The 72,089-nt window shown below is 36.0% G+C and overlaps 2 protein-coding genes across 2 annotated transcripts; both read right to left on the bottom strand.

Annotated features, from left to right (window-relative positions):
• Positions 1-17,989: 17,989 nt before the first annotated feature.
• Positions 17,990-19,333, bottom strand: LOC113326410 (transcription factor bHLH18-like). The gene is made up of 3 exons (XM_026574148.1): positions 18,821-19,333; positions 18,179-18,559; positions 17,990-18,052 (listed from the first exon to the last, which is right to left on the bottom strand). Exons 1-3 carry the CDS (start codon positions 19,331-19,333, stop codon positions 17,990-17,992), a joined length of 957 nt encoding a protein of 318 aa, XP_026429933.1.
• A 25,102-nt stretch (positions 19,334-44,435) lies between these two features.
• On the bottom strand, positions 44,436-58,522 carry LOC113326798 (myosin-15-like). Its single transcript, XM_026574458.1, is given in 37 exon segments — positions 44,436-45,084; positions 45,338-47,467; positions 47,594-47,650; positions 47,759-47,815; positions 47,916-48,015; positions 48,096-48,166; positions 48,427-48,561; positions 48,659-48,832; positions 49,075-49,215; positions 49,353-49,523; positions 49,753-49,842; positions 49,931-49,990; positions 50,186-50,297; positions 50,458-50,597; positions 50,738-50,959; positions 51,112-51,210; positions 51,409-51,528; positions 52,315-52,520; positions 52,610-52,787; positions 52,921-52,981; positions 53,292-53,401; positions 53,587-53,718; positions 54,141-54,314; positions 54,609-54,735; positions 54,825-54,862; positions 55,119-55,220; positions 55,308-55,365; positions 55,455-55,556; positions 55,651-55,797; positions 56,243-56,379; positions 56,504-56,653; positions 56,760-56,791; positions 56,794-56,915; positions 57,151-57,209; positions 57,357-57,513; positions 57,620-57,765; positions 58,401-58,522. Coding segments are annotated over 36 exon segments (4,104 nt in total). The 5' UTR covers positions 58,479-58,522; the 3' UTR covers positions 44,436-45,084; positions 45,338-47,428.
• Positions 58,523-72,089: the final 13,567 nt, after the last annotated feature.

Raw genomic sequence — 72,089 nt, 5'->3', positions numbered from 1 at the left:
GAAATACTTTTACTTAGATTGAGTCTGACTGTCTAGTTGATTATCTAGAAAATATTTCGGAGTTAGTCCATACAAATTGCTAAGCGAATTATTGGGTGGTGTTGTTAGACCCCCTCTTTTTCAGTTTTGATGCTGTCACTCCAACTAATCTAGTTCCATTTGCAGGTACGATACTCGAGTTATTTGACTGTTGATTTGCTGGTACACTCAACTTATTGACACGAATAGGATTGATGCTGGCATTGCTTATGCCACCACTCCTAGATGAAAAACTACTTCGACCACCTCAACCACCAGCCTTGCTACCTCTGTTATATCCTTTTCTACCACGAGGTCTGTCTCCCATCATTCAGGATACCCAATAAATTGATAACACCCTTCTTCGGAATGTCCCTCTCAGTTGCATGTATGCAAAATTTTACACTAGTATCATGAGTACTTATTGTGTTTCCTCTTTGATCAGGTTGTACCTTAAAGGCCATGACATTGTATTGTACATCTTTAAATAGTTAAGTTTCTCCAATTCGCAAACATTCAACATTTACTATTGTCGGGTGTGCACTATGAATGGATGGTAATAGATCTCTCTCCTATAATTGTTCAGGAATCGACCCATACATATTGTCTAAACCAATTAAAAAATAATGACGGTAATCTTCTTCTCTTAGAGTGGTGACTTTTTTTCAATATTACAAGTGCAGTGACCACACTTGCATTGTGGTATTTTCATATATGTCACCATTTAATCCCATATCTTGTTTAGTCTCCCATAATAAAAAACTATACTTTCAGATTTTTCTTGTTTGCACTCACCAAGAGAGGATTTGAGTTGAAAAATTCTGGTTCCACTAACAACACAAAATCGATTCTTCAAGTGTGCCCAGAGAAGACTGGCATCATCATATAATCTCCCAACGTTGATCGCATAGAAGAATCAATCATTTAATGGACAATAACCCATTCCTCCTACAGGGTCTTCAGGTTCCGCTACACTACCTTCAACAAAGCCAAATTTACGCTTTGCTTTCAATGATCTTCGAAAGGCTCTAGCCATTTAACATAATTAGTTCCTCTTAATAGTTCATATTTCTCTACCTACTAGAGATATGCTTTCTCATAGAAGTATGCAAATATGAAGTGCTTTGTGTGTTTTATGTGGAACAGAAGAAGAAACAACAAATCACATAATTATGCATTGCTCCTTTTCCTTCTCGGTTTGGGATTACTTCATTAAAGCTTTCAAGATTTCATGGCCAATGCCGATAACACTTTTACAATTGTTTGATGCTTGGGATATGAACGTCTGGCATGGAAAAGGTAAAGCTATTTGGAATATTATTCACTATGCAATTTGCTGGATTTTGTGGAAAGAAAGAAATGGGAGAGTCTTTGATGGTCGTAGGAAAGACGCTAATGAGATCATCAATCTAGTTAAACATTTAGTTGTTTTTTGGTCTTTTGAAACCGATACTTTTAATTTTGCTCTCCCTAGTCTCATTTGGAGCAATTGATAAGCTTCGTGTTTCTCCTTTTCTTTTTAATATAACCTTTTCTTCGGAAAAAAAATATAATCGGGGTAATAGTAATACTAGGACCATCACTAGATCCTAGATGATATATCGGATCTTTCTTCACCACATGTGATGGTTCATGCACCAAATCATTCCCTTTCTTTTCCTCCTAGGTATGATGTTTCTTCTTCTCCCATAGCCGCTTAAAGAGAATTTGAAAAATAAAATTAGGGTTTGAACCAGGCCCTTGAGTCCATAACAAATTCTCAATAAGTCTGTCTCCTTTTCTCATTAATCATTCAAGGTATTTATACAACTAGACACATGCTTCTCAAGACATTCAATTACTAATATAACTCAAATAAGCTAAAATACATATCTCCTAAATATAATTTCCTATTTTATCTCCTAATAAAAGGATATTAAACTTATTTTTTCCGATGATCTATACCTATGGAAAAAGTCTTCAAATACTAATTGATAGTTTTGTGAAAAATGAAAACATTGGATTTTGGAACTAGAATAAAAAGACCATAAACCTTCTCTTTTCAACCCCAAAACCAAGTTAATTATCGTCCACAACTCCCCGTTCAAACCCACAGACCTTTTGTTTTGTTGGAATCTACCAGATTCAAAATAACAATGGTATTACAGTAATAGTTTTGTTGGAATCTACCAGATTTAAAAATAACAATAGTATAACAACATACAATAATTGCAAATATCTACTGAAGATTAGGAAAAGATTAGGGATATATTTGGAGAAACATGGTATTAATGATTGTATTGTCACGAAGTTAGAAAATTTACCATTTTTGTTAAATAAGTTCTTAATTATCTTCTAAAATCCTGAAATTAATTGAACTAATACTGCAGACAACTGAGTGAACTTCAAGGTCGAGAATTGCGGTGTCTTATAAGGGTTAAATCTTTTAATATCACAGAAATGGAGAATGCATGCGAGTAAAATACTAGTATAGTACTACTAAGTGATTCTCGGTCAAGATGCGCGTATGATAAAAATAATATTGTAAATCGCTAGCTGGATTGTGCACCCTGCGGTCATAAACATATGTTATATAAATTTCATCTCTATAAGTACAGGCTTAGTTACAGTATTAGGCAAAATCTCACAGCTCTCGAGTTGACTAAGTGTTCCCAAAACAATATTTGGAATAATGGCGAAGAATGCTCTCATTTTCTCTCCTTTCTTCGTTGGTACACTTTTCCTATTTTGGATTGCTTTCATCTCTGAGTAAGTACTCATTCTACTACGTTTGTTGCTTTAAGATTATGAAACCGATATAAGAAACATATTTTGTTTTTTGATTATATATTAACAGTTTTTTCCTGTTGGGTTTTGTTTTGTTTTGTTTTGTTTTGTGCGACCGAAATGATATCTACAGAGGAGGAGGTGGTGTGAGAGGTCAAATATTCTCCTCCTGTAGTCCTGGGAACCCTTTCGGATACAGGGTTCAGCAGGATACTTGTTTGGGTTGTAATAGTTATTGTAGTTCACTTGAGCTTCCCGGGGGGTCGTTGAATTCAGGTGTTAAATGGGGTACGTGCTTTCAGGTTGCTGCTCTCCGGTCTGTTACACATTATATTTGTGTGTTGTATTGTTTGAAACAAATATATCCTATGAGCTAATGTCCTGTTAAATTGAGCCTACATTGAACCATCACCATCGTGTACAAATCTAATATGTAACCGCAAAGTATAAGCAATGAATGAATGGCATGGCACTATACATTGGTGCTGTTTCCTTTTTAACTTATTTGATCGAATTGGGTTTTAAGGTACTTTTTAACTTATTTTCACCACTTTAATGATGATTTTGATGATATCTTTTCTTTTCTGGAATTAAATTTTTTTACCTAGTGATCTAGCAAAGAAACAACTTAACAGTTTTTCGAAAGACATTAAGTTATAGAGTTTCAACAGTAACATACAAATAGTGATCTTCGCCATGATTAATCAGTGGATGATCTAATTAACTGTTTTTTCTTTCTAATTATAAACTTAATAACACAAATAAATATAAGTGCATGAGCTTTTGATTAATTATGTCGTGGGGAACCAGGTTTTGCCGTTTTAATATTGGGGGCCTAAAACTTTTTTTTTTTATGATACATCCGGTGGCCTAAGCTCCAAAAGTTCAAGATATAGGGGGACTAAATTCAAAATTTTGAATGATTAGGCATGAAATATACAAATATACCTGGAGGCTGCTAATTTGATGGTGAATGATGTTTACCCTATTAGCATTCTTGTAAAATATGGCATTCATTTGTGATTTGATTGTCCCTCCTGAGTCCAATCAGCAATAGACATTTAGTTATCACATGGTAAGGGGTCTGCGTTCTTTTTCCTTCCTAGAAGAAATGAGCCCCAAGGTTTAATGGAGAGAATCAAGGTCAGTTTCATAGAAGAAACACCATGTGCTACGTACTTACAAACCAAATCGACCCAAACAACTCATCGAAGGAATTCACCGTCCGCCTGTTGAACGTCAAATCGATATCCAAATGTGACTACCAAAAGCTGCAAAAACAGATTATGATTATGAAAACAACTTACCTGATGTGCTGGACAACAAAAACATGAATGCAAAGAGTAGACCAGTCAACAAAACTATGATGAACCATAGATGCACCGTAGTGCTTGCTGCAGTGTATGCAAGTCGAAATCGCTTTTATTTTTTTACCTATCTAATCGTGTAATTTGTGGTTTAAGTTTAACTCGAATTATTTTTATAATTACATACTTTCTTAATCCATTAGAAGATAGAGCTAGGTGGAAACAAGGTGCAAATTCTTTATACTTCCTCCGTTTTTAAAAAATAGGCACGTTTTTTTTTTTTTGGGTATGTCAAAAAAATAGGCTTGTTTTCATACGTGGAAAGTCAAATGTTATGATTTTACTACTATATCCATAGAGGGACCACTTCCCTCTCTCCATTTTCTCTCCTAATACAAAAAGTGGACCACTTCTCTCTCCTCTTTCTCTAATAATAAATGAGTGGAGACCAAAAGGTAGATTAGGAAAAAAATATGGAAAAGTGGCTCCAATGATTAGTTTTCTTAATTTTTATGAAAACCAAACAAGCCTATTTTTTAGAAATAGAGGGAGTAATACTTTATTTCTTTCTTCTTCTTCTTTTTTTCCGGTAAAAAGTTTAGTTTATATCATTCTTATGTGATAATATTAGTTTGTTGGTTTTAATATTCAAAAAAAAAAATCCAAGAAATTTCATTTAATCAAGGCTTTTAAAGAGTTGACTCAGTTTCTATTTTTTTTTTTGAGTAAAAAAAGTTATGTTAAAGGAAAAAAGATCGTATAAGAATACATCCTTACAAATCTTAACATACATCACATGTTTAAGATTGTGTCCCAATTGAATAAAATGGAATTTACAGAAATATTTTCAAAAACTTTAGTTTCTGAAAGCCACGGAATGAGTGTTTGTCTAATAAGAAAACAAAGTTCCTCCACCTCCTTGACTCTGCCACCAAATACTCTAGCATTCCTCTCCTTCCACACATGCCATATGATTGCCTATATTAAAATCTCCCAAATTTTCATACTCCTGCCTTCCAAATTGTTAAACTTCCAGGCTTCAAATTGATTCAACACTGAATCTGGAACTACCCAAGCAACATTAAAACCCTTCATAAACCTTGACCAAACCTGAAAACATACTCACAATATAACAACATATGATCTGCAGTTTCTAAAGCTGCATTACAGAAAACACAATTCTCACTCTGCACCTCCATCCCCCTGTGAGTAAGCATAGTACGAGTTGGCAAAGATTGATGAAAATATGCCCAAACCATAAAACTAACTTTTGGTGGGATATTTTTCTTCCATAAAAATTTGCTGAAATCTCCAACTGGCTCTTCCTTCACCTGTAATTCATAACATTCTTTGACAGTAAAGCCTCCAAAAAACTCCATTGTATCCTCATCTTCATTCAACCCATGAAATGGACTCAGTTCATTACATAGCATATCCCATTCCTACCGCTCCATTGCAGACAACCTCCTTCTTGAACTACAATACAAGATGTCATTCTGAATCATCTCTTCAACTGTAGCCATTTTAGTATTACAAGCCTTATATACTTCAGGGTACCTATCCTTTCAATAAACCTCCAGCAGTCCAGTTATCTAACCAAAATCTCAATGATTTTCCATTATTCAACCACTACACCGTATCCTGGATTTTGCAACACTTCAGTTTCGGGAGTGTGCAACAGATATTGTCGTTGCACCATTGCAACGCCGTTGTCCGTTGCACACCCGGAAAAATGTTGCACAAAATAAATACCATTGATTTAGAAAAATAAAATTATTTGAGCAACGTATTGGAAATTATGAAAACGCTGCCCAACGTTGCGCAACATTGCTTTTAATAATCTTTTTTTTTTAATCTGCAGAATTTTTTATTTATTTTTTCTTTTAATTTATAAAAGGGATGATTTTCTTGAGCGTTGGATGGCGCTGAGATCCGTATGACTCGTTTATTTCTATTATAACAGTTGGATTAGAAAAGTTTGGTTTTTATTGGCTGGGTAAGATATATGCAGATCAATATCTCTACCACTTCAGACTCGTTTTTCGCTCTTATCTCTCTTATTTTCATTTTCACTCATTTATTTTCAGACTCTTTTTTCGCTCTATCTTTCCTTCTGAGAAATCTCAAACCCATAGATCTATTTTATTTCCGAGAAATCACAGGAATCAAAACCTTCACTTGTAACCAAATTAAAACATATATACTCAAAGTTGAAAATCTAGAAAACCAAATCAAAACCCAAAAATATCGATCTAAAACCTAGAAAATCAATTTGTTCGTGAAATCGAAAATCAATTCATCCATAGTTGATTTCTTTGTTGATTTTAAAGAGGTATAAGATCTACTACTACTGTTGTTTTTTGATTTTGGTTTTGCTGGTTATACTATAATCTATTGTTGGACCTAACTCTTTGATATTGGAGTCTGCATGTTTATGTTTTGATGATTTTCGTTTGTTTTATGTAATTTTAATACAAGGGGTGTGTTTTAATTTTAATATAATGTATTTATTGAAGTCGTTTTGGTTTTTGGTGTTAGGGTTTTATTTTGGGGTATGTATTGATTTCAGTTTGGTTATTTTTAATCATAGGTTTTGATTTCATTTTGGATTTTGAAGTTGTTAGGTTACTTTTGATAGGTTTTTTCATCTGGGTTTCCTTAGAATCGAAAAAAAAAAGGGATTAAGATTTTAGCTCTGAAATTGAAGTGAGAAGATGATGATTTTTTTTCACTCATGGATTCTTTGTCTATTTAAGAACTTTAATCTGGGTTTTTTCTTTGTTTTGCTATATTTTTTTATATATTTTTTTTTGAAGATTTTTGTTCAGTACAATTCAAGTGTTCTAGTATTTTGGTATTAGTTCGTTTTATTGGTTAGGTAAGCAATTGTGTCATAAGTCATGCAAGTTTGTAACCATTTTGAGATGTCAGGAAGCTGATCTTGTGAGTTTATTCATCTTTTGTTGTTGTAATGGATTACTAGTATGGTTTGTGTTTTGGTGCAGGTTTTGTAGAGTAAAATTGCGGCTCTAAGGACTTGAAAGGTTGGTTTTGCAGAGTACACCATTTGTTCAGATTGTATGCTTTTTGTTTCTCTTGTATCTAAATGTTAAGATTCTTACTTTCTTTTTTTTTTTGGTTTGCTTACTTAGGTATTGACATATTGTGCACTAAACTTGTTCATCGCAGAGAAAGGTTTGTACTTCTATTATTCCGTAATTTATGTGTCTCTCATATTGTGTTTAGTCTAATTTGTTTTCAGTTTGCTTAGCATTCAGTTAGCTGATCATTTCATAAGATTGATTTTTTGGTTTTGTTGTGAAATATAGGCTAGAAAATTAGAACATGAGTAGATACTTTTATGGTAAGTTAAAATCTTGTCTGTGTATTATTGTAGAATGTCCCAACAGACTGAGAAAGGTTGGATGATTGAAGATAGATTTAGTCATTTGTATAGAACAGGAGTAGATACTTTTATTGCGTTCGCATATAAGAACAGAACTAGAGACTCACAATTATGTCCTTGTCCTTGTGATTTTCGGTTACAATGATTCAGAATAATTGTTTTATGCTCTTACTGTGATATTTCAGTCTCTTATGTTATTATTTATTGACCATATATATGTGTGGATTACTAATACTTCTATTTTGTAGGTCAATGAAACAAATGCAAAGCACATCTAAAGATACGACATCACAGCAAAATATTGGAGTGTCCATCAATTATGGTGGTAACAAGCAGGTCAAAGTTACAGAACGAAGGTTATTCTTTCCTTTTTTTATTTTTTGTTTCTCTTGTGCTCTGCTCCAGTAGTGGTAACTATATGACATAAATTCTAATTATATGTTGTAGGTCATGTTGTTTCTTCCCCTTCATGAAAACTACCTTTCCATTTTTTGTCATATTTTGAATGCATAACTTAAGTTTGAAACTAGCAGTCTGGCATAAGGACATAATTGTTTATAATCTGTCTACATGCATGGTTTTCCTCATATTTCTTAGGCAGATGATATTCCACTTTAATCTCATATTTCTAGTTACAATGTTTCTTGATAACAAATTAATGTTTTCCTCCCACCTACATTTTATTGTGTTTATCAATGACGCTGGCTGCTGACAGGGATCCAACATCTGTCAGTTCTATTCTTAGATAGCTTATTCTGTTTGCAGTTCACTCATATCTCCCCTCCTTTTGTCCAGAGAACCAAGACTAGTAGAACTAGCTAATGCATTGGATTAATATTTTGGTGTGTCTGAGATATCAGTGCATCCGAGGCACATGAAGCCTCACAAATTCAAGGTTTCAACTTCTTGCTTAGAAACGCAGTCGATGAAGGTGATGCCCAGTCATTATATGAGGCAATTGCAGGTCATGTTTCTGTCTTATCGACCATTTTGTATTTTCAAATTCAGAAACTTGGGTTCTTAGCAAAAGTAGTACAATCTTTGAATCAACCAAATAATGGTATGGGTTTATGATAGTCATCTGTTAAATTCTTATGATGAATTCATAAATTGCAAGTTGACACGAATATATATGTATAGTTCTACATTGTGATAATCAACCATATGTTTGTGATGATGATAATGTGTTTATGAGATTCATTCTGTATGAAAAATTGGGTCTTGTAATTGATCTAGAATGGTTTATGCAGGTGCAGAAATCTGGAATGGTATATATATCCAGGTGCAGAAATCTGCCGGAACAATCGCCAGATATTTTTCACTTGTAAATATTGTGCAACGGATATAAATGTTGGAAATCAATACGTTTCTTTGACTTGCTTCCATGAGAAACGGTACTGAAACACCAGATAACGTTGCAGAAATTTTAGTGGAACTATTTAACCGTTTGCCTAATAAAAAAGAAAACGTTGCTTAAATTATCCAATACGTTGCTTAAATTATAAATTAAAATGTTGGTAAACAAGGTGCGCAACGTTAGCAAACGTTGCTCTATTTTATTTAAGCAACGTACTCTGACGTTGCATAATAATTTGTTACACCGTATTAGCAACGTCCTACGGCGTTGCTTAAATTCATAGCAATGCGTTTATCCGTTCCAAAATAGATGTTTTGGTGTAGTGAACTTGAACTCTATGTGTTCCTGCAAAAAAAACAGAAGAATTCAGAATGTTCTTCCACACACTTCTCCCCATTGGCTTCACATCATCACTTGGCATTAAAATGTTTCCATTATTGTTAAACTTCTGCTGCACAATTCTTCTCCATAAAGCACTCTTCTCCCTAGTATATCTCCAAATCAACTTAGCTTTTAATGCTTTACTAGTACTCCTCAAATTCTTGATTCCCATCCCACCTAAAGCTTTAGGTTTACAAATCTTCAACCAAGATACCCAGCACATCTTCCTCTTCTCATTGCTTGAATCCCACAAAAAATTTCTCATCAATATGGTTAGCTTAACTTCCACCCCGACTGGCATATGAATAAGAGAGAGGAAATATAATGGAAAACTTGCCAAACAACTATTAATCAACACTAAACTCCCTGCCTTAGATAAATACCTCTTCTTCCATCCCATACTGAAGCACATCTAGAAGTTGCACCAAGTGGCAATCCCAAGTACGGAAGCTGCTCCACTTTACAGCCTAACTCCTTTGCAGTTTCTACTTTTCATTAATTAATTCTTATTATCATCAGTTCTTCCTTTCTTCAATGGCAGAAGGTAATATTATATACTGCTATTACTGATCTGGCTTCAACATTTATGTAAGCTGCTTTAGTTTTGAGTGATGTTGAAGAAGTTATTTATTATCAAACTGAGGAGAAAGATTCTATTGAAGGAAAAATGCGTTTGAACAATGTTGAAAAGTTTCTGGGTTTTACTTGGGATTTTATACCTGTTGGAGATGTCAAAGTTTTTGAAATAGATGATAATATCATGGAGTTTAAGTTCAAAAATCATGACACTCGGAATAAAGTGTTTGATTCTAGTCCATGGAGTATTAACAGATATATGGTTAATCTACGTTATTATAATTAATATATAATATATCAAAAATTGGACTGGAGTAAGCAATGTTTTTGGATCCAGGTCAAAAAGATCCTCCCAAAATATATGAATGTGAAGGATATTATTAAATAGGAAATATTATGGGGGAAGTTTTGGCTATTGAACCTGAATATGGAGTATCATTTGATGGTGTTCCTGTGAAGGTGTGAGTTCAAGTTGCTTTAACTTATATATATCCATTGAGAATGGGTGTTATGGTCATCATAAATGCTAGGTCTACTAGATGGATTAAGTTTTTTTTTATGAAAAACAACCTCATAATATTTTTCCAAGTTGGTTCATTACAAATCATACTAATGGTGCCTGCAAAGATGTAACAGAGTATTTGGCAAAGGCCCATGCTAAACCTCATTACTTTTGGGAGCTCAAAAGGGGTGAAAGGAAGCAGATTATGATTTCTAGAGGAGGTGATCTAGTTCCTAATTTTTCTCATAAGAATGACAAGAAGGGTACTGCATTTGTTCCACCAAAATAAGATGAATATATTGTATGTCCTAAGTTTGCTGGAGGGGAAGTACAAGACAGTTTAGCTGAGGGTGAAAGGCTTGACAAGAGGCAAAGAAATGACTTTTCATAAACCAATGCTTTGGAACTTGCTAATGATATCAATGGAAAACTGGGGAGCACATAGACTTTTCACATGGTCACAGCAAGGGATATCCAAAGTTGGAACACTAAGGGGAATAAGGTATTTTTTTAATAAATTCTCATGTTATTTATTTTGTTAAATTTACTTTTAAAATGAAGATACTATCATGGAATGTGCAGGATATCGCTAACAAGTTTACAAAAGACCAATTTCAAAATTTGATTAAAACTCAAAGTCCTGACTTTATTTTTCTCTATGAAACAAAAATATATGAAGATAGAATGATTTCAATAGCCCAATCTGTTCACTATCCAAATTATGCTTGCATTGATAGATTCAGGTATGCTGATGATCTTATTCGTATGTGGAAATATGGGATTGATACTGAAGTTATTGGGTATGAGAATACTATTAATATTTTGGTACAACCGTGTCCTAGTAATTCTAAGGCTCCAATTTCCTTTATGTATGGTTCTACTTACTCTAAACCTATAAAGTAAAAATGTCCAACAACCTTGGATAGTTATAGGAGATTTATATTTCCATTTAGTCAGGAATAATAATAGCTCTGATAATTGGGTTCAAAATGCTGTGAATGAGGATGGCTTAATGGATATTGGTTATGATGGTAGGAGTTACACTCGGACTAGTAATTCTTATGGCACAAGAACTAGGAAAGCAAGATTAGATATGGCTCTTAGTAATAATGACGTGTCTTTGAAATTTCATTCTGCTAAACCCTTGCACTTGAATTTTATTGCTTCTGATCATTGCCATGTGTTACTTATCACTGATCATATTCCTAAAAACTTATGAAGACCTTTTCTATGTTTTTTAGAACTTCGATTGGTCATAGTAATTTTAAGCATAGCCTTGAATCTTCTTGGAATATTGATATACATGGTAGTCTTTCTTATATATTGAATAAAAAATATCATAGTACAATAATAGATTTATCTCAGTGGAATGGAATGAAATTTGGAGATGTTCAGAAAAATATCAATAACTTTCAAAGAGACAACTCAAAATGAACCTAGCTCTAGTGAACAACATGCAGAAATGAAGGCTATCACTAGTGATTTGAAAAAATGGTACAAAATTCAGTCTGAGTTCTATAAGAGAAAAGTCTAGAGATAAATTTGTTTTTGAAACGGATAACAAGACTAGATATTTTCACACTATAGTAAATAAAAGGTTACATGCTAATTCTATCAATTCTCTTTGTGATGTTAATGGTAACTGGCATATGGAAAGAAATGAGATTGGTAATCTCCTAACTAATAACTTCAGTGTTGTTTCTTGTACTTCTAATCCTATTTTGAATGATCAGGATTTTTTCATTATTCCTAAGATTATATCTGTTTCTGATAATGATAAACTCTATGTTAAATGAACATGAAATTGAACTCGTGGTAAAAAAATATGCCTTCTTGGAGTGCTCCTGGTCCTGATGGCTTCCAAGCAGTATTTTATCAAACTCAGTGGCAGTTGGTTGGTAAAGATATTCTTGATGTGGTTTAAAGATTTTTTCAGAGTGGTCACCTGCCTAGAAGTCTAAATAGAACTTACATATCTCTCATTCCTAAGTATAAAGTTCCTAAGGTACCTTCTGAATTTAAATCAATTGGTCTCTGTAATGCCTCTTAAAAAATTATTTCAAAAATATTGGCAAATAGGATTAAACCACTTCTAAAGAAGTTGATTTCACTCTATCAAGCTTCTTTTGTTCCAGGAAGAGCCATTGATGACAATATAATTGTTGTTGATGACGATTCATTCTATGAAACATAAGGAAGGTGCTAGTGGAACTATGGCCATCAAACTTGACTTGTCAAAAGAATTTGACAGGTTAGAATGGAATTTTCTTACGAAAGTCCTTGAGAGTTTTGGATTTTGTTTTGAATTTGACAATCTTATTATGCAATGTGTTTCTACAACAAATATTAATGTTCTTCTTAATGGTTCTCCTTGTGATCAGTATGTACCAACTATAGGAATTAGACAAGGGGATCCTCTATCCCCTTATATTTTTATTTTAGAAATGGAATATCTTCCTAGGTCTTTGTTATCTGCTGAAATGAATAAATCTATTATTAGTATTAAAGTTTCTAGGAAAGCTCCTCCTATATCCCATTTTATTTTTGCTGATGATATACTAATATTAGGTCAAGCTGACATGAAGCATGTTGATAATATTTTACAGATCATTCAGAATTTTGGTAGTATCTCTGGTCAAATGCTCAATTTTAATAAATCACGTGTTTATTATAGTAAGAATCTGAAAAATATCTTGGTGCCCCATTGTTACTTGGACATTTTAAGGTAAAATCTTGTGATCCTATAGTCTAATCCTTTGATGCTAGACTAAATAATTATGTAGGTGCTACTCCTAATCAGGATGGTAGGTCTACTTTGATAAAATCTGTCTTGAACTATTTACCCACTTATAAAATGGGTTGTTTTAAAATTCCAACTACTCTGATCAGTAAACATGATTCTTTGCAAGGGAACTTTTGGTGGGGGCATAAAACTGGTAAAGAAATTAAATTCATAGCTTGGGACAATATTAGTAAGTCAAAGGATATGGATGGTCTGGGTTTCAGGGACTTACAAACTTTCAATGTTGCTCTCATCTGTAAGTTGGTTTGGAAAATCATAACTGAACATAATGAGTTGTGGGTTCAGATTTTGAATGCAAGATACTTTAGTAACTGTAGTATCCTTCATCTGGGAAAATTCAATGATAAATGCTCTTGGATATGGAGAGGAATCTATAGATTTATTGAGATCATTAAAGACAATAGTTTCTGGTCTATTTGTTAGAGCACTGCTTGGTCGAACTCGCAAGCGTTGCTACCTCAAGCTTGTTTGTCAAGTTTAGTTTCCAAAACTATAAGTCTTGATTTCTAATCTACTTATAGCTAAGTCTCGGATTAAGATAGTAACTGCAGTTGAGCATTACACTTCACGGCGTTCATCGATTGAAGACGAAGAACTACTAAGGGGATCTTGTTGAAATTCATCAACAAAAGGTATATATGTGGAGACTTGAACTCATCTATCACTCAAAAGTCTATCTACTCTATCTCCTATTTAACACAAAAGTCGTATAGCTATATAGACTTCGATTATACACATTTGATATTTCGAGCTGAGTTTAACATGCTTACATATTTCTCGAAATATGTGTTGGTAAGCTTTCGCTTTAACCAAATTCATCTTATATTCTTGACGAAAGTCAAAAGATGATCATGTGAAAATCTCCTGGTAACATCTTACATGATTTGTGTGAGACAGTCATTTGATGTAGACTCGGAATGTTTCGTATTGATCATTTGATCACGTGAAAATTGCTTTGAAGCTAATAATTTGTGTGAGACATCTATTGTCATCTTCTAAGAATGTTTCAATTATTGAATGGGATTTTAGAAAAATTAACCATGACTGGATATAACACATTATGCGTACTTGTATGCTAAACTTTTGCATGTTATTCCAAGTTCGGGAACCATAGTATGCATACCCGTATGCGTACTGGTTGGTTAATGAAAGTCCGGGAACTTAGTATGCATACCCGTATGCGTACATGCGTAAAGTTCATGTCCGTAAATTCAACTGATTTTGGAGGTATGCGTACCCGTTCGCATACTGGCGAACCCAAACTTAGTCCGACCACTTAAGTATGCGTAGCCGTTTGCATACTTGAGTAGGTTATGTTCTAAAATCGGTTTGTTCACGAACTAATACATTTATATATTAAAGAATGCAATCTTTTGAAAATCGTGGCTATAATGTTTATGAATTGATTCGAGTGAATCAAAATCGATTTTGCTTCAATTGTGTTTTGTATACTTCTATGAGAATATAAATAATTGAACAACTCTAGAACTAGTTTCATTTGAACTAGTTATGGTTAATATGCATAAGGTTGATATGAAAGTGTTCATATCGCAAACTTCGGTTAACTATTGTTGAGACAAAAAGGTTCACGCATTTAGGTACGGTTACTCATATCTAAATGAAGTCACTTTTCATTTGTGTGTAACAAGATAAGTTCGATCTAATGGTTGAAAGATATTAGCTTAAGTCTAATCAGGTTTTCATCTAAAGGTGAATATTGAATGCTTTGTTACAAAAGTAGCATTGATGGCAAACCCTTATTTGAAGACTATATAAGGGAGAACTCTAGCAACTGGGAAACCTAATACCCACACCTCCTGTGTGATACTAGTTGAGACTAGAGTCGATTCTCCTTTAACCTTAGGTTTTTCGAAAATCGTGTAGGTTAACAACTTGAAGACTTCATTGGGATTGTGAAGCCAGACCCAACTATTTTCTCTGTAGTTGCGTGTTCTGATCTTGCTGTTTTCTATCGTATTGATTACTATCTTCTCTAAGATTTGCTCGAGATTTAATCTCCGAGAGGCAAGATAAAAAGTAGTCACAAACATCTTCGTCTCATCGTTTGTGATTCCAGAATATCTTGTTTCGTTACCATACGATTAAGCTTATTGTGAGGTGATTGATATTACTAGGTTGTTCTTCGGGAATATAAAACCGGTGTATCAATTGGTTCATGTTCACCTTGATTTATCAAAAGACGGAATAAAACTTATAGGTATTTCTGTGGGAGACAGATTTATCTATTCAATAGACTTTTCTGTGTGAGACATATTGTTTTATCAAGTCTTCGACTTTGGGTCATAGAAACTATTAATTGTGGGTGAGATCATCTAAGGGAATCAAGTGCGCAGAGTCTTGCTGGGATTCAGAGGAGTAACGAACGCAATTGTACCTTGATCAATGTGAAATTGGTTAGGGATCAACTACATTCCATTTCGAAATTAACTTGGAGTAGGCTAGTTTCTGTAGCGGCTTAATAAAGTGTGGTGTTCAAATATGGACTATGTCCTGGGATTTTTATGCATTTGCGGTTTCCTCGTTAACAAAACTTCTGGTGTTTGTGTTATTTCTTTTCTGCATTATATTTGTTTATATAATTGAAATATCACAGGTTGTGCGTAGTTCAATTAATTAGATAATCCAACCTTTGGTTGTTGATATAAATTGATTGACACTTGAACATTGGTCTTTGGTATTGTTCAAGTTGTTTCACATAATAATCAGGCTCGCGAATTTCTATCTGTTTGATTTGCTGATTACATTGTGAAATAAAGATACAACTCTTGGATATATTTCCATTGATTGAGTCTGACTGTCTAGTTGATTCTATTGGAATTATATTGGAATTTGTCCATACAGATTGCCTAAATGAAATATTGGGTGAGGTTGTTATACCCCTCTTTTTCACTATTAGATGTGGAACTAAAATATTTGGCTTGATTGTTGAGTCATAGGATTAGATCATCCTCCTACTTCTGCTGAAGTTCTAGTTAATATTGTGTCCTATACATATGTTTCTAAATTATTTTATAATTATGCTAGAAACTGGAATGTTCATCTTATACACTATTTATTTTGATTCTGAATCTGCAAAAAGAATTCTAGATATGGATATGTCTGCTATTGGAAAGCATACTCTGATTTGGTTACCTGATAGGAGAGGTCTTTTCTCTGTTAAAAGTGTTTATAATGATTTAACTAGAAAGCCTAACAATATTGCAGGTAGTTGCTCGGTTCCTCAACAGGTTTGGAAACTTATGGAAAGTTCATTTACCACATAAAGTTAAATTTTTAGTCTGGAAATGCATTAAGGATATAGTTCCTACTAGAGATAAGATCTCTCGATATAAGAATGGGATTGAAGTGCACTGTAGTTTATATAATCATCTTATTGAAACTATTGATCACCTGTTCATTAACTATCCCTATGCTAAATCCATTTGGTTGGCTTTAAACATTAATGTAGGAAACATTATAGCTCAGCATGGTTCTTTTAAGAACTTGGTGATTTCTTGGTTTTCAACTGGTAACATTTTAACTTTTGGATCAGGTATCTCTAGAAATGATCTGAATAAGCTTCTGATGGGTGCAACTTAGTTCATCTGGATGGACATATGCTCTAAAGTGTTTCAAAATCTTAATCCCAATAGAATTTTTTCTCTGGATGGCATTATTGGTTATGATCATTTTTTTAATAGTTCTGGATCTTTGCAGGAACTGAGATGGAAATCCCCTGATAATGGTTTTCTAAAAATTAATTTTGATGTTTCTTTTGTGAAAGAAACACTTCAAAGTGGCATAGGACTGATTGTTTGAGATTTTCGGGCACCTGCATTGGAGTCCAAGAAAACTATTTCAATGGAGGAATGAAGGAGGGGATTGAAGTTGAGGAACTAGAGTGCAGAGCCATGAAAGGAGCTGCAATCTGGGCAACAACAAAAAGTCTCAATAATATCATATTTGAATCTGATGATGAAGCTTTGGTTAAGTCAATTAATGATTCAAACTTTTATGTTAACTGGATAACCAATCCTTGGTTTTAGATATTAGGTTTCTTCATAATAAGCTTGGAAACTGGAAATGTGTTTCGGTAAGAAGGGCCTCGGGCCTCTAATGGAGTAGCTGACAAAATAACCAAAAAAAGCTAGAAAATTGAAAGTTGATTTTCATCTCTCAAGTTTTCCCTCCAGAATGGGTAACTAGAGATACATTTGTAACTCTCCATTGATATAATAAAATTATGATTTTGAACCAAAAAAAATAAATATATATATATATGCGAACACCCGCAAGAATATACTTTATTCTTGAAAATTGCATTAATCTTATTTTGCAGGAAGTTTATATTGTGATAGTACCAAATCAACATCCAAGAACGAAATATATGCAGCCCGTTCTTTGATTATAAAACCAAGAAAACAAATTAACATCAACAACAGATAAGCTAGCTAGAAAGAATCTAAAACTAATTAAGAAGTTACAAGAAGCCATTAAATATTGTTTTAAGAACAGGAGGCATTAATGAAACATGGTTGACTGTTCGTCAATCGTATACAACTAAACAAAAAGAGATCGTAATTAAAAGAACCCTCATGAAAAAATTAAGTCCTGATAGGCAATATTTTTAGAAGCACCACTTACATATGAAGGTAGATATATGGTGGTTCCACTACTACATTTATGAGCTGAGAACAAGGAAGAGGAGCAGGAAGGCTAACCCTCTAGAAGATAATGTGATACCAATCGAGAGAGAGCCAAATAAGTAGTGATGGTGGGATTCTTCTATATAAATGTCGACATGAACTAAACTGAAGTTCAATCCAATCTTTCATTAGTTCTCCATTGTTTCTTCACATTATTAATTGATCCCTTAAACAGCTGATCGTAGATTCTTAACAAGATCCTTTACTGTCATACTATATTCAGCATTCATCTGCAAGAAATAAGACTGGGTTTTAATATGGGTATAGTCATGAACCATATGAAGGAAACATACATTTAAGCTATCTTAAAAAAAAAAAATTGTCGATCAAAAAAAGAAGATTAAGCAGCTAGTGACCTGTGCTGTTACGGTTATAGCAAGAAATGAATCATCAAAAGGGATGACATTTGAATTCATAATAGAAAGATGAAGTTTCTCAATCTGTGAAAGTATTTTAACAAACACTCCTTTACGTTTTTCGCAGTGAATTCTTATTAAAACATTCTTGTGGCAAACTCTTGCTTCGATTTCAGTTAGTGGCTCATCATGGGTGGATCCATCAATAGAGTTTCCGTTGGAGGAAGACAACTCGCTATCATCAGCATAAATTTGAGTTTTCTTCAGAAAGATTACTGATTCTACTGTTTTCTTTATTGTTTGTTCCTCAAATGTTTTCACTTTCTCTTGAAGCTGTTTCAAGTAATTTACAGCATCTCCAAGAACCGAAGATTTGTCCATCTGTGAGATTAGACACATAGATTATCAAAAAATTCACATCATGGTCTCATGATTGTTGTTCTTATTATCGTTCAATAACACCTATGATCAATTCGTATATGCACCCGGCCTAATGCTCGGATTCTGACTCAAAATAATGAGTGTGCTGAAGGACTAATGAGTAAAACTTCCATTCAAATTGTATGCATGGTTCAAAATTAAATCATAAAAAGAAGTAAAATTTGAAAGGAAATTCATGAGTGTGCTGCAAAGCTAAAGTACCTTTGTCAGGCTTGGAAGTACGGCTGATAAAGCTATAAACCGCTGGTTAAGCTTTTCTCTTCTATTCCTCTCCGCCATGACATGATCCTGAGTACAAGTCTTTTGGTTATTTTCCATAGCAGCAGCAGTCCTCTTTCTTCCTTGCTGGTTTCCTTTCAATAAAGCATTCGAGTTCTTTCCAGGAGAAACCACCTCTTGATCTTTAGGATTCACATGCTCAACTACGTTTCCATAGACCTGTGATGCTTGGAGAGGATCCGTAGGCGAGTTATGACCATTTTTACTCAAAGAAGAAATGTTGGATGGAGAAGAAGATTCGGGAGGAGATGATATATGCTGATTATTCCAACTATCAGTAGGTTTGAGGTTCTTTCCAGACCCCCGGTCAGCAGCAGTAGTAGTACTACTAGTTTCCATGTACATCGGGTAGGACAAAAAGCTTTGATTAGATGAAAAAGATTGTGTAGTGAAATCTTCTCCTCCAAGTCCAGCTAGTTCATCAATGGTGTACATGCATGTATGTACTTTTTTTTGATCGAAAGAGAAATTTTATTTAGAGAAGAAGAATGTACATGTAAATCTACCAGAGGTAGAATAGAAAAGGACAAATAAGCAAATTACAAAAAGATAGAGTTCCAATTTTGAATCTATGAAGACACAAAATCTTGTGTACCTGTTGTTGCTGCCCAAACTAAAATAGAGGATTTGACAGACAAAACCAGATCATCATCTGTTTTGTAAATATATTGTTCCTCAAAACGTCTGCAATTCCTTTCAATCCAAATTGTATTAACAACCGCTGATGGTATTAGATCCAAAATATAATTCCCTGTGGGGAAAAATGATTATGGTGCCAACTTTCTGCCAAAATTCTCATGGAACCCGGTAAAACCCAACTCCAACCTGTATTAGGCAGAATGCTCGACCAAATCTTATAAGCAATCTTACAATGTAAGAATAAATGATCCTGAGATTCTACACCAATTCCACACAGAACACAAGAATTATGGAGATCCATACCTTTGTGTTGCAAGATATCAATTGTATTCAGTTTACCGTGAATCAAACACCACATTAAGATATTAATCTTTGGTGGTATTACCGTCTTCCAAATGAACGAATAAGGAAAGTGATTAACTCCATCTTCTGCCACTAATTTAGCATATAATGATTTCACAGTAAAAACTCCCGTGTGGTTAAGTGTCCATCTGCGAGTATCCGTCAGATCATCTTGAGTAGGTGGATTGTCCCCTATAATGGTAAGTAGTGTAGCAAATTCCACCACCTCTGTATTTGAAAGAACGCGCCTAAAATCAAACTTCCAACCACCTTCTAAGGATATCATTGCAGCAACTGTTATATGTTTATCCCGGGAAAGCTTATAAAGATTAGGATGTGCTTTTGCTAATGACAAATCTCCACACCAAATGTCATTCCAAAAAGAAATTAAACTACCTGAATGTAAGTATAAGGTACAATTGGCACTCACAAGATTAGTAGTTTCCGCAATGGCTCGCCAACAAGAGATACCATATGTTGTAGCAATTTTACCGGGATTCCAATAAGAAAACTCTGATCCATATTTCTCCTCTATTATCTTGTACCATAGCTTTCTCTTTTCGACACCAAACCTCCAACAACATTTTGCAAGCAAAGATAAATTCATTAATCTCATGTTACACACACCTAGGCCGCCTTTTTCTTTAGTAGCGCAGACTAAATTCCAGTTAACCAAATGAGAAGTCTTTACTCCATCTTTATATTCCCATAAGAAATTGCGCATCTTCTTTTCGAGGATTTTAATAACATAAATTGGTGCTTTGAACAACGAAAAATAATATGTTGGAAGAGATGACAAGATGCATTTGATAAGAACGAGCTTACCTCCCTTTGATAAAGAAATACGTCTCCAGACGGATAATCTGGCGTCGAATTTCTCTATAATTGGGTCCCAAATTCTCTTCGAACTTGACCTAACGGCATTCCCAAATACTGGAAAGGTAAACAGTCTATTGCACAACCGAATTCCTCATCCCACAAGGCTAAGTTTGAGACTTCTCCAACAGAAATAATCCTTGTCTTGGCAGTGTTTACCTTTAAAACTGCAATGTACTCAAAACACTGTAAAGCTGAAAACAGATTATGTAATTGCTCCTTGTTATTTTCAACAAAGAAAATCGTATCATCTGCATAAAGAAGGTGATTCACTATGGTACTTGTAGGTGTGACTGAGAAACCGCTGAAAAGACCCTGATTCGCAACTCTATCTATATATCTGGAAAAACCCTCCATCGCAATGTTGAACAAAAGAGGAGAAACAGGGCATCCCTGTCGAACTCCCCTTGTACTTGTGAAGTAACCAAAAGAAGATCCATTAATTAAAACTGAAAATGATGAAGTAGCATAACAGAACCTCAACCAGTTGCGCCATTTTGAGGTAAACCCCATTTGAATAAGCACAGATTCAAGATAATTCCAATTTATTCTATCAAACGCCTTCTCCAGATCAATTTTGCATAAAATTCCAGCATTTCCAGACCTTAGTCTAGAATCTACCAACTCATTGGCTATTAGGGTACCATCGATAATTTGTCTGCCTTCGATATACGCGCATTGCACCGGGGATATGAGTTTATCCATGACAAGTTTGAGTCTCGTGTATAACACCTTGGCGATAATCTTGTAAACACTAGTAAGGAGACATATAGGTCTACAATCCTTGATTGTTTCGATGTGATCCTTTTTCGGTATAAGAGTAATAAAAGTAGAATTATGCTTAGAATTAATATTACCTGTGGTACAAAATTCATTCACCGTAGCCATAAAATCTCCTTTGATGAAATGCCAACACTTCTGAAAGAAAATAATTGGAAATCCGTCTGGACCCGGAGCTTTGTCATTTCCTAAGTCCCTGATGGCACGTACGACCTCATCTTCATTAAAATCATAATCTAAGATAATAGCTTCTGTAGCAGTGATGGAATCAAAATCAATCCCTTCTAAATCAGGCCTAATAATTTTTTCTTCAGTGAAAAGTGTCTTGTAAAAACCCACAGTATGTTCTTGTAACCTCTTCCTATCAGACACAAGTTCATTGCCGACATATAATTGCCTTATTTTATTGTATCTACGTCTCGCAGAGGCATTGCTGATGAAGAATGAAGTGTTTTGATCTCCCTCTTGTAGTCATTTGGTTTTTGATTTAATTTTCCATGACGTCTCCTCCATTTTAGAAATCCTTTCGAATTCCGCTTTATTTTGTAGATGCACATTCCGCTCTTCTTCTGTGAGAACATTATCTTCTCCTAGCAAATCTAGAGTTTGAATATCCGAGAGAATGATATTGAGATTTGTGGTTGTGTGTCCAAAAACTTCTTTGTTCCAGACTTTTAGCTTTTCTTTAAGTGCCTTTAACTTCAACCAAAGCACTGTACTAGGTGTACCTGCAAAACAAAAAGAAAGCCACCAATCTTCCAATAATTGTAAGAAACCATTCTCCATGAACCACATAGCTTCAAACCTAAAAGGACTAGGTCCCCAGGAAGGGTCAGAAATGTCTAGAAGGAGTGGAATGTGATCGGATGTAGGTTTGGCTTTAGCTAACTGGGTAACGAAAGGGTAATGTTGTTCAAAAGATGGGGAAATGAGAAACCTGTATGACCTGCACATAACCGAATTTGATTGTCCATTCGACCAAGTGTATCTTGCACCCTTCAGAGGCAAGTCAATGAGATCGTGCTCGACTATAAATTTGTTGAACTTTCTCATACTTCTTGTAATCCTCTTACAATTCTTTTTTCACCACACTTCACAATTGTGTTGAAGTCACCCTCAATACACCATGGAATATTAATCCAATATCTACAAACGTTATCGAGTTCTAGCAAAAATTCAGTCCTCTCCACTGAATTGTTTGGTCCATAAATGTTTGTAAGCACCCACTGGAAGTTATCATTCTTATTTTTACATAAAATTGATAGCGTGTAGTCACCGACAAGTGAATCACTTACTTCCAAAAAATCTCTATCCCAGAGAATTAACATGCCACCGGAATTTCCTACCGATTGTTGTAGAGTCCAACCTACATTCTTATACCCACATATTTGCTTAATATCCCAAGAGGAATACTGCATCATCTTTGTCTCTTGAAGAATAATGATAGGAGCTCTAATCATCTGCATGAATTTATGAACCACCGTTCTTCTTCTATTGGAGTTCAATCCCCTTACATTCCAAATAAGAATTTTAAGATTCATTTAAAACAAACTTGAATTTACCGACCTCTTTGTTCTGGATGTTGGTGAAGAAATCACCTCAATGGACATCCCCAGTCTTCTTAGCTCATTCCTCAACTTCCTTGGTATAACCGGAACTAAGTGATCATTGGAACTCGTATCATCCGAGAGGTTTGCTGCTAAAGAATTACCATATGAAACATTATCATCTACCAAGTTTGCTGCTACTGGATCATAGCCCGGTGGGTATTCCAGTGAAGTACTATCAGTGTCATATGCGAATTCTTTTGATGCATGCTCAAAGCCCGGTGGAATTTCTTCTACTGTTTGTTTGTTGTCGTCTTCCAAAGATAGAAAAGAATTTTCCAAACCCAATAAGGGTAAAGAGAATTGTCGTTCTTCATGAACAGGTACAATATCAACATCCTCTATACTGATAAAGTTTTGAACAACATAATCCTTATGTATTTGTTTCTTTATTGGTAAAGTTGGAATTGGTTTGAGGAAGGACCTGAATTTGATACCTTAGAGATGAGGTATTTCTTTGTGTGATTTTCCATTGCTGGAAATCCAATACCCAGTGTAACACCCAGTGCAAAGAGACGTTTAACTTCTTTCATTATCCAAATTGGAATCGAAATCTGAGTCCTTGTATGCTGTGGTGATGCAATCTGTGGCTGCAGTAAGTTGTTGATGTTTCTGTAAACTTTCGTAACTTCTTTTAGGTGTTTGAATGAAGTTGGTAGATGAAGATATGTTTGTTTAGTTGATAGGTGAAAGCTATAGGTTTAGGGTTTTGAAAGTTGACAGATGTTGGTTTAGGGTATTGTAGGTGAATGGATGTGGGTTTGGGGTATTGAAGAAGGTCATGGATGATTGTTTTGAGGTTGAAGGCTACAGGTTCAACAGATTCTACTACTTCAGGTATCATATTATCTATTTGATATGCATGGATCGAATTATCTGTTGCATGAATTGCATGGATTTTGAAATCAGTCGGACAATCTTCTACTACAATTATTTCTGGGACTGTGAGTTTGAAGGATTCCGTATGACTCACCACATCAATGTCCATATCATCATCCACATCAGTCGCCACTGCAGATACATTGGATGACAGCTCCGCATATTGGAATTTTTGCCAGACCTGGACTACAGACTTTCGTGTGGCTTTTCTCGATCTTTTTTTCCTTTTTTTCCTGAGTTTTTTAACCACCGTAGAATTACTAACATCTTTAACTTCCGCGATATTAGCACCAGAATCCCTTGATTGAGAATATTCCCTGCATGCATCCGCTATTATATTGGCATTCTGGTGAGTCTTCCTTTTTTTGGTATTAATGATATCCCGCAAATCATGTGTAACTGATATGCAGGGATCTTGACCTCTCAACGGTGTAATCATGAAACTACAGTCAGCGTGAGAAGACTTTCCAGTTATTGCAATATGTGCAGTAAACATTTGATTACCACAAAAGATCTTCATTACTCGTGGGATTGCATTAATACCATTCATATTTCTGATCTTCATTCGCATGGCTTGAAGGTTGGAAAGCTTAAGGGTATGTTTGTCGATCAAAAGTAACTCACCATAGATTTCACCAATAGCATGAATGAGTTTCAGAGACAGTAATGAAACGGAATTCCCACAATTTCAATGTTAAAAACATAATGATGTTCTGCCACACTACCCCAAATCTTGTGATGCCATCGGAACACAAAATAGCTAATGTTGTTTACAATGAACTGGAACTCAAGATTTTCCTTGGAGAAGTTTTCATCAACATAGAAGATAGCCTGTGTTAAATTGATCGGGAATAGCTCATATGGTTTCGGAATATTGAGTTCAAAACAAAGCAGTTTACCAATTTTCGACCATGAGTTAACCTTGTCAGAAGAAGAGATCACAAAAGCCTTATCCCATTCTCCTAAGTTTGCTGAGTTATGGTCCATGTGTATGAATTTTCCATATTTGGAATTTTTTGTTTTGACAGATGATGGTTCTGCATACCGGTCACAGGTAAATGGTGAAAGTTTTTGCTTGGGATGATGCTTTGGTTTGTTAGGTTTTGAATTCTGGTGGAACAGGGATTGTGCATATGTGATGTTAGGTCTTGTGAAATTCTCAAATGAGGTGGAATGGTTTTGTGGATAAAGTAACTGAGATTTAGGTTTTGACAAAGATGAAGAAAAATTGATGATGGATTCCATTACATCATCCATGTTAAACCAGCCTTCGAAACGTTCTCCAGATGGAATATAAAAAGAAACGGGGTATGCTTTTGGGTTTGGCCTAGATAAAAAAATCTGAAGATAATATCCCTTATCATTGGCTAGTTTCGTTGCATTGAACCATTGCTGATTATCTTCATATTTCCAGACTTTTCTTCCAAGATCTCCATTCTTTGCTGCTTCAAAGAGTAGCTTCTGTAAATCAATGACAAGGCTATGGGTGAAAGAACCACTAAGTTTTCCATGTGAATGAAACTCAGTTAAGGTAATGGTCGAGGATGGAGTGGACTTACTACAGGTTATTCTAAAAAACTTCCTATCAATTGTGATGAAACGTTGTTCTGAGGACATGATTCCTATGGGTTTTAATGGATCTAAGGCTAGGAAGCTAAGGGATCTAAGGGATCTAATCACTAACAGGGATGAAGAATGCTACGGTTGGAGAATGGTTAGAGAATGGATGTGAGAGAAACATGGTTGAGAAACTAAGACACTGTTGTGTTTACCTGCAAAAGAAAAAGACTTGTACGTCGATACAAGTTTGATCCTCCATTGATCAGATCGAAAGAGTTTAATGATGATTTTATGAGATGAGATGCTAATCAGTTGACGAGCTCTTTATTATGGTCGAAAAAGATTTATAATAAGATCCTTGAATAGCTAGCTAAATTATTTGTGAGTTGTAAATTGTTTTACTGTAGCCGGGGATGCATAGAAGATATAACTCTTGTTTTATACCTCAAACCCAGCTGCTTAACCACTTTAATTCCGTCACATACTGTACATCTTCTTGTCTTTCTTCCCAATATCCTACTAGCTCGCGCGAATCAGTAGTTCTCTTCTACAAAAGATACGTTAGACATGCGAATAATCCATACTCAGATATCCAGATGGGAATTGCCCGAATTGGGGAGGTAGTCCACACGATTGTTTGATTATAGTTTATTTTAGTTTGAAACTATATATTCAACTAATATAATACTAATTTGATTCTGTAGAGAACAGCTCGAGCAAATCATTTTCAAGTCTTATTTTATTTAATTTTTTGGAAACAAATAATATAAGTTTCTATCTTTTACAAACATAAACAAATTATTATGTGGTCCATGTGCGCTATAAATGAGGGCTAACCAAGTCCTACTATTGGACTAGCTAGCCCGTTTAGCAATATAGCCAACTAAACCGGTTGTTCACATCAACAAAGTAATCAAACAATTGATCAATTCATGGCAGAAGATGTAAACCGTTTTGTTGTTATTTTTATTTTTATTTTTATTTTTTTATATGAAATTGGTATCTATAAGATATTTCGGATATTAGATATGTATTTTTTTTTGCTATCATTTGAAGTTGCTACAGAGTGCTTAAGTACTTGCTAATAATCATAAAGTAATCAATTTATTTAGTGTATTCTTGCAAATATAACGGAAATGCTAGTTGCCTTCATATTCTCCATTTCCCTATAATCTAAGTCTCACATTCATATCGAGATTCGCATTCAGGTTTAGGTGGAGTTCACCATTCCCCTAACGTGGGGTTTAGATTGTAGGGAAGAAAATAGGGAGGTGGAGATTAGGGAGTCAAATAGCATTGCCGCAAATATAACACATAGTTTGTCTCATGGTGTGCACACCGAATGTGATGTTGTCAGATGGAGCGAAAAAATGAACCGTGAAAAAACTAAAGGAAAACGGTCTCTCTCACATGTTTGTTGGGACCCACCCCTTGGGGATTAACAAAGAAAATAAAAAGGCGTTGGTGATGTTAAATTGTTAATCACTTGTTTGTTGGAACCCATGACCACTAGCTTGCTAACTAAGGCTTCAACTATTGATTTTTCCTTACGCCCTATTATAATTGTAAATTCTCGGTATCTTTATAAAAGTAAAATTAAATATACATATTTGCGCAAAATCATTCAACACGATTTCTTTCAATCCTTAGGCATTGTTGTATATTTTTACTATATTAAGAATATGACCATAATATATTACGAATATAACCATAAAATATGGATTAAATCATAATACAATGCAATATAACTTTTAAAAATATACTTTCTATTAATTTGATGTATCCCGAATTTTTATTACCGAACTCATATCTCAAAAACGAATTATACACGTACGTATGCCGTTCCGAACTACTTCCGAACAATGAACCATTGACCGTATTTTTGATTGAATTCGATTTACACAAATCCGTATAATTCCTGTACGTATGTCGTTCCGAACTCTACTCCGTACCTCGAATTACTAACTAGGCGTGAGAGAGGTAGTAACAGAGAAAATAAAAAGGCGTTGATGATGTTAATCACTTGCATACTTGACCACTAGCTTGGTAACTAAGGCTTCAACTATTGAGCTAATCACTTGTTGTTGTATATTTTTACTATATTATTAATATAACCATAAAATATGGATTAAATCATAACGCAATACAATATAACTTTAAAAATATACTTTTTATTAATATGATGTATCCCGAATTTTCATTACCGAACTAATATCTCAAAAACAAATCATACATGTACGTATGTCGTTCTGAACTACTGCCAAACAACGAACCGTTGATCGGATTTTTGACCGAATTCGATTTACCCGAATCCGTATAATTCCCGTACGTATGTCGTCCCGAACTCCACTCCGTACCCCGAATTACTAACTAGGCGTGAGAGAGGTAGATTTGGCGTGGTTTTTTCCATGGTATGTTAACAATTTTTGTTCTTAAATTTGGAAAGGTTCACACCAGGCAGTTTCTACTTTTTACCTTGTACACACGCATTATTATTACAAGCTTTTGTCCATACATCATGTCATCATCCCTATTCCCTACCTAGTGAAAAAGCCAGCACTTCCCATTGTAATATAATTAAAAAGGGGGTATTTTACATAATGCTCACATTCTCTTAATTGGTTTCACAAAATGATCACAGCTTTAGTTAGTGTTTACAAAGTGATATATTTCCATCCGACTTAATTGTTTTGAGAAAAATAGTTTGAATTTTGTCTTAAATACCCCTCTAGAGTTCTTGAGGTGATGATGGTGGTGGCGGCGGTGGTGGCGGCTATGCCCAAGAAAGGAAGTGGTGAACCCTTTTAGGGAAGGTGTTGAAACCATCCTGAATGCGGGCTGAAGTTCCGGTGCAATGTAAGGATCCTGATCTATTTCACCATCAGCAGCAGCAACAAGCAGTAGCACCACCGCCACCTGCAAGCAGCAACACCACCACCAGCAAGAAGCACCGCTGAAAGGTTAAGCTCCATCAAAACCATCAAAGCCATTCTTAAACATACATGCAACACCCTGTAATTATCCAAAAAACTTTATCATTACCAATCTAATCTAGGGTTTCAGAAGAAAAAAATCCCCAATTTCAGAAATTTAGGGTTTTTAAGAAAAAAATCCCAAAACTAAAGTTTCTGAATCGAAATTGGGATTACATGTAATCTTATGAAAAATCAAAAAGTTATAGAAAAAGAAAAAATCCCCAAGATTTTCTTTCACAAATTTAGGGTTTATGACGGAAGAAACAAAATCTAAAAATTAAGGGTTTCTGAATCAGACTTATAAAAGAGTAGAGGAGAAGAATTATTACCTCGTAATGGCTATGAACATCTTGAATATAGAAACTAACAGTGATCATCAACTTGAAACTGATGAAACCAATATTTCTTTTAACTCGTGATGAAGAAGAGAACCCTAAACCAGCGATGAAGAAGAAGTCTCGGTTCGACTATATAACTACATACGCTCAAGTTCACCTCACCATTCTCTCCATTGTTGCAGAGAAGAAGTTGCAGAGAAGAAAATGTAGAACAAAAGCGGCGGGTGAATGAGGAAGGAAATAGAAATGGAGAGTTATATTTTAGGTTTTCACCCAGTTTGATCAAACGGCGTAAACTTCTTAGAGATTTGCAAAATCGATGGCACAATCGTAATTGACTTTGTCCAGGGACAACTAGGTAATTCAAGCACCTGATATAACTCTGACGAGCCACATAACTCTCCAGTTAGTTGTATAGTGACTAGTATGTAAATACTCTGTAACACTATAACTCATTTGTGAACCGGAATTACAAAGTGGGACTGTTTTTGTAAATACCCATTAAAAAATGACGACACGTGATTTGAATTTGGAACTCTTCAAAATTAATTTTTTCTCTTGTAAATGAGGGTTGTTAAAAATATTTGGAGACCGCTAGACAATACGAAATAGGACGGTTATAAAATAAATTCAACAACTCCTTGTAGGCTTTATCCATATATTTATATAGTGGCTAATCTATCATAGATTAATTACAATGACTTTAGTTTAGTAACTTTTAAGTTATGAATTAAAGTTAGTTGGAGAATTAGATCAATTCTTATGGAACAAATCAAGGACTCGATTATTGTGACTCAACAAACGCTCTAAATGGATGGGTAAACCTGTAAATTTGAGGTGACGTGTGACAGATTTTGCGCCGCGAGGCTAGTGTTATGTTGCACGACACAATTTCTATCGCAGCTCGGTACGTTATGACGCGCGGCACAACTTCTATCATAGTGCGGTGAACGTATAGTTGCACGACACATGTTGCATCGTCCAACGACTCTCTTTAAATTCTCTATAAATACTTACCATTTCCCACAATTTAGATTACACCTTCTCCACACCTTTTCTAATCATTTCTAAATTTTTGTCAATTTCAAATATCTTGCCAAAATAATTTGCAGCAAAGATCATCTAGATCATCTCGAGTTTCCGGTAGAGTTCGTTGTTGGAAATATTTAATAAGAGAAGATGAATCTATTTGTAGAAAATCTGTGTTCTTTTTGATTGATGTTATCAATGGCACGCACAACATCAGGGTGCAACCTGTTTGCAAAAAAAAAATTAAGAACTTATACCAAGAAACTGGAACTTCGACCACCGTGATAGATATGGACTGCCTCGTCATTTTTTATTCTATCAATGAAGAAGTTGTTGGATATGTATCTACGATCATGAAAGTGAATGGATGCAAAAGAAGTAGTAAAACTGAAGCTGGTGTAGTAAGAACAATTTAAGAAAATTAAATTTAAAAATTAATTTGCTAAACTGTTATGATTTTCCAATTTAATTGTTTTCCTAAATTACAGGAACAAACATGTAAAGAACAATGGTAAAGATCCACAAAAATAGTTTTCAATACGAAAGTTGTTATTGGCAACTTAATCCATATTTGTTGGAGGGTAATTGACCATCAACTAGATCTTCATTAACCTTTATTTCAAAAACATTTCAAAACAGCATACATGTTCTTCTCCTAAAACCACTTCACCCGAAGAGAATGAAAATCAAAATCAACATATCATTTAAATTCCAATTCTCGAATTCATAACACTACCAAACAACGAAGAGGTGGGGGTCAGAGAACCGCAAAATTAATGTGAAAAGAAGCCCAATAAGATTAATCTTTATCAACATGAGTTTAACATGGTCAAGTACATGGAGGATGAGTGTAAGGCAGAACAAGCATGATTAGCACAGTTTGGTTTCGTGGTAAAATATCCAGGAGCAAAATAAACATGCATCAGCTTCTCAAGGTAAAAATTCCTCTCTCACCACGCCTGTCTTCTTCGAAAAACTACTTTTATCTCTAAAGGCCTAGGTAGTATCCCGCAATATAATTGCAAAAAGAAAATGCTGGGCTTCTTTTAGCCTCAACTGAGTCTTTATTTAATTATGGCAGAATCTCCTTATAATTTTCTTCCTTTTTCTCGTATAAAGTCATACCAATTTTCACTTCCTCTTCTGAAAAATCGAAATCAAATTTCATGGTGGAAAAAAATAGATTGAGCAGCTTGAGAGAAAATTGATTTCTGTCAAATAGATTGAGTGAAATTGAGACGGTGTGATTTGAGAGAATGAATGGTGGAAAATTTCTATAGAAGTGAAAATAATCGCGGGGAACTAGCGGTTGGCAAAATAAAACTAGTCGCGTGACCAAACTTCAGTCGTTCAGTTGATTTTACCATAGTGGAGAACTGCATTTATTCATCTATCTGGTTTGACAAATTTTTATTTTTAAATATTGGTATAGAAATTGCCCTCGGAATTGTAGACTTTTAAAGAGAGGGAATGTGTTAGGTTAGAAGAAGAAGAAAATTTGGGGAAACAAAAAAGGAACACTAGATTTTAGAGATTGTAGAACAGTTACAATCGAAACGGGGAATTAGCTTATGATTGTTCGTCAAAACATAGCAAAACATAAAAACATTCACGTTTTTGAGAAATTTTTATAGCTTAAAATCTGCAGAGTCAAAACATTTTATCCTGACAATTATTCTTAATCGGTCATCAAATGAAGAACACCTGCCCATTGTTCGTGGTGTTCTTTATTCATGAAATTGGTCAGAATTAAACCACTACAATCGGCAATAAAATGACAAATACTTGTCGATTAAGGTACTTAAGCAGTTCAATAAAAATGGGCTACAATATAATCGGCAACCAATAATATAATTATCTTCCCGATTTTCGTAATTTTTTGAGATAGAACATTTGTCTAGTGTTGAGTTATGATCGGCGAGCTAGTGTTCTTTCTTTTTGTTGCCTATTGAGGTATTTGAGAAGTTCAAAAGAGAAAAAAAACTATACTATAATCGCAAATGATTAGTCCCTAGATTTGAGAAAGATAGGCTTGTTTGGTTTTGCACGATAATTAAGACTTTAATTGTTCGAGCGATTTTTTCACGTTTGTTCCTAATTTATCCTTGTAAAATAATTATCCATTTCATATTTTAATCAGAAAAACAAGAGAGAGAAATGGTCCCAAATTTATTAAAAGATAGAGATATGGTCCCCTAATATGGGCAAGCTTGTCTTTTGCCTATCATTTTTAGGGGGCATCCCGAAGGAATTAGGGACGACTTTTTTATTCCCATCTCATAGGTGTGGTTATGGGATGCCCTAATGGTTAGAAAATACTTATAATCGGTTGTCTAGTTTTGATTTTATCTACTGATTATGACTTTTTTTCTCTTCTTTGATTTGTTTAGAAAAAAAATTAAGTTTGGGGCTACTATCACAATCAGTAAATAATAAACATCACAAAACTACCGATTGTGAAAATAGAGAAATTCAAAATTCCATCGGTTTTTGAAAATTTTGAATATGAGGCGACTACCATAATCTTTAGATAATTAACATCAAGAAACTACCGATTGTACAATCGGTAGGCAATTAACATCAAGAACCTACAGATTGTGAAAATAGAGAAATACAAAATTCCACTAGTTTTTGAAAATTTTGAATTTGGGCTACTACCACAATCGGTAGATAATGAACATTACGAAACTACCGATTGTGAATATAGAGAAATGCAAAATTCCACTAGTTTTTGGAAATTTTGAATTTGGGGCTACTACCACAATCAGTATAGATAATGAACATCACGAAACTACCGACTGCATAATCGGTAGATAATAAATATTACCAACCTACCGATTGTGAAAATAGCGAAATGAAAAATTCCACTAGTTTTTGAAAATTTTAAATTTGGGGCTACTACCACAATCGGTAGATAATGACCATCACGAGACAACCGATTGTACAATCGGTAGATAATGAACATCACGAGACTACCGATTGTGCTTATCTATTTGAACAGAAAGGTATAATAGGTAGATAAAGTACTATAATATTATCTACCTATTCTGAGACGTTAATGGCGCTGAATGAATTCAATCGTCTCTCTAATTAGTATTGAACCTTCAACATGATATTTCTAAACTTCTTCTTCATACATATCCATGTTCGTTGTTGATTTAAGAAAAAATGGTTTTCTCCATGTTTTCTTGTTTTTTGCTTCTTCTTCTACAAACCTGAAAAAACGGGGTCTAACAACCGTACACAATATTTCGCTTACCAATCTGTATGGAATAACTCCAATATAATTCTGAGAGCACCAACTAATAAAGCGATCTCAATCAAGAAATATATCAAAGAGTTACATATATGTTTCTTAATGTAATCAGCAAATCAAACAGATAAAAATCTATGAGTCTGATTATATGAGAAACAACTTGGACGGTATCAAAAAGCAATATCCAAGTGTCAATCAATTTAATCAACTACCAAAGGTTGGATTCACAATTTATTGAACTTACGCACAACCTGTGATATTTCAATTATATAAACAAATATAATGCGGAAAAGAAATAACACAGACACCAAAAATTTTGATAAGAGGAAACCGCAAATGCAGAAAAACCCCGGGACCTGGTCTAAATTTGAACACCACACTGTATTAAGCCGCTACATACACTAGCCTACTCCAAGTTAATTTCGGACTGGAATGTATTTGAGCCCTAACCAATCTCACAGTGATCAAGGTACAGTTGCGTTCCTTACGCCTCTTGAACCACGCCGGATTCTGCGCACTTGATTCCCTTAATTGATCTCACCCACAACTAAGAGTTTCCACGACCCAAAGTCGAAGACTTGATAAACAAATCTGTATCACATAGAAAAGTATATTGAATAGATAAATTTGTCTCCCGCGGATATACCTATGAATTTTTTTCCGTCTTTTGATAAATCAATGTGAACAGGAACCAATTGATAAACCGGACTTATATTTCCAAAGAACAGCCTAGTATTATCAATCACCTCATAATAATCTTAATCGATTAACAAAACCATATATTGTGGAATCACAAATGATGAGACGAAGATGTTTGTGACTACTTTTCAATCTTGCCTATCGGAGATAAATATCGAGCAAATCTTAAAGAAAATAGTACTCAATCACAATTGAAAACAACAAGATCAGAACACGCAACTACATAGAAATAATTAGGTCACAATCTCAATGAAGTCTTTAATTCGTTAACCTACTGGGTTTTAGAAAAACCTAAGGTTAAAGGAGAATCGACTCTAGTCGCAACTAGTATCACATAGGAGGTGTGGGGATTAGGTTTCCCAATTGCTAGAGTTCTCCTTTATATATATTTCAAATAAGGGTTTGCAATTAATGTTACCTTGGTAACAAAGCATTCAATATTCATCGTTCGATGAAAACCTGATTAGATTCAAAATAATATCTTTCAACCGTTATATCGAACTTAGATTGTTATACAAATATGAAATGTACCAATATTTAGACAAAGGTAACTATACCTAAATGTGTACACTTAGCTGGTTCAACAATAGTTAACCGATGTTAGCCATATGAGCACTTTCATATCAACCTAATTCATCTTTATCACAACTAGTTCAAATGACTCAAATGAAACTAGTTAGAGAGTTGTTCAATTGTCGATTTTGATTCACTCAAATCGTTTCATAACCTACTCAAGTACGCAAACAGGTACGCATACTTAAGTAAACGGACTGAGTTTGATATCGCCAGTACGCGAACGGGTACGCATACTAGTACACTTCCAAGCTCCAGCAGAAATTCACGAAACTTGAACTTCCGCAAGTATGCTTACGGGTACGCATACTTAGTTCCCGGACTCCCATCAACCAACCAATACGCGTACGGGTACGCATACCATGGTTCCCGGACTTGGACTTTATACAAATGTGAATGCACACACTATGTTTATATCCAATCATGGTCACATGTTCTAAATCCTCATTTCAATCATTGAAATATTCTTAGAAGACGAGAATATCTATCTCACACAAACTATTAGCTTCGAATAAATTTTCAAGTGATAGAATGATCAATACGAAATATTCCGAGTCTACACCAAATGATTGTCTCACACAAATCATGTAACATGTTACAAGGAGATTTTCACATGTTCATCTTTTGACTTGCGTCAAGAACAAAAGATGAACATGGTTAACGTGAAAGCTTACCAACACATATTTCGAGAAATAGATAAGCGAGATAAACTCGACTCCAAATATCAAATGTGTATATTTTAAGTCTATATAGCAATACGACTTTTGTCTCAAATAGGAGATAGAATAGATAGACTTTTGAGTGATAGATGAGTTCAAGTCTCCATATACCTTTTGTTGATGAAGTTCCACAAGTTCCCTTGAGTAGTTCTTCGTCTTCATTCGATGAACGTCGTGGAGTCTAAAGCTCAACTGCACTTACTATCCTAATCCGATATTTAGCTATAAGTATACTAGAAATCAAGACTTATAGTTTTGGAAACTAAACTTGACAAACAAGATTGAGATAGCAACGCTTGAGAGTTTGACCGAGCAGTGCTCTAAAAAAAATTAAAATAAATTTCCTTTATATAAAAAATTTCTCCCTATTGTAAACTAAACTACCATTTGTCAAGGGTAAAATTGATATTATGAAAAATAAGAGAGAAGGGGTGACTTCGTTTTAGGTTTGGGTGACCCTATTTTGCTTTATTAGTCGTCCTAATTCTTTAAGATGGTGGAAAACATTTAACTTTGCTTTGATGGAAACAAGCCTATCTTTTTTGACATACATATAATAAAAGGATGGTTAAAAGGGAATATTGATGGTGCCTTTAATCATGTCTCTATGGTTAATAGTGTAGGATATATAATTCGTGATGCTGTGGGAAAATTAAATTTTCTTTTTGTTTCTGCTATAAATTCTGAATCTTACGGTTAGAGAGAGAGAGTTAGTGATGACGTGGCGGGCGAAATCAAATTCAGATCTTGAACATTTCTTCCACGACGGCCTCCTCTTTCTCTCGATAATCAAAGTTTATTGATTCGAAGTTCTGTGATTGTTATTCAATCAAAACCAGATTCAAGTGAGTTTCCATCATTGGAGGAATCATATGTTAAGAATGCAAATTTGATTTCAAACCCTAGAATGGAAAACATTTCATAGCGGGTTTGGGGGGTGATGGAAAAGGTTTAAATCATACCCAGATGGTTATTCTTCCAGTTCAAGTAGGTGTTGTTAAGGATTTGAAGAACCCTAATTCGAATCAACAATGGAGAACTCTGTCTCTCATCCCCAAAGATGCATTTCCGGTTACTCCATAAAGTTTACACCTGCAGTAGAAATTAATGGGAAAGTTCTTGTTGTTGCTCAAACAGATGTATCCTCAACCAGAATGAAGATTTGTGAAAACTTGGTGGTTGGATTTTTTGTAGGGAAAAGACTCTCTTTTGCAGCAGTCCAATTAGCAGTTGGCAAGCGCTGGATATTCAAACAAGATGTAAGTATAAAGATTTATGAGGATTGTGCTTTTATTTTTGAGTTCAGGAATGAAGAGGATCGCATGTTAGTACTAGATACTGGATCCTTGCACATCTCAGGTAAACTGTTTACCTTAAGACCATGGTCTCATCTACTGGAAAAGAGTACTGCTGAGGTAAAATCAGTCCCTATATGGGCAAAGATATATGGTGTTCCACTTCATATGTGGGACTCAGATGGATTAGGTATGATTTTTAGTTATGTAGGGAAACCCTTCCTTGCTGATGAATGTACCATCAACCATACTAGGCTGGCATATAAAAGAGTGTGCATCGAAATAGATTTGGATTTTTTCTTATCCTGAAAGCATACCTCTGTTGATAGATGGCAAGATTGTCACGGATCTTCATGTTGAGTATCAATGGAAGCCGCAGAAGTGTGATGTTTCTAGGCTATTTGGTCATTCTACCAAGGATTGTGGGAAAAAAAAAATAACAAAGGGGGATCAAAGAAGGTTTGCGAACCTGCTGAGCATGAGTATGGTGGCAATAAGGGTGATAACAGAGGGTCAGTTGAAACTACTCTCACTGGTAGAAGTGAAGCATGTGTGGTGGTAGTGCAAAAGTGGTTGACGTTGTTTCCTTGGGTGTGGAAGCTCCGGCCACAGATCCAGTTGCAGCAATTGTACCAGCTCCATAGGAAAGAACAATATCTTCAATGCCAACAACAAAGTCTGCACCAGCGAAGAAGACTGTGATAAGTCCCTCCCGTATAGTTTTAGATAAAACTATCACCGGTAACTCAGAGAAAACAAATAAAGAGGAAGGGTGGACAGTTGTAAAAGAGAAGAAGTTCTCACCTTCTAAAGGTGAACAACATAGAGAGGCAAGTAGTGTCAAGGTGACACCAACAAAGAAAGGTGCATCTTCCCTAGATTCTGGAAGTAGATAGAAGGAGGTACACTGTAGCCCCTCTACTTTTACTAGCAAGAAAGTTGATAATGTGACTGGAAAGAAACTAAAGGAATTTGTTACAGTTGAACATAGTTCCAAAGATGAATACATTTCAGAGGCGGCATTTGATAGGTTCAATAGCCACTTATCCATGGAGGAGAAAATTGAGAAGTTAGATCGAAGGTCTCAACGTGAACTAGGAAGGTTGAAATGAAATGGTGAAACTTTAGGAAGAGCCATAGAACCCATAAAAAGAAAATTTAGGTTGTTAATCTCCTCTTCCCCTCTTTCTTGGTGTCGTGTTTGTTTGATGGTTTTGGGGATGGATGTTTTCATCCCTTCTTGGCCATCTTAGTATTGTTATAGCCTTTTGGATTTTTTCTTTTGCTTTTGGTGCGGTCAGCCAGCAGGTCTCAGTGCAGTCCTTCTAGACTCACATTTCGTATCGCCTAGGCGTCTTTCTCTGTTTCTTTTTACCTTTTTAATAAGATTTTAACCTTTTTCGCAAAAAAAAAATAAATCTGAAGCTTACTCTCCAGAAGAAGCAGAAATTATAGCAATTTGGGCAGTTTTGAAGAAAGCAGTGGAGCAGCAGTTTACTCACTTCATTGTAGAAAGTGATGCCAAATCTCTAATTGACCAATTTACATAAGGAAATTGCGAAGGCAATCAAAGGACGTATGCTTTGTTTAAGGATATTTCTTTTTTCAGTTATAGTATTGTTTCTTGTATCTTTGATTTTTGGTCTAGATCCTGTAACAATATAACACATTCCTTAGAACAGTTCATATGGACTCAACAAACTTGGAGTTTGTTGATTTTGCTCCCACTATGGACTCAACAAACATGAAAAATGGATGTACAAACCAACAAATTTGTTGGTTTATAGAGTGAGACGGAACATGTAGCGCGCGCTTGATGGAAGGTCGGGCGAGCTTGGCACCAACGCTGGCGCTTGATTTACCAATGCTGGAGCTTGAGCCAACAACGCCGACGCTTGTCATTCCATCGCCCGTTGTTAGTTCACACGCCAGCATCCTTCGTATATGTGCCGAGTTTTACATAAAAGCGCCAACGGCTGAATTTGGACGGATGAAAACTCTTGTGATCTAATGACTATAATTTTTGAGTTCTATAAATACTCCTCATTTTAACTCTAAATTCACACATTCTTCACTCTCAAATCATCTACAAAGATGCCTCCCAGAGTTCGTTGTGTTAGATTCACTCAACAAGAGGATTTAGCTATCTGTAGAGCCTTTGTTTTTCACAAACAAGATGTTGTCTTAAGTAATGTAGCCGAATCGACGTTGACTTTCTGGGAGAAATTTTACCGAATGTTCACCGTTGAAATGGGGAACATCAATGGACGTGATTCTCACGGATTGTCGCATCGTTTTAGTTCAATTAGTAGGAATGTATAGGAGTTCGTCGCTTTACTAATTGAGAATCACAAAAATAAGCTCAACGGTGAAACCGAACATGAAGTGAAACCCAGAACTCTAGCGACGTGGGCAGCATCTTAGGGTGGTCGTCCTTTAGACATCCATGCTTGTTTCAACATTCTTAGGGTGCTCAAAAAATACGATCCCTACATCGCCCTAAGAATTCTACCACCCGCCGAGAATTGACGCCTATGTAGTAGTTGTTTTAATCTAATGTATTTCTTTTATTCTCATGTATGATGTGGTTGTTCAATGCAGTATGTTTTTATTTATGAGATTGATGGTGCAATGTTTAATCCAGGAAAAAATTTAAATTACTTATGATATCGATAGTGCAAATGTGAAGACATTCACATGTTTCTTCTTCATAAGAAGATCGCAAATGCATAAAAGTCTTGTAATCGGGCTTTGAGCATCCACTGATTATCTGTGGACAATGTTTGTATTCGTGATCTCCATATCCACAATGCTTCCAGTGTATTAACTCCTTCTTCAATTTGTCTTTAAGTTTGAAATTTTGCAGAGTGTTGCAATTTTTTTTTTTTTTTTTTTTTTTTTTTTTTTTTTTTTTTTTTTTTTTTTTTTAATGTTCATAGCATCATCTAGCATATGTGGTTCTTCTGGACAGTTGGTATATTGACATGGCAAATACCTGAGCTTTTCCGGTTGTGATTCAATCACCATTCTGATGCGTGAACAACCTTTCCGCGGACACTTTGAATACATCCAAGGGCATTGCATAAGACTTTGGTTATCCATGAAACATAATGGACAAACCTCTTTTGCTTCGACACATAATATTTGCTTCGCTTTACCTTTAGAAAACACGGTGGATGTTGAGAAATAAATTTGTTGGTTTGGTTGAGAATAAAACCTAGTGTTGTATTTATATAAAAAAAATAGGCGTTGGTAATTCAAGCGGGTGGTTTTAGTAAAGCCGCGCGGTTTTACTACAAACACAAACTCCTATGGTAATTCAAACGGGCCCTTAAAGGAAAGCCGCGCGGTTTTCCTACAAACGCCAACGAATAAATTTCCAACGGCTCGCTTTTCTTTCTCGGCCTATGAATTTAATTTCTCCCATCTTCAAAATCACATCTTCTTCTTTTCTAAAACTCTTAATTTCTCTCACTCTGCAGAAATGTCTGTTAGAAATCGTGGTCCCATGTTACTGAAGAAGAGGATATAACTATATGCAAAGCATATTCTTTTCATAGGGTAATCATTGGTATAAGCTTTCAAGACGGTTCTTTTTGGGAGAACGTTTTTTCAATGTTCGTCTCACTGACGGGAAACCAAGGAAACCGAGATGCTCCTCGATTGCGTGCACGTTTTCAATCTATTAGGCTCGCAGTCCAGCCATTTCTTGCTCTGTAATGGAAATTGATCGAGAAAAGTTCATTGGTGTAATTGAAGATGAAGTGATCCAAACAGCTCTTGATGATTGGGAGGAAGATAACGGTAAATCTTTTCATTAGGAAGCGTGTTTTACAATTCTAAAAGATGGCCCATATCAAGCACATTTGTACTGCACTCGAATGTCGTTCCCGGTCTTTAAAATGAAAGAAGATGTTACTCTTGTTCGATGTTGGTTACATTGTATGATGAGACCAATGAACAATGACTATTTTCTGGGAAAGAGTATTGGGACATTTTGTAGCATCGCAGAACGAAACCATAAGAAACAGTAAGAGCCTAGAAATAAGAATTGCATTCATCACTAAGGAAGTCAAACATTATACGAAAGTTTTGTGGATGGTTCAGCGTAGCTACTCTGGATTATGCAACAAATAACTGGTGAGTATCTTACCTTTCTCCTCAATGATCAACTGTATCATAAATATATGAACTTTGTTGTTTATCTGTTTTACAGAAAACCATCGCTCGGACCAAGTTTACTGAAAAAAAGTAAAAGAGAGTTTAGGCATTTTGAATGTTATGAACTTTACAAAGAGAATGTCGCTGGATTTGATGTAGTTTGATGTTTTGGCTGTGGTTTATTAAAATGTAGTTTGATGTTATTTGCAAGTTTAAATTGTAATAAATTTCGCTTAATCTAAAGTGGAAATCTATTTTAAAATCTAAATATTTTCATTCATTGATATTACTACCAATTCTTTTACAAGATATAAACTTACACAATAATAAAAAGTACTAAACAACTTCAATAAAAATCAAGTACAAGTTTTGGCCTCCTATTTATGTTCATTTGACGTATCTTTCATTCAACGCGCTCTTTGACAGTTTCTCCTTTGTTTTTGAATTTTTTTGTTGTTAACTTTCAAAACTGGAGCTCTTCTTTGCCTTTTAGCGGAACATTTTCTTGGAGCAACTTCAAAAACTTGCACTTCCCTCTTACAATTTTCAATCTTTTTAAAACTCCCACATATCATAGAAACAACAGCTTCAAGTTTTGCATTGCAAAAAAGTGTGATCGCCTTTTCAGCCATTTTACCAACAATAAACTAAAAAATTGAAATAAATTTTAGAATCAAGAGAAGTGAATTTTGGTGTGAGTGAATTGTTTGAAAATGATGGTAATTTATAGAGATAAAAAGTGAATTTTGAGTTTTCAAAAAACGACTCGTTGGCGTTTTTTCTACAAACTCCAGCGGTCTACGTTCGAGCGCCGCGTTTATGCTTTGAGCGCCAGCGCTTGTTTTTCCAACGCAGGCGATTTTTCTGCGAATGCCAGCGTGTGTCTTAAGTTCTGGCGCTTGATGATCAACCTCCCAATGGTTTACCATAGTGGAAAAACCTGTTTGGTCATCCACCTGCTCAACAAAAGTTTTCATTTGACCATTCCCATAGGAATTGCCCTTAGGTGTTTGGGCAAAAGACAATTCTGAAACTTGTTTTTGGTGTAGACGTCCAATTTGGGCCTTGGAGTTTTAGCATCTCATTTTCGTGGATCCTCTCTGGTAGAGTTTTAGCATCTCATTCTCTTTATTATTTTCTTAATTCCTGTATATCGATTAGAAATATAAGCAGAACTGTGAAAATAAAAACCCCTAAATATTTTCTTCCAAACCCTTAAGTTTCAATTTGATTGATGAACAATATGAACGAGATTCATTTGAGGCTGATGGACCTGCTATTTTTTGTAACCCGCTGACTAAAGAATACATTGTTCTTCCCCATTTTGATTCAAAAATGGATCAATATGAGCATTGGACATGTGGATTTGGTTACCTTTCTGAGACGAATGAGTACAAAGTTGTCAGGATTTACAAGGTTAAGGAAGAAGAAGCTAATGTCGTCGAGGTCGAGGTGTACACTGTTGGGAGTGGTAATGGATGGAGGTATGTTGGGAAGTTTGATTTTGGTTTTATATTTTTCCCAGATTACTCACATACACATGGTGTATTTCTGAATGGATGTCTTCATTGGGGGAATACTGAAGGAGGACGAATGGTTTTGGTATTTGATTTGGCTGATGAAAAGTTTCGTGAGCATATTGCACCACCTCCATTGCAAACGCACACTGATGATGATGGTGATAATGATTTTGATGGTATTATTGTGATAGGGGTTTCTGGTGGTGGGATTTTGTATTATGCTCTTTGTCAATGTGTCGAAGGACATGAGTTCGATGATGTATGGTTGTTAATGGATAAGAATGATAATCATGTTATGAAAGGAAAGGAGGAACACCAGTCATGGGGTTGGAGGAAAGTTAATAGTCTTCACCAGAGAGCACCTTTCGCATTTATGGGGGGGTACTATTTCTCTACGGCACGACGAGGGCCATATCAAAAGATTTGTCTCATCAACTTCAACCTGGGAAAACCCTGTGGAATTTTATGAAATATCTCGGCATGTATTTCCACACCAGCACACCTTAGTTTCATTGAAAGGATTAGGAGAAAAAGATGCGAAAATATTAGCGAACAAAGCAAGTACTGGAACCTGGTAATCTTCATTTACCTTTTGAAAGTAATATTCATATACCTAAATCAAACTGTTTCATTTATACTGCTTCCTATAAGTTGATAGATATATATCAGGCTCCAATTTGAGGTTTTTCTGATTCTTTTCTCTTTCAATATTGGAAGTTGCGTTGCTGTTTAGTTAACTGGAACTAATTTTGGATTGCTGGTTCTCTTTCTTCTTGTGAACTAAAGTAGGGTTGTTTAGTGTTTAGTTTCCAAACAAGCGAAGTCTGTATGTCTCTGAATACTCTCGATTGTTGAAAAAGTTTTTCATTAGAAAGGTTGAGAAACTCAGGCAGAAAGGTTGAGAAACCAATGCAAGTGCCAATTTGCTATATGAAACCCTATAGCATCCTATACTCAGAAGCTGAAAATTCCAATGCAGAGATTAGTGAAGAATTACCAAAGATTAGGGAAGGAGCAATTAGAGTAATAGAGTAATGGTCCGCTTCTAAGCTTCTTTCAATGTTGCATGAAATCTGTCATGTTGCCTATACCATTTCCCGGCGGATGAGCTTAACATAAACAGTCTATTAAGTTACTGGTTCACTTCGTATATCGACTTTTAAAGGTTTTACTAGGCTTGTCCCTGAATTTTGAAGGTGTGGCCGCAGAATTTTTGCGCATCAGCTATAAACCATCACTGTTAATTTGTTTGTGTCTAAAATCTCACACCTTAATTCAAGTAAGATCACAAGTCAGTGTATGATGTTGATGGTAAAAATATATAATCTGCTATGATCATTCCTCTATTTGGCTCTGCGGAGATACTTTTTCTACATCTGACGATGTATTTTGATTTTCCTGCAGTCGTTTCCTGGAAAGAATGTTAGAATTGGGTTAGGGATGTTCCTTTGTTTTCTTACATCCTGTTCTGGAGGGTTTAATATTACTCTTCGATGTTGACAATATGAAATCCAAATTAAGAAAATAAAGTTACAAGCAACATATTGTGTTCAACAGGTGCTCGATCACACACGGTAAAAAAGAGAAAGGACTGAAATGTTTTTGACATTGATAGAATAAATGAAACAAGCTTGTTTTTGTTTAACAGAACCGAGGCGAGCTTAACAGAGGAGACACCATGTAACCGGAAATCTTTCATAATAATTCAGTTAGCGGGTTCATCTCGAGTAACATTGACGGTATAAGAATCGGTGAAAACAAAGGTGTCCATAGATAGATCATCAGCCTTAGTACCTGCAGTAACATAAATGATGAGCGGTAGTGTTATACTAGATGAACCTACCTCAATCTGAGCAAACACATACTATATTGCAATTGAAAATGATGAAGAGAACAACTTACTTGGTGCACTGGACAACGCCATGATCATCAAAACAAAGAGGACAGCAGTCAACAGAACTTTCGTGAAACTTTTGCTCATAATGATTTGATTTCTTCGCTCAAAGGAAATATTCTGATAGCTTTGTTTATAATGATAGCTTTGGTTAAGGAAGACAACCCACGTCTCGCACGATGAATCAGATACACCAACACTTAAAAAGCAGTATAACATTTTGCAGAGTCACCCTTGAAAGAATTAAAAACTGAACAAGTGGAATTCTTGTAGCAGAAAAAATCCCACGAATTTAAGCAGACAGGTAAAAGGAGGCAAAAAACATCGCACATCTGTCGCAGGAAACAGGAAACAAAACTTTCAGCGGATTGGAAGTGGGAAACAAAAGAAAGCCATTCCCAAAATGACAACTTAGATTTATAGACGACTACAATTTCTTTACATTAATAAAATGTTCTTCAAGTACAACATAAATGTTAATTTAATATAAATAGGCTAAGGTATCGATCTTCACATGAAAGCCAGCAACAAAATAAGGGCGATCAACATGGAAGATCACGATGAAATAACCTGCTTAAATTTACTACTTTTCTGATTTACTACACTGCCTATAATCTACACCTACAACTAGATAATAAGAGAAAGAGAAAGAGAAAGGGCATGCTACACAGGACCCAATTGGCTTAACCCTAAACCACAAATCCTACTGCTCCTTTTCTTACTTTATACAAGCGTTTGATCACAAAGTTATGACTCTCAGTGGTTTCGCCATCCATCAGACCATTGCTCACAACTCATCTTTCCCTCTCTCAGGGTTTGAGAGAAATTTATCATTTTTTTCCAATGTCTCGAACTTGTTCTGCCCAGAGGTGGATTGGAAACCCAAGTAGCTCTTCTAAGTCAGAAGAGCAGCTTGCTTAATTTACTCCAGGTGTGAGGAGTAACCGAGCACAAGTATATTCCTGGTAGAATTGAGGGGGTTCAACATCTGCCGGATCTATCACAGGTATTGCTTTTGATATATCATCCGTTAGGAATGGAATGCTGCATTAAAATAGGAACAAAAGGACTTGAGTTTTCTAAAAATTCAAAGGGAGAGAACTACAAATTCTATATCTAGTTGTAGGTGTAGATTATAGGCAGTGTAGTAAAATAACTAGAAAGCAGGATCACTTTGCTAACTTGACAGATTGTTTTGCAGACATTCTGATTTCTCATTTTTGAGTTTATGTTTTCGGATGGAATCTTTATAATTTGCTGAATATTAGGGAATCAGTTTAGGTGGAAATATAATTACCTCAAATCATCATCCAACAAGAATGAATTTGAACTCATATTCTCCGACTCCTTGTTTACAATATCTCTCATCTGTGTAACGACCTGGCAAAACATTTAACCATTATCAGAAAGACTGAAAAACGGTACTCCATGACGTCTCATCCATTTTAGAAATCCTTTCGAATTCCGCTTTATTTTGTAGATGCACATTCCGCTCTTCTTCTGTGAGAACATTATCTTCTCCTAGCAAATCTAGAGTTTGAATATCCGAGAGAATGATATTGAGATTTGTGGTTGTGTGTCCAGAAACTTCTTTGTTCCAGACTTTTAGCTTTTCTTTAAGTGCCTTTAACTTCAACCAAAGCACTGTACTAGGTGTACCTGCAAAACAAAAAGAAAGCCACCAATCTTCCAATAATTGTAAGAAACCATTCTCCATGAACCACATAGCTTCAAACCTAAAAGGACTAGGTCCCCAGGAAGGGTCAGAAATGTCTAGAAGGAGTGGAATGTGATCGGATGTAGGTTTGGCTTTAGCTAACTGGGTAACGAAAGGGTAATGTTGTTCAAAAGATGGGGAAATGAGAAACATGTATGACCTGCACATAACCGAATTTGATTGTCCATTCGACCAAGTGTATCTTGCACCCTTCAGAGGCAAGTCAATGAGATCGTGCTCGACTATAAATTTGTTGAACTTTCTCATACTTTTTGTAATCCTCTTACAATTCTTTTTTTCACCACACTTCACAATTGTGTTGAAGTCACCCTCAATACACCATGGAATATTAATCCAATATCTACAAACGTTATCGAGTTCTAGCAAAAATTCAGTCCTCTCCACTGAATTGTTTGGTCCATAAATGTTTGTAAGCACCCACTGGAAGTTATCATTCTTATTTTTACATAAAATTGATAGCGTGTAGTCACCGACAAGTGAATCACTTACTTCCAAAAAATCTCTATCCCAGAGAATTAACATGCCACAGGAATTTCCTACCGATTGTTGTAGAGTCCAACCTACATTCTTATACCCACATATTTGCTTAATATCCCAAGAGGAATACTGCATCATCTTTGTCTCTTGAAGAATAATGATAGGAGCTCTAATCATCTGCATGAATTTATGAACCACCGTTCTTCTTCTATTGGAGTTCAATCCCCTTACATTCCAAATAAGAATTTTAAGATTCATTTAAAACAAACTTGAATTTACCGACCTCTTTGTTCTGGATGTTGGTGAAGAAATCACCTCAATGGACATCCCCAGTCTTCTTAGCTCATTCCTCAACTTCCTTGGTATAACCGGAACTAAGTGATCATTGGAACTCGTATCATCCGAGAGGTTTGCTGCTAAAGAATTACCAGATGAAACATTATCATCTACCAAGTTTGCTGCTACTGGATCATAGCCCGGTGGGTATTCCAGTGAAGTACTATCAGTGTCATATGCGAATTCTTTTGATGCATGCTCAAAGCCCGGTGGAATTTCTTCTACTGTTTGTTTGCTGTCGTCTTCCAAAGATAGAAAAGAATTTTCCAAACCCAATAAGGGTAAAGAGATTTGTCGTTCTTCATGAACAGGTACAATATCAACATCCTCTATACTGATAAAGTTTTGAACAACATAATCCTTATGTATTTGTTTCTTTATTGGTAAAGTTGGAATTGGTTTGAGGAAGGACCTGAATTTGATACCTTAGAGATGAGGTATTTCTTTGTGTGATTTTCCATTGCTGGAAATCCAATACCCAGTGTAACACCCAGTGCAAAGAGACGTTTAACTTCTTTCATTATCCAAATTGGAATCGAAATCTGAGTCCTTGTATGCTGTGGTGATGCAATCTGTGGCTGCAGTAAGTTGTTGATGTTTCTGTAAACTTTCGTAACTTCTTTTAGGTGTTTGAATGAAGTTGGTAGATGAAGATATGTTTGTTTAGTTGATAGGTGAAAGCTATAGGTTTAGGGTTTTGAAAGTTGACAGATGTTGGTTTAGGGTATTGTAGGTGAATGGATGTAGGTTTGGGGTATTGAAGAAGGTCATGGATGATTGTTTTGAGGTTGAAGGCTACAGGTTCAACAGATTCTACTACTTCAGGTATCATATTATCTATTTGATATGCATGGATCGAATTATCTGTTGCATGAACTGCATGGATTTTGAAATCAGTCGGACAATCTTCTACTACAATTATTTCTGGGACTGTGAGTTTGAAGGATTCCGTATGACTCACCACATACCGGACAAAGATATATAGAGAGAGGCAGATCATACCGGACAAAGATCTTGCTTAATGTCCTCGAGAGACTTTTTACCCTTTTGATGTATAACCTGAGAGTGTCATATAAGGACCAAAATACGTCAGGATAAAAGAGAGTGGACAGAGCATATATATAGATCATCATGCAAAGGGGAAAACAAAACGGATTAGTTCTCTACCAGAAACCCAACAGCTTGTCTGATAATGTTCAGCTCATGCCAAGAATTTCCTGCAAACTGCGATAAACAAATATGTTCAGATACCACCATACCAAGAGATTTAAAACAGTAGCAGACATACTGCTCAAACTGAAAAGAAGGCAGATAATCACAATACCTCGTCTGTAACATTCATTATCCATCTTTCCAGTTCAGCTAAACCAGATTTCACGTATTCCCCGTTGGAAAACGTACAACACTCACGACGCAACAAAAGACTGAAGAAAATAAAATCAGTTAAATATAAAAATTCATGAAAACAATTTAAGCAAGCTTCACACGGTAGAACTGGACTCACCCATTGAACAGTTGTATATTGACGAACGAAAATACTTGAGTAATGAGCTTGCGAATAAAAAATGAAGGAACCTAAATAGAGGGAAACAAAAAGAAACATCAATACTAATAATGTTCTGAAGTGAAATAAAAAAGGAAAAGCTTCGACCGAAGAAGATCTAGAGTTGTTTATCGCCCCAAAAGGTTAAGAAACATATCTCCTCTCTCCTTCAAAACAAAACTGCTCTTTTAAAGCATGCCCATAGCAAAGAGAGACAGAAAGAATAACACAAAATCTGCTAAAAAAATATGTATAACAGTATCATGTTGAGATCAAAAATATCAGAACTCACATGATTTTCACGTAACCGGATCATCAATGAATCCAAGAATTTTATAATACTTTCCCAGTAGTTAGGTGACTGCTTAGAACCACTCCCAGGCGACTTAGATGATTTCACAGCATTTCCTCGCACAGCTTTTGGTGCCTGCCAGACAATTGGTCAATATGAAATTGACAAACTCAATGTGTTTCATTCTCTAAGATGGATACAAACTAAAAAGAGAGATGAGAATCAAAGTAACCTGGATGCAAAGACTAAGAAGTGGCCCTATCTCTTTCTTTGAAAGATCTCGGATCATGCCAAAAATCTTCTCTACAGAAGCAGCTAATTGCTGCTTGAAAAGTACAGCTGGATACCTGGCTTCAATTGATGTGTTCTCGTCTGACCCAGCATATCTAAAAGAAGATTTTATCCCCTGAAGAAAACAAATCTTATTGTGTCGGTAAATAAATCAAATGACATGGATGCAAAATTGAATACCTGACAAGAATAGAAAACTAATAATACGATTCCTTAAATCGAACAAATACAGCATTTTGAATGTACTCGATTTGCTCAACGATGTTGTGACCATGTGGGATTGGCGCTATTCCACACTAGAGTTACAAGATCAAGCAAATCTTTCGGTAAAAATGGAATAGTATCATAATTACTTACTTGTGCTATCCTCCCAGTTAATCCACGCTGAGAAGGAGTTGACAGGAAACCACCAGTACGCAGGTTCCTTTGCAGTAGGCACAGGAGGGTTGAGGCATTGGACAACCAATATGGTAAGACCGAGTTCTTGTCATCTCCAACCTGATACATTTAATAGGAACCTGATAAGAAAACTATCGAAGAGCAACACTGACCAATCAACAAGAACAGTCCAATAACGGAAGAGGGGCAGGGATATGATACAACAGAAATAAAATGTAAAATGAGAGAGAGACCACCTTAACAGCAGTATTTATTCCATCTATTATATGGTCAAAAATCGCCGTTCTTTCTGACTCGAAGGCACGCCAGTTAAGAAGAGACTTGTATATGATGCAAGCAGCCAAGGGTTTACTGTCATGAAATCCCAAATCTTCTTTGATGCATCTTGTGAGAAATTCATGGTTCTCCTGCACACATATAACCATCTCAAGTTCACACACCAAAACAAATAAGAGGAAAGCTAAAAAGGGAGTGGTTGGGGAGTGTGCAAGAATAAATGTAGTAGGTAGCAATTTGCTTCTAATTTTTCATGATTTACACATCTATAGATAGATACTAAAATCTACAGACAACGGCACTAATGGCAATAAGCTGAAGCTATCAGGAAAAAATAGGTAAAGTATTATGTGAACTAACCTGCTGCTTCTCCACAGTCCTCCTTGACCTACGTGAATCTGTCAAGCTGTTGGGAAATGGAACAATCATTTTTGTCGGCGTTGGTGTCTCCTGTTTAAACAGAGAATAAGAAGGTGAGCAATTATTGCAGTGGAGCAGGTTCTCAATAAAAAGTTTATCAGGTTAACTTTAATCTTACAGAAACAGACTTCTGGTCGTTGTTGGAAAGATATGGCACAGTGGAGTACTTCTGATTCATCTAAATATAGATTTCAAATCACTCGTTAGATAAAATGCTTAAAAGTGATAAAGGAAATGAATAAAAACAGAATAACATGTATTAGATATTTATGATGAAATTTTTTATCAGATGTTAGCTATATGACAAACCTGCCCACACATAAAAATGGAGATATAGTTAATTTTTAAAAATCGAACTGAATTTCAGTCATACCTCAGTCAGTGGCTTTGCATATCCAGGATGATTGCTCTTAGGTGGGGTGGTTATTGCTTTTTGTCTAAGAACAAGATTGTCATCTTCTAAGGTCAAGAGCTTTGCCTCCAAACTGCATTCAAAAGAAAATACACAAAAATTTAACCATCAGTGAAAATCGCCAACTGATATTTAAAAGTTAAAACGCAAACATACTTATGACTTTTCTTCCCGAGAGTAAAGTTTCCTAATATTCTTAATTCTAAGATAACATGCAGCTGTTGAAATAATACCTTTGCAATGTCTGATGTAGTTGTACATGTGCTTCTTCCACGCCGCACAACTTCTCCATGGTATCCTTCAATTCTTTTTGAGACTTAACAAGCTCAACTTCCATTGCTGAATTTTCCTTTTCCAAAGACACCAATGAATCCTACAGAGATAGCAACCAAGGACACAAGTCACATGAGTTTTCAAGGACGCAAATATATCATTAAAGATTTAATCAGTAATTCAAAAAGGGCTGATAAAGGAGAACGTTATATTAGAGTTCATATCCACAAAACAGCATACCTTCAGAACCACATTCTCCTTGTTTAGTTCTACCATTCCATTAAGTCTACTTTCCAATTCAGATTTCTCTTTAATTGTTGATTCCAACTGACTTTTGAGCAACATATTGTTGTTGCACTTGCTCATTATTGTTGACTTGGCTGCGTCTAACTCCGAGTTCAACGACTCTACAGTTTTCTGAAGCTTTGATATTTCCACTTGCTTCGTCTCATCATTAGACACCTGCAGTATGATAAATACAACAACGACACGGGTATTGTCTTACTTTCTAATCAGAAAATAACAAAGACCGAGGTCTTAACTCTAAACAGATGATGTTCATTAGGGTTTATCTTAAATTCAACCAAGAGAAAAATATTTTAAGAAAAGCGCACCCGTAATCTTTTCTCTAGCTGCAACCGCCATGTAAGATCCTCCAACTGTACTTCAAATTTATTCTTTGCCAAGCGTAAAGCACCAGCTTCATTTTCTTCCTGTTAAACTCAATAGAATTAGCACGGGAAACTATTTAAGCATGAGGATGTGGATGAAAAGAGATCAGTAGAAGGAACTCGTATTTTTGCAACAAATCCCAATACACTGAACTAACCATTGAAAGTAGACTTCAGCCCTTGTCAAGAAAGAAAATATTGCAAAAAATATATAACATGAGCTATGGTGTCAATTAGTACCTTCTTGAGCCTTCGAAGCTCTCTTTTGGCCAGTTTCTGCCTCCAAAGACATTGAATGGCTACTATTGACCGCTGCTTATTCCGGAAAGCTAACCGCACCTTATACATCCTCCAGCAGGTCTGTGTAATTGAGAAATAAATATAAGACCCATCAAGGTTTTAAAAAGCGAAAGCGTGGGGCGAAGCGTTTTCATGTCAAAGCGTAAAGGGTTGCAAAAGCGTAAAGTGAAAGCGAGCTTTTTAAAATATATAATTATAATATGTATAAATAAGAAGTCTCCAACCTAAGAAAAGAAAAATACGAACTTCAGAGATAATAAAAGAAACAATTAAACTAACTGAGCATACTGATACGCCTATTCTACTCAAGAGCTATAAAAACATACTAGCCACGAATGTTTGCATCATTCATATCATCATGTAGGCAGTCATCGTCATCATGATCATCATTCCCCATAGGGAAATCTTCATCACTGGACCATTAATTTTCTCTTCCTCGGATCTGACTAGCAGTCCTTATTGGGCCTCAAAGCCCAACTTTTTATATTCTAATATATACCAAATCACAGAGCGGCGCTCTAGAAGCGCCTATGACCTAAAGCGCAAAAAAGCGCCCAAAAGTGCACCCCAGAAGCGCCTTTTTAAACCATGAGACCCATACTAATAGAGGGAAACAATTTCACAGCATCCACATAAAATACCAATACATTAAGTTAAAAAAGAAAAATGAAATCCAGCGATATGTTCATATACCCTGCTGAATCAATAGAAAGAGAGTAAGATGGAGGGACTGAAGCGAGAAAGAGATAAGAGACGAGATTGGTGGATATAGTAGATAGTTCAGCAAAATATGTGCAACTATAAAGTTCGACCAAAAAATATATTAAGATCACAACACATGATTACCTGTATCTGCGTAGCAGCTTTATGTTCCTTCTGGTGCAAGTACTTTTGACGAGTAGAGAAACCTCTAATGCTGGACTGTATACAAAGAACAGATGAGTATAGTTGCACATATGCACGCCGAAGTAGCCATCTGCGGGTATATTTTTGAATCAACACAGATGCTGCAGCTTCTCTTCTAACTGCAAACATTTCTCGAGCAAGACACCCTGAAAAATACAAAGAATGCTATGGGCAATCTGATCAACTAACAGTTTCACTAAATTGAGAAGTTTCAACAAGAAGAAAGAATGAAGACCTCTGCAATATGATTGCAGCATAACTGCAGTTGCCCGGGTAGCGATAAATTTTCTGCATGCAATAAATGTTCGAAATCGACTTTGAATGATCTTTGCGGCCCTGTCCAAAACTTCAGCTCGTCTGGAATCCAGAACAGCGATTTGCCCCGCCCTAAGAAAAGCTTTTTTCTTGCCCAACTGTGACAAAGAGAAATTGTAGATCAATGCAACCAGAAGTTTATGTTGATGAAAAGAGGCCCTTACTAAAATTCCTACTTGTAGAAATATGACTGCCATTAGAAAATATACTCATTAAGGTAAGCTAGCACACCTGAAAATTTTCAAGTTTTAACTTGTGCAAAATCTTCTCCGTCAAAGCTTTTTCATCATAACTGCGAGGTAAGAGAAACAAAAAGGAAATCAGCACTTATAAAGGCAATGTCTGAGTATATACCTGTAACAAAAAGAATTTCACTGCAGAACAGTTTAACTACAAGCAATAAGCATAAAAGGTGAAATAAGAATTCTGAGACATGTAAGACATTACTAAAGTATAAGATATATGACAAGGACAGACAGGGGTACCTGCTGACATTACTGATAACTAAACCTCACCACAAAAAATATAAAACAAACTAAAGCAAATCAACCAAAGCGAGTTAATGCTCAAAAATGGAACAGTTGATTGAAGTAATTAACTACCTTCCATCCATAAGTTCAAGAGCTGAGAGACCAAAGCGATCAACAAACTCAGAGTAAGTCCTACGTGTAGGATAACCTGCAAGACTGATACGAACAGCCTCTAGAACACCCTGAAAATAAAACCAAATAAAAGAGATCTACTGTCAATAGTTTGGGGTTTAATTTGGAAGCCAATAAATTTGTTCACAAGAATATAGAAAATCAAATTAGCAGGTCCAGGTAACATTGAACCATGAGAAATTTAAACTGCATTAAGGCCCATTAACACATAAAGATAAGAAGGAACTAAACTCACCCCACATCGTAGCTGATGCAAGACACTCAGATTCTCAAACCTTTGAGGTCGATTCAAAGAGTTGGGTTTCACACAGCGAATGTAATGAGGTTCTGTTGTGTTGAGGGTTTCCATTAGTGCTTGAAGTTGTTGCTGGGAAAAAAAAAAAAAGAAAAAAAGATTGCACATGATTAGCAAGTCTTGAAGTTCTGTGTTTTTTTTTTTTCCAAAACAAAAAACCATCATGTTTATATATGCACTGAAACTTCCCGCAAACAGAAATACAAGGAAACCCTAACTATTTCTAAGTCTAATTTTCATCCCAGAAAGATGAAAGAAATCTGTTTACCCATGCTGTACTAAACAAAACTATAAAGTTCTACACTATCGCATTAATCTCCAAAGCTACCAACATCATGATCAACTTTCCATTTCTTCCGAAGATTAGCCCACAACTCCGAATAAGTTTTTTTTCCTTCGTATGACTAGCTTCTTCCTCCTATGCTCAATAAAGGAACTGATAGAGATATTGTAAAACACTTGAAATAAAAGAGTCAAACAAAGAAAATGTATACCTTAAACCTGGAGGACACGGAAGAGAACTTGTATGATGACCTTGAAGGTTCCTCTGGCGACGAAGCAAAAAGGCCAGCAACAAAAATGCACTTAGAAGATGACAAGAGATTGCAGTGCTCCATCACCACATAATCTCTGTTTTTATCTAAGAAAGAATCCGTTTGATATGTAACCTACAAAGCAAAAACAAAATGAACCACTTAGAATTTAGAAACTTCACTAAAAAGAAAAACTATGTGCATACCAAATGTTAATTGGTGTAACAAGTAATAGTCTACACAATAATAATAACAGCATCATTCCTCACAACTTGAACTAAGTTTAAGATTAAGATCCAACTCCATTCGAATTCTTAGGAGGTATTAAAGTACAAATACGTCAGAACAGGTATAAGGTCCCTATTAGGAGAAAGACACACAAGTGACGGCAAAAAATAAATTTTGTTAGCACTAAGATACATCACTTACCTTCCCAGCATAATGAGAGAGTGCAAATCCTGTTTCAGAGAATTTGGTTCTTTCCAACCTAGGATGGGCGCGGAAATTCTGGAATAGCTTTGTTGCAAATGTTGCATTTGTTGATTTTGGAAACACGCTGCATAAATAAGAAAAGCAGGTTGATAATAAACATCGCAAGAAGGACCTGATGTAAATTTTCATCAAATTGATAAACTTCTCTTTTACCAAGCTTCATCCAAGAGAGCAATGATTCCGATCGGTTTCTGCAATTGTAAGTACACTAGCATAAGTTAAAGAGTTTGACTGGCACAGACTCATTGAAATCCAGCAAATAGAAGAACATTATAATAAAGCTTAAAGTGGTGCAGGTGGTATTCTGTGAACGCGGTGAATAACACCAAGGAGAATTCACAAATAAAGTTAGGGAAAAATGAAGCTTGGTCATGGAGGTTAAGATGGATATTGATATCTCAGACATCCACCTAGGAAATGTTAACATATACGAGAAGTAAATGACACCTTTTCAATCAAATCCAAGACATCTTGGTTGTCAATGAACTCAGTGTAGCTCCAATTAATTTTTTCCTTGCTGTACTCTTCCTGCTCCATCTTAAACACATGCTGAAATGAATGTAGGAAAGAGAATGAGAAATAATTATGTAAAAAAGTCACACATAGGGGTATATCCAACTAAACCTTTTCACCTACCTCATTGAAATGTTGCTGAAGCTTTTCATTGGCAAAATTAATGCAGAACTGCTCAAAGCTGAGGCAAAATAGAATAACTTTAGTTCACAGACATATCTCTTAACCGAACGAAAAGAAAACAAAGTGGAAATCATATTAGAATATAACCTGTTATTCTTGAAACACTCAAAGCCATAAATGTCCAAGACTCCAATTTGTATCTTTGAATCTGGGTCCTGGCCAACAGACCTGTTGATCTTTTCAACCAGCCTGGAATAGACATTTGAAACAATGTTACTTTTTTCCATAAGAGAAGCTACCCTTAAAGATCACGGATCTTGAATATATGAGCAATTTTACATACCAGTCGAACAAGCGAGAATACACAGTCTTCGCTAATGTATCCCGGCTGGCTACAGCAGCATTACAGTCGAGAGCTTTCACAATACTTCCTTCTCGAGTCTGAATAGAACGTGTGCAGAGTGTTGAAAGCAAAAGTTTTGTATCGCACCTAAGAAGAGCTCAGATATTATTCCAGTCCTTAAAAGCATCGACAACTTTCAAATTCCATGCTTCGTATATGACCAAAAATACTTGTATAATGTAATCCTTATAGATCTTATTGTGGATCATATATGTATTCTCCATCATAATTAAATCTACACCTATTATGCAGTTCCAAAACAGGTAAATCATAGAACAATAAATCTCTAAAAACTATAGGCAAAAAAAAAAAAAAAAAAAAAAAAAAAAAAAGAGTCAAGGAGACTAATTTCTCTTGTTTGGTTGGTCTGGGGCAGACATATTTTGTAGCAGCATCCAAAATTTAAAATAACATAGCACCAACATATCCAAAAATCGCAAGAGAATGATATTTATAATTTTTCACTGCTAAGCGATTTCAAAGGTGTAAATCACCTACAAGGTACATGGTGTTTTCTGTGCAACTCACTTACATGAATAAACTAGCAGCCATTTGAAGATGAAAGCTAGATGTCTGATCCTTAATAACTGAAGAATCGTGCTCTTTACCAGGAGAAAATTCAACATTGCCAAGATGCAGAATAGCTGTCAGGGTGCGAAATATAGCTTCCTGGAAGAGAAAATACTCATAAATGTAAAGACAATACTTAAAAAACAGTGTCATCCCGACAAAGAGACTATTCATCCTGTAAAAATAAAATCAAAATCCAACACCATACAGAAGTTAGACAAACCTGCTCATCAACACTAATACCAACTATATCCATTGCTCTCTTTGTCCTCACGTATTCCTCTGCACTACTTACTCCATCTAATTCATAGGTTTTACTTTGATTTAAGTAGTGAAAGTAACTTGGATCGCTTAACTTGAACTTCTCTGCATCCTAGAAATATGAACCAATCATCTCATATTAGAAATTAAGAAAAACCCAATAAAAGCTTAAGTAAAAACGAAAAGAAAAGAACAATATTGCAAGTGTGCCTGCTCACCTTCCCAGAGGCACATAACTGATAAAGACATGATAATTTCGTTCTGGATCAGTTATCTGCACCACACGTGACCGCTCCAAAAGGTAGGTTCTGATTGCAGCCCCAGATATCCTACCATTTGCATCGAACTGAATCTCAACAAATTTTCCGAAACGACTGCACACAAAAATCAAAAAACAATTAAACAAATAAGATACCAAGTCATAACTTTGCATGAGCCTATCATTTTCACTGTCCTTTTTACAGCTCCAAGATTCAAAGATACTAAACATTAATGTCAACAGAAGTAACTCAATCTAATGGAGTAAGATGAAATAGGCCGCCTCTAAAATTACAAGACCTTTATACCAAAAGTGAACGAAGAAATGTTTTCAGCAACTACAAAACAGACCTTGAGTTGTCATTTCTGACAGTCCTTGCATTGCCAAATGCCTCCAAAAGCGGATTCGACTAGCATCCACCTGTAAGGAAGACAAAGATTAGTATAAGATGAACTAGAAATGAACCTAGAACAAATACTGCAACAGAAAAGCTTATGCTTAATAAGTTCATGTGGAAGTAGAAGCAAACAACACATGAACTTAGTGAAAACCCTACTTCAAGAACTTGCTGCTCGACAGTTCGATCATCACCAGCTGCCCTTCCACCAACAAAAGTAAGGTACTGCATAATCAGTTTTGTTGTTTCTGTCTTGCCCGCCCCACTTTCACCACTGACTAAAATGGACTGACTGCGAGCCTCATTCATCATTGCTCTGATTTGTGAATTTAAACATACCTAAGTTAGTACATGAAAAACGCCTAAGACACTATTTACTTGCTTACTTAATAAATTTATAAGAGCATCAAAATACAACACACCTGTATGATGCATCAGCTACTGCAAACACATGAGGACTTAGCTCGCCAAAAGGAGCTCCTTTATACTGCTCCATCATGTGTGCATTATACAGATGAGGAAGCTTTGTAAATGGGTTAACAGCAACCAAGATGCTTCCTGTATACGTCTACAAATCCATACGAAGAAACAGGAATAAGACAGGGTAACGCAAGCTAGGAAATTACTACAAATGCATTTACTTCGAACAACCCAGAAACTGAACCTTCAAACATAACATTTAATGGCACTATTTTCCAGTACCAAATATGCTAACTAGTTCCTAGAAGGGATTATTGCATGTTAAATGGAAACCTATGCCGTAATGAGCGGAGACTCAAAATGTTAATAGCCCCATCAATCACACTGGGGCAACCATATTACCGGTTTCGGTAACCGAAATTACCAAACATCACTGATGTCTCCGTCGTAAACAATGATTAAGTATCTGTAAAAGTCAATATCCAGATGCTGACTGTATGGCTATGTATCCTTAAATGACACTGAACTCTTCGTCCTGCATTTATTTCTGACAACATTGATGTTCGATACTCACTAGTATAACACTAAACCCAAACCCCTAACTAAGAAACGTCATGCAAGGACACCCAAACCAGGTAAATTTCGTAATAAGCCTCAATTTTCCTCTCCACAAACACATACACAACTATGTCTCACATTCAATTTTCCAATTTCAGCATAAATTATCACTAACACAACCCCAAATTTAAGGAAAAAAAATCAACAAAATTTCAAGTCACTTACATAAATATCATTCAGTGCATATCTCCTGGCAAGATTATACAACACTCCAGGTTCATTTAAATAAGTTAATTTCGTCATATCATCAACTCCTCCATGATCAGCATCTGGATCCCTCGGATACAATTATCCGAAGATACCAATACCTAGAAAACAAGCAACAAAATCACAATCAATTCCCAAAAAAAAAAAAATCACAAAAAAATTCCACAAAAAAAAAAATCACAAACCTTCTTTCCATTTGAAGTCTTAACATGAATTTGTTTCCCATTCACATCAACAACTTGTGCAGTAACCCATGCTGATTCTTTATCTTCAATCCAAACATTATACCCCTTTTTATAACAATTCATCTTAATAATTTCTTCCTACACACAACTAAAACCTCAAATCAAACCCAAAAAAATCCCAAAAAAAAACACACAGAAAAACCCTAGAGAGAAATCTAAGAACACTTACAGTCATAACTTTGTTGCAGTAGTAGTCATTCAAATTACTTCAATTAACTAACAAAATCCAGAAAAATCATAGAAAAATGAGAGAAAATCGATCGATTTGCAGAAAGAAATTTTGATTTTTCCGTTCGAATTTTTGGTTTTGAGAGAGAGAGTTTTTGTTTTGTTTTGTCGACCTCCTCCCTTCCGCGGCAACTTACTACACAGCACCCGTTCGAACTTACGACAACTGATATGGAAATGCCACTAGGGTTTACGATAATAACGAAAGTGCTATTCATTTTGAATTTTTGAGTATAGGGGTAATTTGGGGATTATTGGGAAGTCGATGGGATCTATTTCTAGGTACTAGTCCCGAGGCGGTACGGATTCTCTGCTTCCTTGGTGTGAGGGGACTTTATTGAGTCTGTATTTCGGATCTTTTGACATTTGAAATCAATGGTTGAGATGATTTGCATTTATAATCTGATCTATGATTTCATTTGATTTGCTTGTGATAATTTTTAAAAAGGAAATCAATAAAGTATTTGATGCTGACAAGTCGTTTGCGCACAATTGCTAAAGGCTGTTACCATAAGTGGGTTGGTATCATTTCATAAGATAAATAAATTCGAAACAATCCCTACCATTAGATCAATGAAATGGTACCAGTCCTGCTAATGCTGGTACCAGCATGTTATATCCGATTTAGGATGTTCATTGGTATTTGTTATTTTATAAATTTATTTACTATTATGCTACAGTGATATCGCTTTTTTATCGAAAATGTTAAAATTTTGGCTTGGATGTAATTCGATGTCATATAAATTTGGAACAAGATCTACATTTTAATCAGAAGAAGAGCGAATGATGATAATGAATTTGAATTTTATGCAAAATTGGATTGGAAATTACTATTAACTAATTTGGGGGATTCTTGGACATTAGATATGAATGAGAATATTATATCATTAACAGTGTGTGTTGTTTTACGTCAGTTATCCACTTGGTTTAAATTAGATATCCTTGATTCGTTTTCAGACGTAAAATTCTATTAGTACAATTATTATAGTTAAGACAAAATTTTAAATATATTATATTATATAATCGGAAAAAAAAATTATCACTTTGAAGAAAAAATCGCAGTATGTTAATTTCATTCTTTATATGCTGATTAGCAAGTAACAACCAATAGAACACGCCACAAAATAGGAATTTGATTCAATGCTAGCTAATTTTCCCTCACATCATCCTAATTCTCTCAAAGTTCCAAAATGCATCTTCATCACCTAGTCTAGATTAGGGGTGCACATATCCTATCCTTACCCGCCAATCCTATTCTACCCGCCAGTTTTTTATCCGTATCCTGTCCTATCCACTATTTGGCGGGTAGGGTGACAGGTAAACATTATTTCATCCGCCAGTTAGCGGGTAGGGTGACGGATATAATCCGAAATTATCCTGCCCTACCCGCTTACCCACCTCATATATGTAAAAGACCAAATAATCTCTGTCCTTTTTTAATAGTAGTGGGAAAAGGTCGATTTCCATCGACGATGGTAGCAAGTTTAGCAGAACATACCGCTGAACATGCAGAATTGGGACCAATCGGAGATATTTTAGCTTCATCAGGAGCTGTGAACTCATCAGTTTTAGTAATACAGCAACATGACGTCGTTCATACTAATGAAGCTCCTGTCTCGAAGGTTTTTGTTTGTGATCAGCAAGAAGGCTCGACTAGCACTAGTTATACTGCATCTCCTTTGAAAGAAAACCATGTCCCTTCTAATTTGGTGTGATTATGGTAGCAAATTAAATAAAATGTGTAAATGTAAATAATGGGGTTAACCAAAGAACCGTGCTATAATATTAATTCAAACACCTTACCAGCAATAATCTTCTCCATAGTTTCAAATCTTTAGCATTAAATTCAGGCACCTTAATCTCTACATCATCTGGCTCTTTATCGTTTCCAGGTTCAATAACCTTCGAAATTCACAAAAGAAAAGAAAAAAAAAACGATTATACCCGCCATCTACCCTACCCGACCCGTCAGAGAATGGGTTGGGTAGGATCTTACCTGTTTAATGGCAGGTAGGGTGGCGGGTAAAAATTTTCTTAACCGCCAGTAAACGGGTAGGGTGGCGGGTGTAGGCCATATCCTACCCACCCCGTTGTGCAGCCCTAGTCTAGATGCACCTAATTAGCCTTAATTATGCATAATACCAACCATTAAACCATATTAATACCCCTAAAGAAAATTTTCTACCCAAAAAAGTTTGAACTTTTTGGCAAGCAAGAAGGCAGCCATTTTACTTCCAAGCTTGGTGGTGTCGCCATGTAGGAACATCCACTTATTGCTTCCCGAGAAAACCACATGATCACACCTTACAGCAGCAGGTAATGTGTAGCATTTCAATGCACTAAGATTGGGTCTTTTAAAAACATTTGTTTGAATCAACCCGCCATGAATCTCTGAGATTTTAAAATTAAAAAAAAAAAAAAAAACTGTCAATTAGAAGAAGCATACACGGTCAACGTTCATGAAACGTGTGTTTATGGATTACACAACATTACTTTACCTAGTCTCGTGTGTATCTTGTCGGCATAATGACCCTTTTACCCTTAGTTTGGGAATGAAATCTGGCAGAAAGTCAAAGACGGCAATCGATGAAACCTATGAATCGAACCAATGCAACGAGTAAGAGCCGAGGCCACAAATGCATTGTGTAAGGTTGCAATAGTTGTCGGAATCTACATTTATCTTTATCTGGCTCGGGTTATTATACATGGTTGGTATTCAGTATATTGGCCAAATATACATTGCAACCACCAATCTGATCAAGAAGAAAATGGGGTCAAATTAGTAAATTAACATTAACGATCCGCTACTTGAGAGAAGAAGGCTTTGGCAATCAATTAAGAGCCGTGAGGATAAAGTATTTGAGAGGAGGAGGAATGAATACAAGTTCTTTTGTTCTCTTTCACGCCATGTATAACAACATAAAACTGAAAGACTACTTTGCTACGTTTTCTTTTGATTAATGTATTACTTTGAACGTTGAGTTTGTAGTCATTTACTAAACTTTATTTATATATACAACTAATGCTTTAGGCTTAAGTAATGATGATTAGTCAAAAAGGCATATGTATGTTGAATAAACTAAAAGTTTGTCTTGATTACTTATTCTTAATCCTCTGTATCACTATCAAGGAATGAGTAGTTAACCCATGTTTTTCATCCATGGCTTGAAGGCAAAATGAAAACCTTAACAGGAAAGTACTGTATGTAGGAAAATTAGTTTCGAGCACAGTACTTTCTTTGGTGACAAGTTTACTTGTGGGTTGGAGACAAGAAATGGACCAACGTGATCCTCATGGTGAGGGCTACGATGTAGACTTTTAGTTTACTCAAATTTGTTTCCGATTGAGTGCAATATTGTTGCTTCAAGTATGACACTCGCTCAGCAAGCGAAAATGCGATGGAACATGCATCTTAAGGGTAAAGACTTGGCCTCCAAATAAAACAAAATTCAAACGAATGGACCTGGGCTAAATAGTCGACTAAGTTTTCCGTTCAAAACTATCTTCGGGGCTTCTCGAAGATGGCTGTTCAGAGGCATACTCAAAATTTTAGAGGCATACAAGACTAGGATCACCTCGTGTTGCTGCCATGCATTCCTATCCGGTATGAGCTTGATGTGCTTGTTGAGAACTGTTGATCATTGCCTCCCAGCTTCAAATTCTGCGAGCTCCTGGAAGGTAGGTTCTATTCAAAGTCGGGACTCGGGAATTCCTTAGACCGAAAGCCTTGTCGGAGCAGGTAATGTCCCTGCATTTTCAACTTGTAATCATTGAATTAGCTTCTTTTAGGCTTTGTGGTAGGTTTGTATCTGATTTGCTAACATCCGGCTGAATGTTGCTATCAAAGATTATAAGATTAAGCGGAAGCGAGTATCGGTTCATACCTTGAACTTGAACTCCGATTAGCAAGAACAAGAAACAACAGTAGCAACAACAACAATTCAACACGACGATCAGCAGGTACTACAATCACCAAAGATGAGCACAAAATTTAAGAAGTTGAAACCTTTTCTCCTAATGGTAACTCTCTTCTAGTGTTAGAGTTACCACTTTTCTAATGGTAAAACTTGGGTGTGATATCAATGGGAATCACTTACTTCTACACACATGTTAGAGATGCTTATATAGGTTCCAAACACTAAGGAATATGGAACCCTACCGGACTTGCCACATACAATATAGGCGACCACATTTAGATCCAACCCGGATATCTAACATCTCTCACTCACACATATACAGTGTGTGTGGATTGTACCATAAGAAAGAAAAGTTCATATTAGTAAATATCCCGTGAGACCATCGAGGTACCTGCATTTTTGGAGCTCCATACTAGCAGCTCAATATGAGCTCCATACTAGCAACTCAATATGAGTCAGCATAGAGACTCACATGGTGAGAAAAGCAGGAACCATTTTCTCACCTCCGTAGTGGTCGCAAGCACGCATAATATAAAAATGTGCCAGAGTGGAGTTTTACTTGTCTACACAAGTCTATGTCACAAACTCTTAAACTCTACAAATCTTGACTTAGTCTCAATTCTTGGGCCTAATCCGAAATTTCTAATTGCTCGCTTTCAACAAGCGTCATGTAAGAGATTTCTCATTTGGCTATCCTTTAAGGTATGATGAACAGAAAAGAAGACAATTTTATTTTAGACAATTTTAGTTTAGGGTTTGTTTATTTTATTTTAAAAAAACTGTATTAGGGTTTACTATTTTTGTAACCTACGCGAACCTAAGCTTAAAATTTTGACTAGAACGAGACCGATAGGGTAACGAGCTTAACAGGAAAGTCATTCGAAAAATATTGGTTACTCTTTTAAGCATACTTCGAAGTTCTTGATGGTTTATGTAAGTTGAATGCGTGACTGCGCTGCCTTGTAATACCGGTGAGGCCTTGGGTATCAAATCTCCACCGAGCTTCCCTTGCCTCTATTCAACTTACGTTAACTCGGATTAATTCCAGAGGGGTTTACTTAAATTGTAACGAATTCCCGTTCGAAGGATTAGAAGTTGGTCTAGAAACAATCTAAGTGGAGCCATCATGCTTTTTTTTTGCTAGAAATCAATAGGTTTGATTTGGTTGAGTCGGCCTTGATCTGTGTTTGCTTACCCTTCCAATTTAGAATATTCTATTGTATGCCTGAACGTAAAAGAGATGCACTAGGTAGATTTGTTAAAGACAAACCTAGTAGTTCGAAGCATCTCGATTACCTTAATCTAGAAATTCCGGCTTTTGAAGAGTCTCTTTTTGAACGTTCTTTGACTGAGGAGAGAATCCTTGTTGCTCCGATAGTGCCAGAAATGGAAACTTTGAAAGCTTTGTTGAATCCAACTAGGACTACCCATCCTTCGTGTATTAAGTTAGCTGAAACGGAGGCACCCTATGAACTGAAATCTGGGACCTTACAGATGCTCCCAATCTTTTTAGGGAAAGAAAATGAAAACCCTTATTACCATGTTAGGGATTTTGAGGAAATTTGTAGCACTCTAAGAATTAGAGGCTTAGATAATGATGCTCTGAAACTTGAAACTTAGGTTATTCCCATTTTCCCTGAAAGATAAGGACAAGTCGTGGCTGTATAGTTTGGACTCCGAGTCAATTGAGACATATGAACAACTTACATCTGCCTTTTTCAATAAGTTCTTCCTTAGGCACAAAACATCGTCTATTAGGACGCAAATATGCACATTTTCACAACAAGAGGGAGAATCTTTATACAGGTATTTGGAAAGGTTCAATGATTTATTATCCCAGTGTCCTCATCATGGTTTAGAAAAGGTTAGGCTAGTTCAGATCCTTTATGAGGGTTTAGATTATTCCACAACGACCATGGTTGAGTCTCTATGCACTAGTGGATTTGAAAACCAAACTGTTGAGGCGGCGATGAAATTTTTAAATGAAATCGCCGAAAAAACCCAGCAATGGGAAAATAGTATGGCACCCCAGAAAACAATTCTTTTAAGTAGAGGAAACGTTAATAGGGTAGAAGGAGGCTATGAATCAGATGCCAAAATTGCTGCTGTAGCAAAAAGGTTAGAAGCCTTAGAAGTGGGCCAGACTAGTGGTAGAGTGGAGCCTTTTTGGGAAGGCCAGAATATTGAAGAGCAGGCCAATGCTCTTTATAATAACACTAGATTTGATAACCGTCAAAAGATTGACCCATATTCAGAAACCTATAATCCTGGTTGGAGAAACCATCCGAACCTTTCGTGGTCTAAGGGCCAAATTCAAGGTCAATTTAGTAATTCTAATGCTCCCCCAGGTTTTGGCTATACTAAGAATCCTTCAGGACTAGCTCAGTTTCAGAATCAGTCAGATAAGAAAATCCTAAGTTTAGAGGAATCTCTCGTCTTGTTAACTCAGCAAACTGCAAAATTCCAGTTATCAGTAGAACAGAGTCTACAAGCTAGTAACAGGATAGGACAAGAAAATAGTCAGGCTATTTCCGAGTTAAAAACCCAGGTTGGTCTGATAAGTGATTCTTTGAGAGAAAAAGGTAAGTTTCCTAGTCAAACACAACCCAACCCTAGAGGAGTTCATGAATTAGGTGCAAAACCATCGAATCAATTGAATGCTTTTAGAACCCTTAGAAGTGGTAGAGTTGTAGACAATAAGGTAACCATGCCCGATAGTGAACATACTGTAGTTCACCCCTCAGGATCTCACCTCTCAGGACCAGTAGCTGAAGAGACTGATAAAGTTTCTGATGATGTGAATTCGGTTCCTGAAAGGTCTGATTTTAGGCCTAGAGCCCCATTTCCTCAGCTATTAGTACCAACAAAGAAGGAATCGAACTTTAATGACATAGTGGAGGTTTTTAAGCAAGTTACCATAAACCTTCCCTTATTAGATGCAATTAGGCAAATTCCTGCTTATGCCAAGTTCCTTAAGGATATGTGTACGCGAAAGCGAAAACTTAGCGTCCATAAGAAAGCCTTTTTAGCTAGTCACGTAAGTTCAATCATTCAGAACACCACAACTCCAAAGTACAAAGACCCAGGTTCTCCTACCATTGCTTGCACAATAGGTAACTTCCGGGTAGAAAAAGCTTTACTTGACTTAGGAGCCAGTGTGAACTTACTGCCATTCCATGTATACTTACAGCTAGGACTTGGTGAAATGAAACCTACTCAGATGACACTGCAGTTAGCTGATAGGTCTGTTAAAATCCCTCGAGGTGTTATCGAGGATGTTCTTATTGAGGTCGACAAGTTTATTTATCCAGTGGATTTCGTGGTCCTAGATACCCAACCTGTCCCTGACCCAGAGAACCAGATACCTGTGATTTTAGGTCGCCCATTTTTAGCTACGTCTAATGCGATCATTAACTGTCGAAATGGTGTGATGAGTTTATCTTTTGGTAATATGACTATGGAGATGAACATTTTTAATGTCAGTAAGCAACCTCATGAGCTAGATGACACATGTTTGAGGAGGTGAACATGATAGAAGCCTTAGTTCAGGAGTCATTACCAAACATTTGTCTGAAGACCCATTAGAAAGTTGTCTATCCCATTTTGGTTTAGATTTTGACGACGATAGCACTATTGAACAGGTGAATGCTCTATTAGATTCCCCTGTGTTAGACACTGATAGATGGAAAGCTAGGTTCGAACCGTTACCAGTTTCTGAGACTACCCTAATTCCTTCTTTAGAAGAGCCCCCAAAGTTGGACCTTAAACCACTACCCGATACTCTAAAGTATGTGTTTTTAGGCCCATCTGAGACTTTACCTGTGATTGTAGCTTCCAATTTGGATAGTGATCAGGAAAGTAAGTAAATGTACTTCAAGACAATAAGGAATTTAGGGTGGACTATAGCAGACATTAAGGGTATAAGTCCTACTGTGTGTATGCATCAGATTCATTTAGAGGAAGACTCCAAACCTTCTAGGGAGATGCAACGTCGACTGAACCCTAACATGAAAGAGGTAGTTCGAAAAGAGGTGCTTAAGTTGTTAGATGCGGGTATTATTTACCCAATTTCAGACAGTAAGTGGGTCAGCCCTGTTCAGGTTGTCCCCAAGAAATCAGGTATCACTGTAGTCCAGAATGATAATAATGAATTAATCCCAACCCGAGTGACCACGGGATGGCGTGTGTGTATTGACTATAGGAAATTGAACAAGGTCACAAGGAAGGATCACTTTCCCCTTCCTTTTATCGACCAAATGCTAGAGCGATTAGCTGGACATAGTCACTATTGCTTCTTAGATGGCTACTCCGGTTATAATCAGATCGTTATTCCCCAGAAGACCAAGAGAAAACCACTTTTACCTGTCCCTTTGGTACCTTTGCGTATAGACGCATGCCTTTCGGGCTATGTAATGCCCCTGCAACTTTTCAGCGTTGTATGATGAGCATATTTTCTGATATGGTAACGGTTCTTAGAGGTCTTTATGGATGATTTTTCAGTGTTTGGTTCATCTTTCGATGAGTGCTTGCATCATTTGACATTAGTGTTGACTAGGTGTAAGGAAAAAAATTTAGTGCTTAATTGGGAAAAATGCCATTTCATGGTTAAATCAGGAATTGTATTAGGGCACATCGTCTCTTCAAAGGGTATAGAGGTAGACAAAGCCAAAGTTGACCTTATTAAGACTTTACAGGTCCCAAAAACCGTAAAAGATATTAGGTCATTCCTAGGGCATGCAGGTTTTTACCGTCGATTCATTAAGGATTTTAGCTTGATTTCTAGACCTCTTTGCAATTTGCTTGCAAAAGATGTTAAGTTTGTCTTTGATGATGCTTGTTTAGAGGCTTTTGAGAAGCTTAAAACTTTACTCACTACTGCCCCGATAGTCCAGGCACCTAACTGGAACCTACCCTTTGAGATTATGTGTGATTCTTCAGATTATGCTATAGGCGTCGTTTTAGGACAACGAGAAAACAAATTACTTCATGTGATTTATTATGCTAGCAAAACTCTGAATGATGCCCAAATGAACTACAACTACCGAGAAGGAACTTTTAGCCATCGTGTTTGCCTTGGATAAGTTTAGGTCCTACCTATTAGGTTCTAAGATCATAATCTATACAGATCATGCTGCTTTGAAATACCTTTTATCTAAGAAGGATACCAAACCTAGATTGATTAGATGGATCCTTTGTTACAGGAATTTTCCCCAGACATTAGAGACAAAAAGGGTGCAAAAATGTAGTAGCAGATCACTTGTCTAGGCTAGTTGTTAGTTCCCCTAGTGATTCCCTTCCTATAAGGGATAGCTTTCCTGATGAACAATTGTTCTCTGTTTCCCAATCACCTTGGTATGCAAATATAGTGAATTATCTTGTTACTGGTCGAACCCCTCAACATTGGGGTAAGCAAGATCGTTCTAGGTTTTTAGCCGAGGTTAAGCATTTCTTTTGGGACGATCCTTATCTGTTTAAGTATTGTCCGGACCAGATTATTAGGAGATGTGTATCTGAGAGTGACCAGTCTAGTATTATCTCCTTTTGTCATGAACATGCATGTGGGGGTCATTTTAGTGCTAAGAAGACTGCTGCTAAGATTTTGCAGTGTGGATTTTACTGGCCTTCGTTGTTTAAAGATTCCCATAGTCATTGTGTTTCTTGTGAGCGTTGCCAGAAGTTAGGAACCATTTCCCGTAGAAATATGATGCCTTTGAACCCTATTTTAGTGATTGAGGTCTTTGATGTGTGGGGCATTGATTTTATGGGTCCATTTCCTATTTCGTTTGGTTATCTTTACATACTTGTCGCTGTAGACTATGTGTCTAAGTGGGTTGAGGCGGTTCCGTGTAAACGAATGACCACAGGGTCGTAGTCCAGTTTTTGAAAGAGAATATACTTACACGTTTTGGTACGCCGCGAGCTATAATTAGTGATGGAGGTTCACACTTTTGTAATAGACCGTTTCTCTTTTAATGAAACAATACGGTATTACCCATAAAGTAGCAACCCCATATCACCCTCAGACTAGTGGTCAGGTAGAGGTTTCCAATAGGGAAATTAAACGTATTCTAGAGAAAACAGTTAATCCAAATAGGAAAGACTGGTCGTCGAGGCTTACTGATGCCTTATGGGCTTACCGTACTGCGTTTAAGACACCCATTGGAATGTCACCTTATCGTTTAGTGTTTGGCAAGGCATGTCACCTGCCTGTTGAGTTAGAGCATCGAGCCTATTGGGCTATTAAGAACTTAAACTTTTCACTTGACAAGGCAGGAGCTCAAAGAAAGCTCCAGCTCAATGAGTTGGACGAGATTCGTAGAGATGCATACGATAGTGCTAAGGAGTATAAGAACAAAATGAAACTTGTGCATGATAGGAATATTTTACGAAAGTCATTTTCTCCAGGTCAAAAAGTTCTTCTGTATGACACTCGTTTGCATCTATTCCCCGGGAAGTTGCGCTCTCGGTGGACCGGTCCTTTTGTGGTCCGTACTTTCCTCATGGCGCTGTTGAGATTGAGACACCAGATGGTAGTAGTTCTTCGAAGGTTAACGGTCAGCGATTGAAGCCCTTTTTAGAGCCTTTTCCTACAGGTGATGTTGAGGAGGTCCCTCTGGAGGACCCTGTTTACCTTGATTGACCATCGAGGCGATTTTGTATTTGTATAATATTTTTGTAGGTTTTTGGTTACACTTCACCCAGGTACTATCTTTCCGACTTCTCTCTTTACTATTTCCTCATGTTACTTATATTTTTGGTACTGTTCTTTGATTAGAAACATTGAGGACAATGTTAGATTTAAGTTTGGGGGTGGGGTAGAACTTTTTGTTACCTTTTCGTTGCAATAAATAAACTCCAGAGCCTAGAAATTTATCCCTATTAAGGATGGCACTAACCAATCTAAGTGGATGGAAGCATTTTGGTTGTAGGAGTTGAGGAACCAATCTGACTAGATGGCAACATCTAAAGAGTCTATTCATAAAAGCACAGAGCTCAGGTGTTAGAAATAACATGATAGTTTCACCATATCTCGTTGAGTCCTTTTCACTTCTGTTTTTATTTTGTTTTGTTTTTAAACTATGTTTCTCTAAGTGATTAGGTGGGGCTCACGATTCAAGTTGTTACCAATGCTAGGGTGAATTAGAGTGATTGAGATACAAAAAAAAAAAAAGACCAGACCATCAGACCAACTGGAATAAATTCAATAAAGTCGACCACTGGAACCCTTGTATATGCCAGTTGTGTTGACCTAGAGTTAGGATTATCAATCACTGGTTCCCTTGTATATGCCAGTGTGTTGATATTAGTCAGACTAGTATCTCAGTCCATTAGGATAGGTTCATTTTGGCGGAGGCCTTCAGACAGATATGAGAAACACCGATCACCTAGTAAACATCAAAACCATTTATGTTTTTCTATATCCATCTTCTTGATCTATCCATGTGATTAGTTTTGACTCCGGATATTGATGTCCATAGTGCGACTATCTGAGTAGATCTCTGTCACTTCATATGAATTTTAGTATGCTTGAGTGCAAACTCGTGTACAACAATTGGAATTTCGTATCAGGGTTCTTCCTCCTGTAGCCAATAAGTATGCCAACCAAGGAGATTCTTTAGTGCCTTCCAAGGTTCTGTGTAGATAGCTAGGGTCTGGAGTATAAAGGTTTTGTGAGTATACCTCTGGTAAGCCCTCCGGAGACAACACTTCACCACTAGAGACACCTAGGGGTTTAAAGGCTTATTGCATACGTTAAATGCAATCGACGATGCCTGCGAAAGTGAGTTAGGATTTTATTTCTATTTTATTTTTGCTCGAGGACTAGCAAATAATAAGTTTGGGGGTATTTGATAGACACATTTTTGTGTCCGATTTGTCTCGATTCTATATATTGTTAGGGCTCATTTTTGTACTTATTATGGTGTTTTATTTATTTGTAGGTATTTTTGGCTAATAAACATTTTTAGAAAAAATTGGCTCGAAAAGTTGTCGGGAAACACCCGGAGGACACTTGCTATTCGGACTCTCACTTTGGATAAGGGGTAACCTAATTACTAAGGGGCATCCCATTTCCAGGCAGTTGCTAATCGCACCCCTACTCTGGATAAGGGGAAACCATCTTCAACATTCAAAAACCAGGATTTTGGCGGGAAAAAAGTGCAGTTAAAGAACAGTTTTGGAAATCATGATTTGGAGGAGTTTGAGGTCGATTAAACCTCTGATTTTCATAGGATAGACTCCTTATGGGTCTAGGAATATGATATGGGTGTTTAAATCGATTAGATTGGGTTCAATCGACGGATTTTTTTCACAACAGAAAAATATGGAAAGTCACGTGTGTGACCTGTTTTAGGGAATTTTAGAGAGATTAAAACGTTGTAAACCTTCCCAAAGATTTGTATCTATCTAAGGAAGAGTTTAGAATAAAAAGGAAAGCTCAGAAACGCGTAGAAATCCTAAAACAAGAAATTGCCGCAACTTGACCGTGAAGAGAAAGCAAGAGATTTTGGAAGATTTGGGAGAGATTTAATCGGTATTTTTGATATAAATAGATGTCTTGGGTCATATAGAAGAGGTGTCGAGAGTTTGGGAACCTAAGGAGAGCCAGAGAAGAAGAAATCAGAGCTTTACAAAACTCTGTTTCTGCTGCTGCTGCTGCTGCTGCTGCTAAAGAAGAAGAACGCGAAGAACATTGACGCTCGGTAAATAGTCGCAGAACAGTGTCGTTGTTTAACAGCTGAAGAACATTAAGTTGTTCAGGGCAGTCTTATTTTAGGGTCTTAAAATCAGCGACAAAGTAACAGTTTTCTGTAACAGTTCCATTGTAACAGCTGTTTTGCTACACCAATACACTGTTGCAAACAGTCTGTGTTATTACTTTTCACTCTTTTAATCATCTTTTGAGCAACAAACACACATTTTGAGATCATGATTAATATGAGGAGCTAAGCCCCATTGCTGAGGCGATAGAGGAAGCTATTTTTCCAACAAAAAGTGGTATATTCTATTTTATCTTTTTATTTGCAATAATTATATGATTATTTTCCTTGAACTATTATCGAATATGATTTTTATTTGAGTGATTGTGGTCTATTTTGATGGAGTATGCTTAGTTTTAAGACTTTTGATGCTTCATACTTGGTATTTACAATTATTACTTTTGAAAATCTACTTGTTGCAATATTTTAGAATCAAATTAAACAAGAAAATTGCATAAATATAAGTATTGGTTTAATCACTTTGAACTTGGAAAATAG

Source organism: Papaver somniferum, unplaced genomic scaffold (assembly GCF_003573695.1).
Source record: "Papaver somniferum cultivar HN1 unplaced genomic scaffold, ASM357369v1 unplaced-scaffold_10, whole genome shotgun sequence".
Lineage (NCBI taxonomy): Eukaryota > Viridiplantae > Streptophyta > Magnoliopsida > Ranunculales > Papaveraceae > Papaver > Papaver somniferum.
This window is presented reverse-complemented; position numbering and strand designations above follow the sequence as displayed.

What these genes read in the sequence shown, in the direction of transcription:
- LOC113326410 (XM_026574148.1), bottom strand. Translation starts at nt 19,333, where the DNA reads ATGTACACCATTGATGAACTAGCTGGACTTGGAGGAGAAGATTTCACT. An exon ending in TACTTCCAAGCCTGACAAAG is followed by an intron (nt 18,560 to 18,820) that starts GTACTTTAGCTT and finishes CTAATCTCACAG; the next exon opens with ATGGACAAATCTTCGGTTCT. An exon ending in CTATAACCGTAACAGCACAG is followed by an intron (nt 18,053 to 18,178) that starts GTCACTAGCTGC and finishes TATTTCTTGCAG; the next exon opens with ATGAATGCTGAATATAGTAT.